The 70,775-nt window shown below is 51.0% G+C and overlaps 1 protein-coding gene across 4 annotated transcripts; it reads left to right on the top strand.

The window, feature by feature from the left end:
* The first annotated feature begins 15,367 nt into the window (after positions 1-15,367).
* Positions 15,368-50,346, top strand: CHST3 (carbohydrate sulfotransferase 3). 4 transcript variants are annotated; one of them, XM_055325391.1, is made up of 3 exons: positions 15,368-15,446; positions 42,697-42,921; positions 44,122-50,346. In XM_055325391.1, exons 2-3 carry the CDS (start codon positions 42,782-42,784, stop codon positions 45,413-45,415), a joined length of 1,434 nt encoding a protein of 477 aa, XP_055181366.1. In that variant the 5' UTR covers positions 15,368-15,446; positions 42,697-42,781; the 3' UTR covers positions 45,416-50,346. The 4 variants fall into 4 exon arrangements, with proteins under 4 accessions (XP_055181366.1, XP_055181365.1, XP_055181368.1 ...); XM_055325390.1 differs by lacking the exon at positions 15,368-15,446 and adding an exon at positions 15,490-15,844; XM_055325393.1 differs by lacking the exon at positions 15,368-15,446 and adding an exon at positions 40,857-40,871.
* Positions 50,347-70,775: the final 20,429 nt, after the last annotated feature.

Below are 70,775 nucleotides of genomic sequence, written 5' to 3'. Positions count from 1 at the left end.
GACTTGATCCCAGGACCCTGGGATCATGACCTGAGCCAAAGGCAGACACTCAATCACTGAGCCACCCAGGTGCCCCTACCTGGGATATTTCTAAGCATGGCAGTAGAGCCTATTCAAAGTCTCTAGCACAGTGAGGGTTACTAATCTGACTACCCTGGTATAAATCCCCCCCCCCACACACACACAGCCACAGAAGCAGACTCCTGGCCAGCTTGGGCCCTGTTGCTAGCCTATAGTAAGAGTCAGATGGGCCTTTGTGCTTTTCAGCAGCCCCTGGAAGGCATTCTTGTTACCATAGAAACTGGGCCCATTGGCTTCTTTCTGAAGAAATCTCTGGACAGTATCCCATCAGCCCACAAACCTCCGCTTCCCAAACTGACCCTAGAGAGAGAGATGCCAAGTGGGCTGAGGCCTTCAGGGCTTCGGGGCTGACCTATTGACCCAGTTTCTGGTCAAGATCCCATGGGGTGCCAGGCTGGCTCAGTGGGTATAACATGAGACTCTTGATGTCGGGGTTGTGAGTTTGAGCCCCATGTTGGGTGTAGAGATTACTTTTTAAAAAAGTGATTCAGAGGCATCTGGGTGGCTCAGTCGGTTAAGTGTCTGACTCTTGATTTCGGCTCAGGTCATGATCAGGATGGTGAGATTGAGCCCTGTGTCTGGCTCCCTGGCTGGGTGGGGAGTCTGCTTGGGATTTTCTCCCTCTGCCTCCCCTGTCCCCCTGCACACACATGTGTTTCTTTCTGTCTCTAAAATAAATAAATAAATCTTAAAAAAAAATAAAAGATCCGAAGACAGGAGACACTGACAGGCATTGGCTCATCTGCTAGGGAGGTGTGGGTGGCTGGGACCCTGTGTTCAAAGTGGGGAAACAGAGCTGCTGATCCAGAGCGTGGGGCCTGAGGATAAAGGGATGTCCCCTCCACTGTATCTTTCACATAATGACAGTAGCCATACAATGAGCACTACGCCCAGCCGCTATGCTAAGTACCCGCGCTGCAGAGCCTGCTGCTGCCCCATCTTACAGATGAGGTATCCTGCCTCTCATGCTGACTGCCTCGCTCTGGAACACTTAATGCATGTCTGTCCTGCCACCAGCATCCAAGCTCTCCAGTTCGGGGACCATGTGTCGAATCTACCTCTGTCTCCCCAGCACCAAGCATAGGGCTAGACATGTAATGGGGCCTGGCAAATGTTTGTTGAGTGAATGATTATAAATTGCAAAGCTCTCTTCCAGTATGATTTTTATTTCTTCACTCCTTTTCCCCTACTTTTGACTCCTTCCCAATAATCATGCCTGTCTTGATGGCTCTACTTCCCTGACATCCTGAAAGGCTTTGGAATCTATGCATACTAAGGGTTGATGTCAGAATGGCTAAGAATGCAATCTTTATTTTTTTTAAAGATTTATTTATTTATGATAGAGAGAGAGAGAGAGGCAGAGACACAGGAGGAGGGAGAAGCAGGCTCCATGCCGGGAGCCCAACGTGGGACTCAATCCCGGGACTCCAGGACCGCGCCCTGGGCCAAAGGCAGGCGCTAAACCGCTGAGCCACCCAGGGATCCCCAAGAATGCAATCTTTAGAGCCAGATCGCTTACGTTTGAATCTTGGCTCTGCTATTGACTAGCTGGGTGATCTCAGCATCAGTTTTCTCACCTGTAAAATGGGGATAATGGTGGTGATGATGATATCAGTGATGATGGTGCACTGGACACCTCTTAGGGGTGACTTCAGATGCCCTTGGCCTCTGCTATCATTCATTCTAACCACTGCAGTGGCAACTAGCTCTGAATGGACTGTGAACGGCCTCACTTGGGCACAGTCTGATAGCCCCTGGTCTTGTGTCCACACTGCATGCTCTCGCTTCCTGTCCTGGGGCTTCTCCAAGGCCATCAAAACATGAGATGCCGCAGGGCTCTGCTTGGTGTCTACTGCTGTGGAACCAAGAAGTGTTTGTGGAGTGGGGGAAGAGTTCTTTGTGGTGGACACTCCAATGGAAGACAGGAGCTAGTAGATAAATTCTTTCTCCTTTTTACCCTGGTCCAACTGTCCTGAGGTACATTTTAGATGCCTTCTTGAAGAATATTCCCAGGGGATAAGACATTCATTCATCTGCTTTGGAGGTAGAGAGTTGGATTGCACACTTTTTTTTTTTTAAGGTTTTATTTATTTATTCATGAGACACAGGAGAGAGGGGGGCAGAGACATTGGTAGAGGGAGAAGCAGGCTCCCTGCAGAACTCCATCCCAGGATCCTGGGATCACGACCTGAGCCAAACACAGACACTCAACCACTGAGCCACTCAGGTGCCCCTGGATCACATACCTTTATATCAACTCTGCCTCCTTCCCTGCTCCACTCTGTGCTCCTCTCTCCCGCTCCGTGTGGCCTCTCCTCCTAACAAAGCAGTAGGCACCAGCATTTGGCTTCCTAGACTTTGCTTTATAAGAATCCAGGTGAGACAACCATTATTTTCTTCTAAGAGTTTGTGAGAAGGTGAAATTAGCTCATTCATGTGGAGGGCTTAGATCAGGGTCTGCCCCCAGTAGGCCTTCTGTCTCACTACTGAGCGGGGCTCTCGCCTTGCCCCCTTTCCCATATTTAGTCAATCACAAGGCCTCACCCATGCCACCTCCTAAAGTCATCTTGACAAGGCCCACCTCTCTCCATCCCCATAGCCATCATCTTGTCCAAGCCACCAGCAGCTCCTCACCTGGACCCAAACTGAGTGCTAGCTAACTCCAGCCTTCCCTGGCCCAGCCCTCCTCTGTTCCATGTGTTCAATGACCTCCCTAAAGTAAAAATCTGGTTGTGTCACTCTTTTGCTTTAAATCTCGCCATTTTCCCCTATTACTCCTCAAAACTGTTTAAGCTCCTTAACGTAAGGAGACCCAAGACCGACTTTCCAGGCTCCTCTCTGGCTACCCCCTCTGCTCCAAGCAGCTTTCTCTTCCTTCTTCCTGCATTGTCTTCCTGGGATAGTCTCTGACTGTCCTGTTTCCTTCTTCTGGATGACATCAAGTATCAGCAGAAATAGAGAGCCTTTCAAAGAAGTTTCTATTGAAGAAAATTTCAAATACATACAAAGTAGAATAGTGTAATGAGCCTGATGTACTCAGCATCCAGCTTGAACAATAATCACTACATGGCCAATCATGTCGCATCTATAGTCTCCCCAGCACTCCTTCCTCCTCTTCAGATTATCTGGAAGGAAATCCCACACATCATGCATACCAGTTCATCTGTAACTATTTCATTGTGTACCTCTATAAGATAAGGACTCTCACAAAAATAGTACCACAACCTCATTATCACATCTATAAAACTTAACTATAGTTCCTTAAATCATCAAATATGTTATCAGGGTTCATATTTTACCAGATATTTTATAAATTGAAAAAATAGGGGGCGCCTGGGTGGCTCAGTGGTTGAGTATCTGCCTTCAACTCAGGTCATGATCCTGGGGTCCTGGGTTCGAGTCCTACATCAGGTTCCCCGCAGGGAACCTGCTTCTCCCTCTGCCTACGTCTCTGCCTCTCCTTCTATGTCTCTCATGAATATATAAATAAAAATAAAAATCTTTGAAAACAAAGTAGTTTATTTGAATCAGGATCCAAATAGTCCATACATGTGTTTGACTTATGTGCCTCTCTGATTTCTTATGGGATTTTTTAAAAGATTTTATGTATTTATTTGAGACAGAGAGAGTGAGAGAGAGAAAAAAATCATGAGCAAGGATGAGGGGCAGAGGGAAAAGCAGATTCCCCACTGAGCGGGAGCCCAATGCGGGGAGTGATGCCAGTACTCTGGGATCATGACCTGAGCTTAAGGCAGACACTTAACTGACAGAACCACCCAGGCACCCTGATTTCTTGTTCTTAATTCAATTTCTTTTAATTTATAAGGTTCCCCTCCATCTCTTTCTTTTCTTGCAATCTTTATTTAGTTTCTGTAAATCTTCCATCTGTAGAAATTTCCACAATCTGGATTCTGTTAACCTTGATGGTAGGTATCATTTTAACAATCCTCTGTTCCTTGTATTTCCTTAAGTGAGCTATTAAATTCAGGGGCCTCTGGGTGCCTCAGTGGTTGAGCGTCTACCTTTGGCTCAGGTCCTGATCCCCGGGTCCTGGGATCAAGTCCCATGTCGGGCTCCCTGCATGGGGCCTGCTTCTCCCTCTGCCTGTGTCTCTGCCTCTCTCTCTCTCTGTGTCTCTCATGAATAAATAAATAAAATCTTTAAACAAGAAAAAAAATAGTTGTTAGATTCAGGTTTATTTTTTTCTCTTCCTCTTCTGCTTCTTTTTGGCAAAACTATTTAATAGGCTATATTTTGTCCTTTTATTAGGAGATGCACAATGTCTGGTGATCTTTCTTTTTGTGGTATTAACAGCCATAGATGATCAATGCCCAGGTTCCTTAATTCATTAGGGATGCAAAATGGTGATACTTCGATTCTATGATTCCTTCTTTGATTATTAGCTAGTGTTAAGGAAAAGAAGAACGACCTCCAAAGGCCAAAGGAGCCTTAAGACCCAAGAAAAAGGCCAACAAGTCCAGCTTGTCGAGAAATAGTTTATTAAGGGAGCAGCTGCAGGAGGAGTAGATCTCCCACAACCCCACCTCCCTTAAGACCACCTAAAAGAAGAATGTTTAAGAAGAGATGTGGGTCATAGTCACATCTCCAGGGCAGATCAAGGACAAAGCCTTCCGCTCCAACCCCCCACCCCCTTAAAGGTGTGGTTAAACAAAAGGAAAGAATGTGGGAGGGGGGGCTGAGCTCAAGAAACTTTCAGGTCGCAGCAAGGTCATCATGAAGGATTTGCCCAAAGATTAGTCTGGTTCACACAGCTGGGACATTTCACAAGACTTAATGCCAATGATTCACCAATCTTTTTGATTTTCCGGCATCTGTTCTCTAATGGATTATCCAGAAGGGGTTCAAGGGAAGAATATTCCTCAGGCTTTTCCATGTCTGTAACAGTTTGGTTCTTATCCTTGATGGTCAGTGTCACTCCGTGTTAAATCTGTGGTTCACATGTCCTGAAATACTATATTATCTTATATTAAACATGACATTGTCTTCTGACATAAAGCATCGCTGTTGACAGCCAGATGGCAATTTGCTTTTCCTTCTTCCATCAGAGAGTGGTATGTTCTGTTTGCTTGGATGTCCTGTATTTTTTCTTTCTTTCTTTTTATTCTTTTTAAAAATATTTTTTATTTGAGAGAAAGACAAAGCATGAGCAGGGAGAGGGGCAGAGGGAGAGGGAGAGAGAGAGGGAGTAGGAGAAGCAGGCTTCTTCTGGAGCAGGGAGCCCCGTGTAGGGCTTGATCCCAGGACCCCAAGATCATGACCTGAGCCCAAGGCAGATGCTAAACTGACTGAGCCACCCAGGCACCCCTATTCTTTTTTAAAGATTTTAGTTTGGGACACCTGGGTGGCTCAGTAGTTGAGCGTCTGCCTTTGGCTTGGGGTGTGATCCCGGGGTCTGAGGATGGAGTCCCACGTTGGGCTCCCTGCAGGGAGCCTGCTTCTCCCTCTGCCTGTGTCTTTGCATCTCTCCCTGTGTGTGCCTCATGAATAAATAAATAAAATCTTTAAAAAAAAAGATTTTAGTTTTAAGTACTCTATACTTCACATAGGGCTCGAACCCACAACCCCGAGATCAAGAGTTGTATACTCCCCAGAGTGAGCCAACTAGGCACTCCTTTATCTTTCTTTTTTTTTTTTTTAATATTTTATTTATTTATTCATGGGAGACACACACACACACACAGAGGCAGAGACACAGGTAGAGGGAGGAGCAGGCTCCATGCAGGGAGCCCCACATGGGACTTGATCCTGGGTCTCCAGGACCAGGCCCTAGGCTGAATGCAGCACTAAACTGCTGAGCCACCTGGGCTGCCCCCTTTTATCTTTCTTTAAAAGCCCAGCAGTCTTTCCAGACTTCAGTCTCTGGGTTGCCAAGCCAGGTATACTGCATGCCTCCTCAATATGAAATTTCAGGCCATGCTCTCTCTGAGGAGCAGTTTTTTGAATTACAGCTTTTCATATTTGTTCTATTCCATTGTTTTGGTTTTCTTTAAGGCTCTTTGTGGATTTCTATTAACATGGATAGTGGATCTTCCTTTGCTCTGTACGCGGATCACTTACCCCTAAATCTCTTTTATCCCTTGGTTTTATTTCTAGATGTTAAAATGGTTTCCTCTTGGGGTGTCTGGCTGGCTCAGTCAGTAGGGTATGTGACTCTTGATCTCGGGGTTGTGAGTTTAAGCTTCATGTGGGATGTAGAGATTACTTAAAAATAAAATCTTCAAAAAATAAAATATAAAATGCCTTCCTTTCTATCTCATTTTTCTCTTAGAATATTATCTTTTGTATTTCTTCTCTCTTCTGTTTTTCCTTTTTTCATCTTCATTTCTGAAAGGGTTTCTTATTTTACTTTTTAAAATATTTATTTATTTGAGAGAGAGAGAGAGAGAGAGTAAGAGAGAGAGAGTGGAAGAGAGCATGAGCAGGGAGGAGAGGGAGAGGGAGACTCCTCGCTGAGCGGGGAGCCCCATGTGGGGCTCAATCCCAGGACCCTGGGATCAGGACCTGAGCTGAAGGCAGACGCTTAACGGACTGAGCCACCCAGGTGCCCTGGTTTCTTATTTTATATTTAGCTATTTTCTGACTTATCATCAATTTTCCCTATTTTTTTCTTTTTTCCTCATCACTTCTGGGTTTCTCTAATTTCAATTTACATCATTTCACAACTTCTATCATTTTTTTAAAAAAGATTTTATTTATTCACTCATGAGAGACACAGAGAGAGAGAGGCAGAGACACAAGCAGAGAGAGAAACAGGCTCCATGCAGGGAGCCTGACATGGGACTTGATCTCAGGTCCTCAGGATCACGCCCTGGGCTAAAGGCGGCGCTAAACCACTGAGCCACCCGGGCTGCCCAACTTCTACCATTTTAAAAACATTTCTCTAACTTGGTTTTGAAATATTCAGTTACCATTTCCATCTCTTTTGTGGACATGTTTTTCTGGCGTGCTTCTATTATTTGTGGGAATATTATTTTGCTACTTATTCTCCTTATTCTTATAACTTTACGCAGAATTCAACCTTGGTGCTTTCTCAATGCTTCTTTTTAAATTAGATTGATTTTTTCCAGCACTTTTAGGAGACATAGGGCAAGGATATTTTTCTACCTTCATGGCTCTTGAGCTCCTTATTCCGTTGAGTCTACAATGTGATTGTCGTAATTCCTACTGCCGCCCACCAAACCACCCCAAATTTCCTGTATTAAACAAGACCATTTTATTGTGTTCCCAGATTCTGTGGGTCAAACCGTCAGAAAAAGTACAGTGAGGATGACGTGTCTCTGCATCTTGATGCCTGGTGGCTCAGCTGGAAGACTGAGTGGAGGTGACCTGATAGCTGGGGGCTGGGGTCATCTGAAGGCTCCTCACTCATATGTCTGGTGGTGGATCCTGGCTGTCTGGTAGACTATCTATATGCGCCTTGTTGGGTTTCCTCATGATGGTAGGGGATTTCCAAGAGTGACCTTCTTAAGTAAAAAAGGTAGACGTACATGCCATTTGAAGGTCTTGGATGTGCCATGGCCTTTATTTCCACTGTACTGTGCTGGTCAATCCAGTCACAGAGTTCAACGAGGTGCCTAGATCCCACTGTTTAATGAGATAAATATCAAGGTCCCATTGTAAGAAGAGCACTTGGGATGAGGAGATCATTTTTGCAGCCATCTTTGGAAATTAAAATCTGCCTCAATGATCACACACACACACACACACACACACACACACACACACACACACTCATGTGAGTTTGTACTTCCTGGGGTTCCTCAACCCTCCCCTGGGCCCCTGGCAATGCCACTCTCCCCTGGAGCTTCTCTTTCTTTGTCCCTTAGTGGGTCTGTCCTCATCAGTTTGGATTCTACTCTCAAAGTCCCAGTAAGGGACTTTGTCATGAAAGAGCTTCAGTCAAAAAAAAAAAAAAAAAAAAAAAAAAAAAAAAGAAAGAAAGAAAGAAAGAAAGAGCTTCAGTCTATTAGCTTCGCGAGTTTATAGGGGGAAGCAAAAGCGAGTTTACGAGGCCGGGTTGGCTCCAACACTGTTAGACCTCAGTGTGCCGCGGTCCCCTGGCACTTCCACGCTAATTGGATTCTGCACAATTGTTTTCCAGTTTCCCCTACTTTGAACAGACCTGCCACACTTTTGAGCACCATTGGTGATTTGGGAGTTTACCTATTCCCAGGACCATGAGAAGCCCAGTTTTCTTCCTCCTGCTTCCTCTGACTCAAACACTGCCTGCCTGTGGCTTATTCCCAGCCCGCCTGTATTTTGGGTTTGTGGCTTTAACTTGTCACCTAGGTTTTTTTGTTTGTTTGTTTTTGTTTTTTTTTCCGTAGATACTGTCTGTGGATCTCCTGATATTTTTTTAACCTAGTTTTTCATTTGTTTTTTTTTTTTTTAAGGGGGGTTGCTATATTAGTGTGTTAGAGCTGTCACAATAAAACACCATAGGTGAGGTGACTCAAATAATAGAAGTTTATTTTCTCACAGTTTTGGAGCCTAGAAACCCAAGATCAAGATGCTGTCAGGGTCTCCTTCTTCCTAACAGACAGCTGCCTACTCACTGTGTCCTCACACGGCTTTTCTTTGGTGGAGACACAGAGAGAGAGACTGAGAGAGCAATCTGGTCTCTTCCTCTTCTATAGACACCAGCCCTGTCGGATTAGAGCCCTACCCTTATGACTTCATGTCACCTTAATTACATCTTAAAGCTTCTGTCTCCAAATATAGTTACTTTGGGGGTTAGGAGTTCAACATATGTATTTGGGGGAGAACAGGTTTCAATCCCTAATAGCAGGAATTTGGGGAGAGATTTCTGCTTTCTGCCATCATCCCAGAAGAAGAGAGGCTTTCTTTGGCTGCAGTCCATACAGGCCAGTCACCCAGGACAGAGAGCAGAGTGGAGAAGGGTGGGCAGCACTCTTGGCAGTGAAGGGAAGGTGCCCAGCACCTGATGAAGGCCCTCTATGGCTGGGCCTCGCCTTTGTCCTCCTCTCATCGACTCCTGACACTCACTGCTTTCCCCAGGTGCTCTGGAGACAAGCTGTTTCTCAGTGTCCCTGAACGCACCATCCCATTTCTGGCCTCTTTGGCTTTGTTCACAGTCATGACTGCCCATTGCACCCTCCCTACCTGCCCACTTCCCTCTATTTCAGTCAACAGCTCCTATTTATTTTCTCCTGTAGCATTTACCTTGGGTATCTTCTCTAGAATATCTTCCTAAATGTCTAGCTGGGGTGGGGGGTGGGGGGAGATGTGAACTGGTACAGCCACTCTGGAAAACTGTGTGGAGGTTCCTCAAAGAGTTAAAAATAGAGATGCCCTACGACCCAGCAATTGCACTGTTAGGGATTTACCCCAAAGATACAGATGCAATGAAACGCCGGGGCACCTGCACCCCAATGTTTATAGCAGTGATGACCACAATAGCCAAACTGTGGAAGGAGCCTCGGTGTCCATCGAATGATGATGGATAAAGAAGCTGTGGTTTATGTATACAGTGGAATATTCCTCAACCAACAGAAACAACAAATACCCACCATTTGCTTCGATGTGGATGGACCTGGAGGGTATTATGCTGAGTGAAGTCAGTCGGAGAAGGACAAACATTATATGGTCTCTTTCATTTGGGGACTATAAAGAATAGTGAAAGGGAATAAAGGCGAAAGGAGAGAAAATGAGTGGGAAATATCAGTGAGGGTGACAAAACATGAGAGACACCTAACTCTGGGAAACGAACAAGGGGTAGTGGAAGGGGAGGTGGGCGGGGGGTTGGGGTGACTGGGTGATGGGCACTGAGGGGGGCGCTCGACAGGATGAGCACTGGGTGTTATGCTATATGTTGGCAAATTGAACTCCAATAAAAAATATACACAAAAATAAAATAAAATAAATATCTAGCTGGTGGCAGCACGTGTGTGTGTGCGCGCACACACCATCATGCCACCCACCTATACCTCCTCCTCGTACCTACCTCACTGCATTATAATTGTGTCTCCATGATTACTCCCCGCTAGACTGTGAGCTCCCTGGGGGCAAGGCCTGTGCCTGGTCACCTGTGGCAGACTAGATTTCTGCTCTCAATCTTATTTTCCTTGTCACAGAACTCACTGTTATCGCCATGGCTTCAGAGTGGATAAAATAGCCCTCTCTGCCTTCATGTCTTCAGATTTAGGCATGGCATTTCCTTTGGCCAGAGATGTCAGCAGAGGCTTTAAATGTACTTGGGCGGTTTACCTTGTGTCTTGTACTCCTGTGATCTATTCCGAGAAGAATGTGTCACATGTAGCCACTGGACCAAATAGAATGAGGGGACATGCACAGTAGACCTGAAACCAACACAGAGGCTGGCCCCAAGCCCAGCCAACCCGTGGCCTGAAACAAAATTCCATGTTCAACTGCTGACCTACTTCTGAACGAAGAGAATCCATACTTGCTGTAGGCCACCGAGATTTGGAGGATGTTTGTTTTGCAGCATCATTGTAGCAATAGCTGACTAAGACATCATTCATCCTTGTGTTTCCAAGCCCAGTGCAGACCCAGGCCCAAAACTGTTGAATAAAGAAGCAAAAAAAGACATTCTTTGATCCAATGCCTTTGCAAGGTGAGGGGGCTCATGTCACCACACTGCCTGAGATGCTTGCTACCTCTTCTTTTCAGAGGGCATAGTCATAGTTTCTTTGCGGTGCTGCCGTGAGGATAAAAGAAATCATGTGGAGAAAGCTCCTGGCACTTTGTGTTCAGCAACTGACACTTTTCTCCTTCCATCTCTGCCCCTAACCATCTTTTAGTGAGCTCTTTGGTGAAAATGACCAGGGAGTAGAGGAAGCTGAGTTAGGGTAGAGCGGTGGGGAGAGGGGAGAGCTTCCTGGAGGCTCTTGAGCTTCTGGGCTCCTTAACTCCAGGTGGGGCACCCTTTAGATTTTTCCTCCTCCCCTCTTCCTTTGCTGTCAGCATTCATCCTTGAGTCACGGCCAACTTGGTCTCCCTGACCCAGAGAGGAGGATGGGCCCCAGATCCCAAGAATGACTCCACAGTTCCCTGGCCCAGAGTGTGACTGGGCTGCCTTAAGAGGACACGCAGCTTATACTTCCTCTCTCAGAAGGGAGCTGCTCTGCAAGACGCCTGTCTACTCTGGAACTACCTCTCTGTGAGGACACCGAGCTCGCCACACGGGGAGAGAGACGCTGTGTGGCGGAGCACTAGGGGGTGCCACACTTGGGAGTGAAGCCTTCTCTGATTTTCCAGCCCAGCCCACCTGCCGGCTGAAGGCAGCAGAGCCAGTAGCCTCAGCTGATGCCATAAGGAGCAGAGGGAGCCTTCCAGAAGTACCCAGTCAATCCCCAAGTTTGTGAGAGATCATACATTTCTGTTGTTTTAAGTCATTACGTTTAGAGATGGTTTGTTTACAACAGATAAATTAATAGATAAATGAAATTCTTTCACTGTAATATGTATTCTATGCATAATGCATATAAGGTTTACTTGTTTAAAAAAGATTTTATGTTTGAGTAATCTCTGCACCCAATGTGGGACTTGAACTTATAACTCTGACATCGAGGGTCACATGCCCCACCAACTGAGCCAGCCAGACACCTCTAATGTTATTTATTTATTTACCTATTTATTTATTTATGTTTAAGATTTTATTTCTTTGAGACAGAGAGAAAGAGAGAGAGAGAGAGAGATGATGATGAGCAGAGGAAAGAGCAGAGGAAGAGGACGAGGGACAAGCAGACTCTGCTGAGCATGGAGCCTGCTGTAGGGTTTGATCTCAGGATCCTGAGACCACAACCTGAGCCAAAATCAAGAGTCAGATGCTCAACAGACTAAGGCACGCAGGTGCCGCCCTAATGTTTATTTTTATTAGTATTTCTGAGCAATTTAAGAGGAAGTGGCAAAAATTATGACCCTAAAGACTTCAGTGTGTAACTGTAATGAACCAAACATCATCTTACAGAATGGTGCAGTTATCAAATACGGGAAATAGAACAGTGACACGATATTAGCAATCATTTGGCCCCTACTCATATTTTCTCGATTATCTAAATAATGTCTTTTATAGCATTTTTTTTTTCACTCCAAAGCGTGGCAGCTTAAAACAGCCACTTTTATTATCCCACAGTTTCTGTGGGTCAAGAATCTGATGTGGCTTAGCTCAGAGTCCTTCAGTCAAGGTGTCTGTCGGCCAGGGTTACTGTGATCTCAGGGTTCCACAGGGACAGGATCCACTCCTGGGCTCATTCAGCAGGTGTTGGCAGGATTCAGCTCATAGCACACTGTTGGCCTGAGGCGTCAGTGCCTTACCACATGGGGCTCTCCATAGGGCAGCTCTCAATTCCAGCAGGCTGGTAAGACCCAGAGAGAATGCAGCAAGACAGAAGACACTGTCTCTTGTAACCTAAATCATGGTCTTTTGTAATCCAGAAATGACATTCCCTCACCTTTGCCATGTTGCATTTGTGAGAAGCAAGTCGCCAGGTCCAGGCGCACTTAAGGAGGGGGGACTGCAGAGGGAGTGAACTCCAGGAGTTGGGGTCATCGGGGACCATCTGAAACGCCTGCCTACCACAGTGCTCACAGCCATCTCGTCTCTTCTAATCTGCAGTGGTTTCTTAGTCATTTCCTTTGTCTTTTGTGTCTTGACATTTTAAAATATTACAGGCCAGCTGTTTTGTGAATGTCCCTCAGTTTGGGTTTGTTCAATGTTTCCTCATGATTAGATTCAGGTGGTGCATTGTTTTTGGCAGGAATGCTTCATACTCAACATTGTAACCTTTCCAGTGTATCACATCAGGAGGGACGTGGTGCTGGCATGCCCCTTTATTAGTGATCTTAACTTGGATGATTTAAAATGGTACTCAGGCCCCCCCACCTTCTTCCTCGTTCTGCCATTTTGCCCCTGGCCTGGAAAGTTCTTTTTTTTTTTTTTTTTGAACAGGGCAACATTTTTCAATTATTTTTCAAACAGGGTAAACAAAACAATACAAAAGAAGACAAAAAAAAAAAGAGAGACCAAATCTCTTGGCAGACCAACTGTGGGAAGAAGTGGAGCCTGGAAACTATTTTAGGATGAAAATCTCCAATGTCCTGTCAAAACTTTACCCTCTCCCTCTTCTTTGCAGCCACAATACCCTCAACTGAAGGCCCATGTATTGGCCACCATGCCAGCCCAAAGGAACCCGTTTCTTTCGACTGTTGGTCACTTCACCTAGAAAGCCTTGCCCCATCTCTGCCTTCTCCTCTGCCTGCAAAACTCCAGCTCTTCTCTGAAGCCCAGGCCTGGGGTCTTCAGCTCCAAGAATAAGGCTGCAGCACTGAACGACTCCAGGGGCCGACAGGCACATCACATTCCATCTGCCTGGGGCCCCTGGAGCTGGGCAAGCCTGTGATCTTGTTCTGGAGACACCCACTCCCTTGCCCCCGGCCCCAGCCTCCCCTCACATAGCACATTGTTATCACTAGTATTTACTGAGACATAGATCTGGCTTTTGTGGACAGAAGGGGGGACTAAGGCTTGTCTACCTCTGTGGGCCCCCACTACCCAATAGGTGCTTGACTAAGTATTGGGGGAACACAGGAATTTCGTGGTGGCCACTTGTGCTCCTCCTCCCCACCCCTACCTCAGTAGCACCGCCCCTGCTCTATAATCTGGTGGTGACACAGTCCTAGGTTTTAGTCTTTGTGTCCCTGAGATGCTTACAAAATTCTGGCAATAAAATCCCAGACTCCATGCGTCTGATCGGAAGATCTCCCTTATAAGGCCAGCAGGTGCGGCTAAATGTAACTTGTGGACAGTTCTGTGGGGCTCCAATGAGGCCACCCCTTCAGAGGAGAGATGATTGGAGTCTGGAGAGACCCACTCGCTCCGGGAACTGTTTGGAGAGCATGGAGACCGATTCTAGAGCAGAGGCCCGTGCCCTGTGGACACAGCCAGGGCAGCCAGGGCTGCAGGAGATGTGCAGAGGGCCTCGGAATGCTTACCTAGGAGGTGACTTACGGTGTCAGTTCTCACCAAATTTCTAGTCCCCTAGAGCAGGTTACAGAACTGTTAATAATAGAACTGAGGCACCCAGTTGGGGTTTTCTGCCAAAAGAAACATCAAAGCCTCTCACCAAAGCCTCGCTTCACAGTCTGGAGCACTTTGGTTGGGTCCCCTCCAGCCCACAGTCCAGGTGGCAGCTTGGGCTGGTTCTGACCCAGGTAATGAACAGGGACTTCCGACTTCCCCCACCTGTGAGGACTCTCACCTACCGATGTCCCCACCCTCCACCCCCAACGCCTGGGCCCTGTTCTGTTCCCTTTGGGTTTCTTTTCTACTAATGTCGAAAAATGACAAGGGAGGCAAAGTGCAGATGTTGAGGTTTTTTTTTTTTTTACTTTTTTGGATTTTCCTATTTCTCCTGAACAGGAAGGGACTTCTTGTTCTAAACCCTATATCATTCCCTAAAATGCCAGGACCACTGTCCCAAAGAGGCCTGGATTAGCTCCCGACGCTGAGCGCTGAGAAGACTCAGAAGAAAAGCAGAAAAGCCTGGGCAGCCCCAATCAAAGCCCGCGGAGGCCAGGGCACAGGCCAGGATGGGGCAGCTGACGGGGAGTCGCACTGTGTCCTCCCGTTCCCAGCGCTTCCCCAGGCTCCTGGCGGGGTTGGCCTCGAACCCAGGGGCCGGCGCTGCCTAACCGGGCACTGCCCCACGCGTGGGAGCCAAGCGGTCCCGAGCTCGGGTGGAGCCCGTGGACCCCGCTCCCTCCTCGCTCCCCGGGGGTCGGCTGGGGGGGGGTCGCGCTACAGGAACTCCTGCGTGGAGGCGCGAGACGGCGGGAGGGCGGCTGGGTGGCCCGTGGCCGCCCAGAGGGTGCGCTGTGGTCTTTGAAGGCGCGAGGGACCGTCCCTGGGACCCCCCGCCCCCCCCCCCCCCCCCCGTCTGGCCGCGGGCAGAGAGACAGCGCAGCCGAGAGATCTCCGGGCAGAGGGAGGCTCCGGCGGCGAGGAGCCGCCTCTCCGCTCACCTACTACCCACCCCGGGCCGGGAGCTGCTCCCCGCCTCCCCGGGAGGGGTGCGGGGATGCGAGCGGCCCCCCGGCGAGCCCCCGGGGAGGGCGGGCCGCCGCGCAGCGCCCGGAACAAAGGCCCACGGAGGGGGTCCCGGAGCGCGCGGCTCCCCGGGGGCGGGGTGGCCCCCTCCCGCCCCGCTCGGCTCCTCCCTCCCCTCCCCTCCCCTCCCCTCCCCTCCCCTCCCCTCCCCTCCCCTCCTTCCACCCGGAGGCCCGGCCGGCGCGCAGTCCGAGCTGCGCCAACTTCGCCAACGGCTCCCAAGTTGCCGGGCGCGCTGGGCTGGCAGCTGGGTGGGGTGAGGACGGAGAGGAGGAGGAGGGGGAGGGGGAGGAGGGGGGGACCCGGGGCTCCTTGGACGCGGTGCAGGAAGCCGCCGCCGCGGGCCGTCCGCCGGCTCGGGCCCGAGCGAGGAGGGCGCCGGGCAGCACCGCTCGCTCCTCGCCGCGCAGGACGGCGCCCTCCTGGCGCCGCTTCCCGCTCGGCGTGCGCCCGGCCGCGCCTCCTCCCCGCTCCCCTCCCCTCCCCTCCCCCCGCCGCCTCCCGGGGGGCGCAGACCCGGGCCGCGGGCCCCGGAGCCGCCGAGCCGCCCCGCGCGGTCTGCGCCGAGGGGGCCAAGTCGCGAGCGGATGCTGCGGCGCCGGAGCCCAGCGCACAGGCGGACCCGCCCCCGCCGGAGGAGGCTCGGCGGCCGCGGTAAGTAGGGCGCCCGCGTCCCGGAGCCGCCTCCCGGCCCGGCCGAGGCCGCGCGCCCCCCCCCTCCGCGGCCCGGGCGGCCGCCGAACTCCGGAGGAACAGGGGCGGGGCGGGCGGGGCGGCGCGGGAGGGCGCCCCCGGCCCCGGCCCTCTCCGCGCGGGCACCCGCGACCCCGAGCCGGCCCGCCCCGCCCCGCGGCTGCCAGGTCCCGCAGCTCGTGGTCGCCCGGGGCTGCCGCCGCGCCAACCGGGCGCACGCGGGGCGGGGAGCGGCGATTCCGGGGGCGCCGGGGCCGGGACCTTTAGAGCAAGCTCGCCCGCCGCCCCCAGGGACACCCACGGTCTTTGTCTGCGGCCCCCGCAGCCCTCCTGCGAGGAGCCCCGAAGAGCGACGGGCCCGGGAAGGGCTGTCTTGTCTTTGAAGGTCGGGGCCGGCACCTCGAGGCTCCAAGTAGGGGAGGGGGAAGCGGACACTGCCGCGGACTCGGGGGCCATCAGGAGCGAGTCAGGCGTGGCCCCGCGGCGTGTTGGTGATGTGTCTGGGTGTGCGCAGCCCTTCCGGGGGCGGGGCGGGGCGGGGCGGGGCGGGGCAGGCGGGAGGGAGGAGGGAGTGATTCACAAACTCGGACTGGTGTGCCGGGCTCTGCTGGGTGCTGACAGTGACTGGGCCTGCGAGGAAAGCACACAGATTTACACACACACACACACACACACACACCCAGCGGATGTGCTTCCTCCGAGGGACTTCCAGGAGGACCAGCAGCGGAGGAGATTCCAGCCCTGGGTGTGTGTGTGTGCGCGCGCGTGTGTGTGTGTGTGTGTGCGCGTGTGTGTGTGTAAACCCCGGGTGCAGGATGTTTAAGACTCCCAAGGTCCCGGAGAAACCAGGGCAGTGGGGAAGCCCTATTTATTCTCACTGCACCTGAAGCTGTGTTTGTTTTCAGATGCCCTGGTGTGCTGGGGCCCCAGGATGTCTCAAGGATTGTCCTGATCCGAGCCCAGTGCTGGGCACATAGTGGGTACTCTAAGTAGTTGTTGGATGATGAATGACGCCAATAATTCATATTTGCTAAGGACTCACTATGAGCCGACCCTGGTGGCCTCGGCTGGGTTGGAATTGGTCTTCCTGCAGAGGAGGGGGCCCTGAGTGGTTCCGGGGAGCCCTGCCTGATTTGTCTGGAGAAGTGGCCCAAGCAGCATGTCCCACTGTGCCATGTGGGCTGGCACTGGAGACTTGGATCTCATCATTGACCTGTGTTCCCCTAAGAGGGACAGCGGGGAAGTTTCCGTTTCTACATCTGGCTAAGCAGGGGATGGTGTTGGGCGTTTCTTCCTGGCTCTTGCGGGCCTGGCTGGAAATGGGTCTCATGAAGGGCCTAGGGGCTGTGTCGTCCAGCAAGGGCTTGACCCTGTAGAGGCAGCAGGTGGAAGGGTAGTCAGAGTCCCTGTACTGAGCAGCGGGCAGTTTCCTCTGTGCCAGATGGCAAGAGTTTCCCAGAGAAGCTGAAACATCTCATGTCCCTGGAACTAGGATTACAAACAGTCTTGGGAGTGATTCCCTGTCGGCCTGGGATTGAGAGCGTGCAAGGATAGGAGACAACCTGGCCATGGAATCACAAGGATATGTGTCATTCCCTGCCCCTTTGTGACTTGGTAGAGTCTGCATTTCAAGCTTCTAAATGGTCTCAGTGCTGAAATCACCAAAGTATGTGGGAGGCACCAGAACTGTGGCCCCAGGTGAGAGAGGGAGGGAGTGACCAGGACTTGGCCACCTCCAATTTCAGGTGGAATGCTGCAGCCAGTCCCTTCCCCATATCACCTTCCCACCTTGTGTCTTCTGTGCATCTTCTTTTATCTCATTAAGCCCTACATCCCTATGAAGTTAGCATTTTATGGCTGTTCTGCAGATTAGGAAGAACAGTTAAATAACTTTTCAAAGCCACACGGCTGATAAGAAACAAAGCTGGGATTTGAACCTGGACAGTCTAACTCTGGAAGCATGCTGTCTCCACCATGCCAGGCTATCTCTAAGGTCCCTACGGGTTCTCCATGGCAACAAAGAAGCAACACTGGCTTCTTACGAACACTTGTGAACATGGTCCTGGGGCCTCTGACTGCAGTCCTTTTCCCACACACTCTGCCCAGATTGGGTTACACCACTGGCCATGGGAAATCAAAATCTGGGTGGCTCCAAGCTGCTAGAACCTTCCATGTAGAACGGGAGTCAGGAAATGATAGAGATTTGGAAGTGATTGAGAGAGATTTTGCAGTAATTCTATTGAGAGATGATTTGCTGCTTACCCCAGAAGTGGGGAGAAAGCTGCTACTTTAGACCATACAAGTTGTAAGTTTGGGTTTGGGAGAAATTGCCAGGTAAACATCCTCAAGTGGATTACTATATTCCTTTCTTTTTTCGGCTGTCATCAGAGTGGCAATCTGTTATACATGGAAATCAACCCTCACCTGCCGCCTCCTTCCTGGTGAATGTAAAGGAACATGTTGTGGCTGCCCTTCCCACACCTGCCATGTGCTCTGGGGTGGCTTCTGGTCCCCAGGAGAGATGGGTGAGGCATGATAATGTATGGCTCAGCTGGTCCCGAGCCTGAGCTTTCCCACACATGCCGCACAGAGGGACAGTGGTTATTGTCCCCACTTTACAGATGAGGACATGAGGCTCAGAGAGGTGCTGTGAATGCCCAAGGTCACGAAGCTGGGGCACGGCTATGCTGCAAGCAGTGGAGGGTGAGCACTACCCAGCTGGCCCCTGCCCACCTTCCCCAGGAAGCCCACGTGGGTGAGCTCCATGTGAGCTGAGCCACAGGTGTTGGAAGCCTCTTCCGCCTCCCTTGTGGAGTGGGCATGCTGTCCAGGATGGAAGTTGGGAGATGGTGTGGGGAGAAGCTGCCCACCCGAGGGACAGGGTCTAGACGTTCATCTTTGTACCCTGGCTCCATCCCACTGTCTGAGACATGGAAGTACTTGGGAACGTTGTCAGGTGATGGGTGAAGCCTAGGGAGGGGCTGCGAGCCAGCGAGAGGCTCTGCTGGGAAGTCCTACAGCGGGGCAGCCAAGGGAGTCTTAGCCATGAGGAAACACTCACAGAGGTCTCTGCCTGTCATGAAGTCATGCAGGAGGAAAACAGCTCTCCATTTCATTCCTTAAACAGAAATAAGACATAAATGTCATCTCTTCTTCTCTGATGACTAAATAGATGATAGAATGCTGCTTGTCCTGCCCTGAGCATGTGGCTTCCACGGCTGGGTGTGGGGTGGTCCCTGGCCAGCTGGATGGTTCGTTCTGTGCTTGGAGGTAGACAGGCTCAGTCTTTGGCTCCATTGCCCCAAATCTGGCTGGTTGCTCCCCCCACCCTTATCCACCACCATGGAGAGAGGGGGCAGGCAGACCATGGGAGCCCCCAGCCACCAGTAACTCCACCCCCCATTCTTCCCCCTCTTGCTTCTCCCCTCTGCATGTCCCCCACCCCCCTCTCTCCCTGCTCCACAAAGATGGCTGTGTGCTGAAGGACTGTGGGTTTCTCTGGGCCCTGAGAAATTTATCGCTGGGGTTCTAGAGGACTCTCTGAAAAGGATTTGGAGGAAAGTGTGGAAAATAAATAAGCCAGTTCCCAGTTGAGCGTCTCCTAAATACCACAAGTAAACAGCCATCCCGGAGGCCAGCCTGGGAAGGTCTGTGCTGGCCTCCCTTGGTTATACCTGGCTCACTGGCTGCTTTCACCAGCTCCCCACTCCCTCCCCTCTCCCTGTCCAGCCCCTCCTCCTTGGCTTTGGGAGCCTCAAAAGTCTGGGAACACAGGGGACCAGACTGCTGGCCTGTCCTTGTGCTGCGGGAGGTTAGCATCCTGGCTGCTGGGACCAGAAGGAACATGTGGGGGCCAGCTCAGCCCTGCTCCATCTGAGCAAGTCTCTCGGCCTTGGCCCCACTCAGCAAGGCAGAGGGTGGTCTCCCGGTTGGTGAGTTCAACTTTGGTGATGGAGAATGGGGGGGGGGGGGGAGGTTGTCCAGGCTCGTGGCACCTGATGAAGTTTTGCGTCTTAAACATCAGTTGAGAGTGGATGGACCAAAGCTAAATTTCCCCTCTCATGCCCCGACCCCTGGCCCAAGATGGGGCTCACATGTGAAGAAACCCTCAAGGCCTGTGCATTTACCTTGAAGGGCTTTCAGGACTAACCAGAATGTCAGGGTTCTTTGCGTTTGGCCAGAGTCGTAACAGATTAGGTCATATCAGTGCAAGGCGCTGGTGGTGTGAGTTCATGCCAGAGGTTTCAAGGAGCTCTTGTGCTGTCGCGAGTTACTGGGTCTACGGGGGAGGAAGCAAATTCGTGATAGCTTAGGGACTTTGTGCTTTTAGTTGAAGAACTCTAAAACCCAGCGCCTAGTGAGAAGGGAGACGGAAGGCTCTGGATGGGGGCAGTTCCTGGCTGGGACCCAGGGAGTGGCTAGGGCCGTTCCATTGTATGTGACTGCACCGAGCTGGATCAACAAACCGAAACCTCTGGGATCTGGAGACCAGGCACTGCTGGGAGGCTCTGGGTCCTGCCTCTGGCCAAGGAGTTCTTTTGTCACACTGCGGCCAGACTGGTGAAAGAAAACTTGGGGTGAGCCCCCTAATTTGCAGCCTTGGTGGGTGAGAGACTGCATCCCTACATACTTACCATCACATCATCATGGCCTAAAATACACACACACATATGTCCCCCACACACAAATATTTCAGTACACAGCTGGACATACCGTATACCAAAACATTTGTAGGCACAAGTGCATGCGTGCATACACACATAGATACCCAAACACAGGGACACACTCATTCCAGAAGGCAAATTACGTAATGGTTAAGAGCCCATGTCCTGAAGCTAGAGTACTCGTGGTACTGCTTAGTAGCAATGTGACCTTGGGCAAGTTACTTAACCTCTCTGGGCCTTAGGTAAGAGGGGATGATATAATAGGTCATAGGTAATAGGGTTGTCAGTGAAATAGTGTCTGTGGGGAGTTTAGAAATGTGCCTGTACATAGAACTAGGCATGTGTTTACAAGTATTATTCACCACACACCCTCTGCCCCAGTTATTCAGACCCAAGTTCACAAGACTTCTCAGAGAGGTACCCACAAACTTGTCAGTGAGGGGAATCAAACACCTTGTACTTTCTGGGCCCTGATTCTCAGAATGTGTGGCATTTGTAGGACTAGACTCAAAAGATAATTTATTAGGAAAATAATTTCATCTTCCCTCAGCTCCTTATTTTAAGACAATGTTGGTACTAACTCTCCCCAAGGAAGGCCGGGAATTCCTTTAGCAGCAGGGGTTTTCAGACTAAGTTCCCTGGAGCCCCAGAGGTCAGTGGGGATCCCTCAGAGGCCTGCTGAGGGTGGGGTTCCAGAACTCTCCCCACCTTGTCTGTTGTTCACATTGGGCTTCTTCTTCTTCTTCTTTTTTAAATCTTATTTATTCATGGGAGACACAGGCAGAGGGAGAAGCAGGCTCCCTGATGTGGGACTCGATCTCAGGACCCAGGAATCATGACCTGAGCCAAAGGCAGATGCTCAACCACGGAGCCACCCAGGTGCCCCACACATGGAGCTTCTGAGGGACGTTCTGGTTCAGAAGAAGGCTCCACGGCTTGACAGCCCCTCTGCAGGCGGACGTGCTTCCGTCCCCGTGCGTGTGCATACCCGTTCACGCGCGCCCGAGCCCACACAGCCACCTGAGGGGTGGCCCGGCCTCCCCCACTCTCCTCCCCGCCTCCCTCTCCTCCCTTTCCCTCCAGCTGCCTCCCCATCTGCAGGATTCTGCAGAGTGCTAAGGGGCCCAAGCCAAAGCAGTGCTATCAGAAGAAATATTTTGAAAACACCCCCCCCCCCCCCCGCGCCAGCCGAGATGGCACCAATATTCAGCAAGAAATTTCACAACTGAGTCCCGCCTAGGGCACGCGGCCCCGGCTCGGCTGTGACCGCAGCCCGGGCCGGGCGGAAGCCTAGTACCTGCGAGGAAGGGGAAGTCAGCCTGGGTGGGGGGCGAAGAACCGAAACACCCGTGACCGTGAAGATCAGGCCCCCTCTCTTGTTTTTCTCTGGAGAGGAGCTGTTTTCTCACTCGCAAGGTTCCTCTTCCGCGTGTCGGGGTGCAGGTGCCCGGCCGCGGGGCACGCAGGAAGCCCCGGCCCAGCCCGCTGCTCCCCGAGGCTCGGACGGAGGCGCCTCACTGCCGCCCTGTTCCAGACCCCGCAGGCCCAGGCCTTGCCCGCCGCCCAGGCCGCTGCGAGGTGCAAAGCGGAGGCGTGCCCCTGCGTGGCCGCGGCGAGAGGAGCAGTCCCCAGCTTCCCCGGGGCTGACCTGGACGGGGCCCTTCCCGTGGCCCCAGAGCTCCTTTGGCAAGGCCGGCCGTCTGCCGGTTGCTGCTTCCGCTTGGCTGTGGCCCGGCCTCAGGAAGCGGCATCGATGGCTGGAGAAGGGAGTTGAGCCAGCGAAGAGGAACTGGCCGATCGGGGTGCTCCAGCAAGACAGAAGCCCCCCCACCAGGGTAGGTGTCGAGGTGCTCAGGATGCCAGTGGCTTCTCCTAGATGGTCATTCTTCCCCAGCCTGCCCTCCCCAGCGCCCCCTGTCCCCGCTGTTCCCCGGCCCAGACTGTCCCCATTCCCCAGACTCACGCATCCTGCTCTCTGGGCCTATCCTTCTGCTGTTCTTGTGGCCAGCTGCCTTTCGGCCTCAGCGTGGGGGTCACCCCGGAAGCCTAGGTCAGCGGCGGGTGTGATGGGATGCTCCTCCTGGGGAGTGGTCTGAGTCTGGGCGGAGGTGGTGGGAGTCGTTGCGGACCAGAGCCTTGTGTGGGACCGGGTGGAAGCAGGAGACTGGGACCGTGGGCTCGTGCGCTGCCACAGTTGTTACCCTATGGACTGGGCAGGGCCAAGATCCTGACAATGGGCCTGAGGCCCTCTGAGAGGCCCCTTTGCATTAGGTGGGCTGGTGGGAGGTTGCACTCTGGGCCCCCCATCAGCAATGGTTCTCAGTCCTGTGCCCTTGTGGAAGATGCCCCTCCAGCTCCTCCAGTCCCTCCGGGGTTCACCCCCCCAAGGCAATGCAGGCCTCCTGTGGCTGAGTCTGTTCCCCTGAGCAGAGAGAAGGAGGCCCAGCTGGCAGGCTGCCTCCTGGGGCTGGTTCTAGCTGCAGGCCTCGGGCTGTTCTTGCAGAAGTGGTGGGGGCCCCGAGTGCCAGGTTCTCCTCCACACCACCCAGGGTGCACACATTAGGTACTTCAGCCCGGGCATGGCCTGCCTGTCCAGGTACTGCATGCCCGCTCATGCCTGACACTGCACAGGGTGGCCTGGGGGTAGCAGAAGGTACCTCCAGTCTAGAAGGGGAGAGGAGACTTGGGCACAGATAGCCACCCTCAAGTCCAACACAGGTGGCCATGAGGGAGGACTTGGAGAGGGCTTCATGGATGAGGTGGGCATTTGTGCGCAGGGAGGGAGCCTGCGCTAAGGCACAGGGTGGGAAGGTTCAGATAGAATGCAGAGTATGGCGAGGAGTCCAGTTGGACTGAACTGTAATTTGCAGGATGTGTGAAGATGAGAGATGAGGCAGGATGGAGCTGTAGCTGCAGGTGCAGGCTGGAGAGCCGGGCTGCTTGCGAGGGAAGGGAGCCTGCTCCTCACTGCTGTGTGACCACGGCCGAGTTGCTTCACCTCTCTGTGCCTCAGTTTTGTTATCTGTAAAATGGAGATGCTAACGATACCCCCCCCACGTGTGTATTCTCATATCTCATATGAGAATAAAATGTGTCCCTATACAAGTGTTTAGAGCAGTGCCTCGCATACGGGAAGCATCAAGAAGAAAGAGCTATTATTCGCGTTTTTAAAATAAATGCAGCTTGGGGATGCCTGGGTGGCTCAGTGGTTACGCATCTACCTTTGACTCAGGGCATAACCCCAGAGTTATGGGATCAAGTCCCACGTCAGGCTCTCTGCATGGAGCCTGCTTCTCCCTCTGCCTGTGTCTCTGCCTCTCTCTCTGTGTCCCTCATGAATAAATAAATAAAAATTTAAAATAAATAAATAAGTAAATGCAGCTTCAAAAGTCAGTGGGGGTCAGATCATAGAGGCCCTTGAATGCCATACTTTGCATTTGCTAAGAACCTGCTGTGTGCCAAGTACTTCATAGACCGGCTCATTAAGCCCCATATAGCCCAGCAAGGTTGTTAGCAATGTGTCTGTTTTGCAGATGAGGAGACTGAGACTCAGAGAGGCAGGTTAACCCACCCCAGATGGCTCAGCGAGGAGGAGTCGGGGGCAGGAATGAGATCCAAGTCTCTCTGGCGGTTAGGTCTGTCAATGTGGAGGTTGCAGAGACGTGACAGAGGCAGCACCAGGGGCACAGCCAGGAGAGGTGCACGGATGCTGTAGTCATGGGCCCTCCCTGGGGCGGGGAGGGCAGGAGGAGACCGGGGAAGGAGAGAAACCGTGCTCGGAGGGCAAGGAGACAGGGAGGCCTTGAGGCCGCAGCACACAGCTCACCATTCACAGCCCAGGGGCACCACTGAGTCATTCTGGGGAAGCATGACATCACTGAGTCTCACTGTCTGCTGCCTACCTGCCAGTCTGCCCTCTGTGGTTCTCTGGTGACCTCATGCCCGAAGTCCTGTAAGGGACCCTCACACCCTGGGTAGCAGAGCCAGGTCAGCTTTCCGGCTTCCTGTCCTGGCTTCTCCCCAGCTGCTGTTTCCTACCTTCCCAGTGTTTCCTTCCCTGCCTGGGGTCCGCACCGCACCCCTGACTCATAAGCTCAGCTGTGACAGAAGCTTCTGGAAGTGGTGATGGGCATGACGAACTTCCAGAAGTATATCCTTGCCAGGTCTCTGATTGGAACCCTGGGAATTGCAGTGTTGGAATCACTTTTAAAAAGTAAAGCCTGAGGGGGGTGCCTGGGAGGCTCAATCGTTTAGCATCTGCCTTCAGCTCAGGTCACGATCCCAGGGTCCTGGAATCAAGCCCCACATTGGGCTCCCTGCTCAGCTGGGAGCCTGCTTCTCCTCCCTCTGCCTGCTGTGTGCTCACTCTCTCTCTTGCTCTCTCTCTCTGTCAAATAAATAAATAAAATCTTAAAAAAAAAAAAAAGTAGAGCCTGGTTGAGCTGTGTGCCCAGCACTATGTCAGATCCTAAAGGCCTCTGCCTTCCTGCTAGGTGCAGTTGAGTATCTGAGCGCTCTTTATGTACTAAGCATCCTCAGGCTGAGTGCTTTATTCGCATCACTCTGGTTGCACGAGGTAGCCCCATTTTACAGATGCCAGCGCTGAGGCCCAGAGAGGTTAGGTGACTTGCCCAAGGTCACACAGCCAGAATTCAAACCCTCAACTGCCCAACTATAGCTGTGCCTATGCTCCTAGCCACTCCACGATCCAGCTGCAAAATGAAGCCACCAGAGAGTCATAGGAGGTAGGGTGTGTGAACCATGCCTGCCAAATGGTGTGCAGACAGGAAGTGCCAGGAGAGTTTTCGTCTTTCAATGTGAATCACTCCCCGGAATTTCTTGGAGACTGTGGATCTCCAGGGAGGTAGCAGAGAGCACCCAGCTTCTTGGTCATGCAAACCCTGCTGACGTGGCCTTTTGGGGTGAAACTCACGTCTCTGGAGGGAGCACAGGGGTCAGGGGGCACCCGTTCTGGTTTTAGTGGGCCAGACCTGGAAAAGGAGTGTGAGTCAAGAGAGGGGCGGAGTGCCAGCTTCCTCAGCGCAGTCTGCGGGCACAGGATGCCAGGCTGCTGCAGCTGCTGCTGCGACTCCCAGCTCCTCCCACCCCAGCTGCCCCAGGCAGGAGGAGTGGTCGGGGCCTGCCCTGTGCTCCCCCGTGTCCTCACCCCCCCCATCCTCACGAGGGAGGCATGGTTAGCCCCATCCTCCAGGTGAGGACACTGAGGCTTAGGGGGGTTTTCTGGCTCATCTGAACTCCTTTGGCCGGAAAGGGAGGAAACTGAGACTCTAAGTCTTCTTTCTGCGAGGAGGTCGGGGGAGGAGGGAGGAGCTAGCCTCTCCTCTGACACCACCGAGGGTACAGGCCAGCTCTGTTCTCAGGCTCGAATTTCAGATTCACTGTGCAGTTATTGGGTCCCCTTGTCGCAGTGAGAACGATCCCCTGGGGGGAGAGAAAAGCTCTGATTTCCCTTGGGCTGTGAGTTACTATTTTCCGGAGGTCTTTGGAAGCCATGGGGCCCTCCCCCGGCTTCCACCAGAAGAGCCGGCCCACTTGAGTCCTGGCCTGGAAACCAAGGGCCTCCACCAGATACCTGGCTGAGGTGATCACTCACTCAGCCTGTGACTCAACCGACAGGTGCCAGATTCCCAGGGGTCCCTCATCGCCTTTTGCATGCCCAAGTCCCAGGTTAGCACAACTCCAGGTGCCCCCTCCACAGATATGTGGGGATCCCCCGGGGTTCCACAGTCTGTAGGGTGGCTCCTCCTGACACTGCCCCCACCTTAGCCCCCAGGACCCCTCAGGTTTCAGGGGTGGCCACCCCCCCACACCCAGAAGGGAGGGGACCCAAACCAGTTACTCCCCCTAACAGCCAGAGCAATAACTTCTGGACCCTTGTCCCTTTTCTTGCAGGGAAAGTAGGCTGTTAAGTTTGATGGGAGGGACAATCTTGTTTCTCCTTGCTTCCTGATTTTCCTTGCTGGCTTTGCCGCTGCTTAAATTCAAAGGCATGTTAAAATGGGAGTCTCCGCCTCAAAAGAACTTTGCCTCTACTTCTATGAGGAGAAACTGGGATCTGCTTTAAATTTTTTTTTGTTTTTTTTTTAGTTTGATTAAATTTTATAAACTAAGTAAGATATGCCCATGGTCCACAATTGGAAAGGTACAAACAGCTGTATGGTGAAATCTCTTCCAAACTGAGGCTCAAGCTCGAGAGTAACTGCCCTGGACAGTTGGTGTGACCCCTGCCCGGGGTCATTGCTCAGCCAGTGAGTGCTCCCTCGAAGGCTGTGCTGGCTGCCACTTCGCAGCCCCCCTCACAGTCAGCTTGGACTCCACCTAGGTGACACAAGGGCCCCCACATCCCTCAGTCCTCACAGCCCCATCCTGGCCCCTTAGCTGCCAAGGGTGGCAATCTCCTGTGCTCCCAGCTGCCTCTCCTCCACTTCCCTCTCTTGTTTGGCTGGGCTGGGGCCTGCAGCTGGGGCCTGTGGGGACAGATTGCTGCCTCTTAGCCAGACTGCATGTTCAGGGTCCCCTAGGTGTGGGGGTTCATGCAGCCAGGTCCATCCTTCTCCATTGCCATTCCTGGTGTGACCTAGTGTGACCTTGGCCTTCCCTGCTCCTCCCCTATCCCCTCCTCTCTGCATCCTTCCCTTCTTCCCACCTTCTTTCCTGACATATTTATGTGGTTCTGTATAGCAAATGTTAGCTCTAACATATAAGAATGGAGCAAGCAGAGGAATAAATAGTGCCAGGAGAGCAGTGTGCTGGAGATCTGATGTCACAGACCCTGCCCTTCATATCTTGGCCTTGCATCTCCTGCTGGGTGACCTTGACCAGGTAGCTGAGCTTCTCTGAACCTTCCTCTCTCATCCGGATAATGAAGGCAAAGGTGGTAGTAAGGATCCAGGCTGTGCACAGGGCTGGCCTGAGGACCAGTAGTAGCAAAAGGGCTTCCTGGGAAAGAGAGGGTGACAGATGTGTGGGGGTATGTGGGGGCAGTGCTGTTCCTCTGGGGGACTGATTATTGCTGAGGGGGCTGGGTCAGGGAGGGCTCTGGGGACATGTGGTTCTCAGCCTTAGAGTAGACTTTGGCCAGGCACGATGCCCTCTTAGGCAGCTTGGCCCCTGGGATAATGTGTGTGCCCTCGCGTGGGAATGCCTTTCTTTTCCCTATTTCCACCCAGAAATGAACCTTCAGCTGTATTTTTTTAAGTGATGACTTTATAGTTTTTATAATAGTGGTAGATCCTTACTGTGCAAAATTCAAGTAAAATGGACAAATGCAGATAAGAAAGCTGCAGCTCCCCCCTCAGCCCCACCACCCAGATGTAACCAGTTGGCTATTTGGTGCACATACCTCTCTAGGCATGTATACATAGAAGAGGGGGCAGTAGAGAGGCAGAAAGTTTTATAAACATGGGGAAATGCATAGTTTAACTTTTAGGCCAGTGTTGTAAGGAGGCTGTGTGCCCCAAAGCAGCCCCTCTCATCTGTTTCCCTGTCCCTGAGGGCATGTGGGGAGGGGAGTGTGGGGGTCTCTGCTCTTTAAAACCTCCTGATTCAGACCAATTACAAAAGGGGAGCTGGTTGAAATGGGTACATGCCAGCTCCAGAACAGTGGTTTTCTTTTTTTCTTTTCCTTTTAAGGTTTTATCTATTTATTTGAGAGAGAGAGAGAGAGAGAGAGAGAGAGAGAGCATGAGTGGGGTGAGGGGCAGAGGGAGAAGCGGACTCCCTGCTGAGCTGGGAGCCTGATGCAGGATTCAATCCCAGGACCTGGAGATCACACCTGAGCCAAAGGCAGGCACTCAACCACTGAGCCACCCAGGTGCCCCCTGGAACAGAAGTTTTCAATCTTTGGACCAAAACCTTAGCCAAAGATACAGAGAAGTGAAACAAAAGTCTTATGAACCCCGTCTGAATCCTTATTACACATGATACACTCTGATATTTTCAGTTTTACACAATTATATTTAATTCTTTCTTAAAAAGCCTGTCCACCTACCAAATTGATTGCAAGCTGGAGTTTGAAAAATATTGCTCTAGAAGAATGATTTTCAAACTTTACATCAGACTTACCTAGAGAGCTTATTGGAACAGCTTGCAGATTCTGGTTGAGGAGGCCTGGGGACGGCCGAGGATATGCGCTCCTCCCACCAAGCTCCCAGGTGCTGCTGCTGCTGCTGCTGCTGCCCTAGACCCTAATCTGAGATCCAACCTTCCTCAATTGCTTTTTAAAGCAGTGTACTTGGGGCACTTGGGTGGCTCAGTCTGCTCCGGTCATCATCCCAGGGGCCTGGGATGGAGCCCCACATTGGGGGGGGGTCCCCGCTCAGTGGGGAGTCTGCTCCTCCTTCTGCCCATCCCCCTGCTTGTGCTTTCTCTTTCTCTCTCTCCAAGAAATAAGATCTTAAAAAAAAAAAAAAAAAAAAAAAAAGCAGTGTACTTCCCAGCAGAGACTGCCAGAGGATTTGCTTTATTCAACAGATGAGGATTGCGGAATTCGGGTCTCTGACATTTTTGAGAGTGCCAGTCAGGCAATATTCTCAGGATCCTAGATGCAACTCTCCCAAAATCCAGCTCACACTATTCATATCAAGTGCCGAACGCAGAAAAGGTCTGCTAAGCAAAGGGACGTTTATGCCCGACCCTGGTTGAATTACCTGCCTCTTAAATCCCCAATCCACAGGACATAAAACCCTCCCAGGCCTTTGGAAAACACTGTTCCTCTATAGCCAATGAAAGGTGCCATTTACCACGTAGGTTTTACCCATTCTGGTTTTTTAAAGGAAAGAAGGGAAGTCGAGCGTGACCATCCCATGGGGAAAGCTGTCCCCCTCGCTCTGGTTGGGGTCTGCTGGGTTTCATTGGCTCTCCCTGGATCCCGGCTTCCCCTGGAAACTTCCTGGCATTGCAGCTGAGCCCGTGCATCAGCACCCGGCTTGCCCAAGTGTTAAGCTGCCTCTGCTCCTCCACCCGGGGAACCCTCAGCCCCCATTCCTAATCCTCCCCCTTCAGAGCCTGGGGGGGGCCCTCCCCAGCCCTGCAGTCCTCTAGAAGCCAACCCTCAGCTGGGAGCAGCCTCGCGAGGGAGGGAAGTGTTAAATGGGCACAGAGCCCCTCTGTTCCATTAACAATGGCCCGTTGATGACTGGATTCTGCTCAGGGCGCCCCCCTTGACTGGACTTCGGGGAGGAGGAAGGACTCCAGCACCCCTCCTCCCCTCCCCACCCCAGCAGCCATTTCTGGGTGTGAAGTTGATTCAAGTCCTCGGCCTCTGCCCACAGAACCTCATTCTTCAGGCCCTGATGCAACAGTGAGAAGCCCGCTGGCCCTTCCTATCCCATTCCAGGGCTGGTTCGAGGCCCCAGGGGTGCTTCAGTTCAGTGTACTTCAACAAACATCTATTGAACGGTTGCTGGGCACGGAGGCCCAGTGCTAAGTAGCTGCGGGGAATAAGAAAAACTGCTGACATGAATTCAGTGCTTATTAGAGTCAACCCCATCCCTGGCTGCCCAACAGAGTCATTAAGGCGCTTATACCGATTCCAGTGCGCAGGCCCCTCCCAGATCTTCGGGAGTGAACCTTAGGCCCTAATATTTTGTAAAAGCAGCTGGAAAAGTGACTCTCGTTCCCAGCTGGGGTTAAGCATCAGGGGCCTCCTATCGGTTAGACGCCACACTAAGCGTGGGACTTGTAGTACCCATTTCATGAGGGACGTGCTCGCGGGAGGCTGCACGATGGCTCCCCGACGATGTCTACACATGAACCCCCCATGCCTGTGGATGTGTTACTTCCCAAGATAAAGGGTCTTTGCAGTGTGACTAAGTGAAGGATTTTGAGGTAGGGAGATTACCCCGGATTATCCAGCGGGCCCGATGTCAGCATGCGGGTCCTGATAAGAGGCAGATTTGACGACAGAAGAGGAAGTCAGAGTGATGCCTGAAGAGACTCCACTAGCCATTGCTAGCTTGGGAGATGGGTGAGAGGGCCACGAGCCATGGAAAGCAGGCAGCCTCTAGAAGCTAAGCTGGAAATGTCAGGGCTCTAGAAGGAACACAAGCCTGTTGACATCTTGATTTTTGTCCAAACTGATCTCGGACCTCCGACATTCAGAACTGTTAAGGTAATAACTATGTGTTGTTTTGAGCCACTGAGTTGATGGGGGCGTGTTACAGCAGCTATAGGGAACGAATCCAGGGCTGTCCCCAACTGTGTCCTACAGATGAGGACGAGAGAGGCAGGCAGTCAGCTGGGAACCCCTCGCCGCCCCGCCCTGTCTTTGCAGCCAGACAGACATGGGTCCGAACAAGCCCAGTCCGCCATGTTGTTTCCTGTGTCCTATTTTTTTTTTTTTGAAGATTTTATTTATTCATTCATGAGAGAGAGAGAGAGGCAGAGACACAGGCAGAGGGAGAAGCAGGCCCCATGCAGGGAGCCTGTTGTGGGACTCGATCCCGGGGCTCCAGGATCAGGCCCTGGGCTGAAGGCGGCGCTAAACCGCTGAGCCACCCGGGCTGCCCTCCTGTGTCCTTTGTTAATGGTGGGACCCATCTGGGGAAGGTAGGGGTGGGGTGGGGTGGGCATGTGGAGGAAAGCTGGGGTGGGCCCTGTTGTTCCCAGGTAGGATGCCATGTTTGAAGTTGTTTCTGGAAGAGCAGAGCCCACGGGCACCGTCTCCTGTCTTCTCTGTGGCATGTCCTCACGCTGTCTTTCGGGGCCACCGGCCTCTGGGATCTGGCCTCCTGCCACGAGCCAGCCCCCTGTTCAGAACCACAGGGTTGGCGGGGAGCAGCATTCTACTCGATGTCCTCCACAGCCAGCAACAGCTGCTTATCTGGGACAGCCAGCAGGCTCCCGTTTCCTGGGAGGCCAGCAGTGGCCTTGTGCCTTCAAAGGATGTTTCTAACAAGACTCCAGGCACCCCGTATCTGAGGTCATGTGTGTCTCTTTGAGGAGTGTGAGATAAGCAGAGGTCTAGACAGTTGTCCACACAGCAAGTGGGCGACAGACAGGTCCTGGCAGACGAGATCCCGGCCAGAGCTCTGAGCTGCCTGCTGCTGTGCGGCTCCCACCTTTTGACTAAACCTGGTTGCTCAGTGATACAGCGTAGTAGTTGCGTTCCTGAAATGTGGAGCCGGACTGCCTGGGTTCAAAACCGAGCTTTACCTTGTGCCTGGAGGTGGGTTGTGTGGCGCTTCCTTGCCTTAGTTGGGGGTGGTGATTAGTAGCTGGAAGGGTCCTGTCCCACCTTCCTCATAGGGTTGTTTCGAGGACTAAATACATTGATGTGTGTGAAGTGCTTCGAAGTACCTTGCTCACGGTCAGTGGGGACTCGTCACTCAGCTCCCCTAGGGCCGAAACGGTGTCTCTCCCTCCCTCCATGGCCAGCGCCTGGGCCACAGGAGCAACTACTCTGCAAGCGAATCGACTTGTCCTGCGTGAGCTTCTATCATCCAGAGGTTCGCAAGGGACTTTCCCTAGACTTTTAACTTTATACAAATCCCACGTTTGTGCAAACCCTCCTCCTGCTCCTTCTTGCCCGGGAGCTGCAGAATGGCCCCCAAGCACCTGAAGCTTGCTCTGAAGCTTGCTCTGCCTCTTGATAAGTCCCAGGAGTAGTTCAGAGATCACCCAGGTTCTCAGGACCCATGCGTCCCAGGGTTACACCATTGCCAAGGCCATACCTGGCTAACCTACAAAGTTCTCGCCGGGGTCTCCGGGCCCTGTGGCAGCACCAGTGGCACACTGAGCCTTGTGTGGCCTCACATGGACCCTGGGCCCACTCCCAGCATCTCTTCTACTTGGAACCCACACCAGGCCTTCCCGCTGATAGGGGTGGCAGCGGCGGCAGTGGGGTGCAGCTGGTCACAGACCATGGGGGTCCCTCAAATCCCATCCCTCCTCTCTTTGTCTTTCTCCTGCTGTGAGGATGGGGCGGTTCTACTTCCTCCCTCAGTTTCCCCTACAAAAAGTCCTCAGGCTTATCCTTGCACGTGGATAGACCCCAGGGGCCTGGCCAGTTCATGATTCCACAAAAAAGCCAAGCTCAAGATTCCAGTTTGGATTCAACTAGTTCAGTTGCCCCACGAAGACCATCTCTGCCTCTAGCTGTATTTCCAAGGTCTTCTTCCAATCTCCCTTCTGTGGTGAGAGCCAGTTTCCTTTCGTTCTCTTTTCGGCTAAACGTTTTAACTTTTTAAACGTTTTTCTTTTAATTCCAGTTAATTAACATACAGTGTTATAGTCGTGCAATGTAGTGATTCTGTAATTCCATACATCACCCGGTGCTCATCACAGGTGCAATCTGTAATCCCCAATTTCCGAATTTTTTTAGTTTTGAGATAATTATAGATAGACACACATGTAATTTTTGGAAATAATACAGAAAGATCCCATAAACCCATTACCCAGTTCCCCTTACGGTAACATCCTACACAGGCTCCTTCAAGATCACAACCAGGACACTGACCCAGTCAAGACAGAGCACCACAGACATCCCTCACGTGGCCCTTTTATAGCTGAACCATGCCTTCCTTAGATCCTGACAATGCTGATCTGTTCTCTATAATTTTGTCATTTCTAGAATCTTATATAAACAGAATCGTGCAGTGTGTAACCTTTAGAGATTGGCTTCTTTTTTTTTTTTTACTCAGTATCCCTGAAATTCATCCATGTTGTGTGTAGTAGTAGTTCATGCCTTTTTATTGCAGAGTTGTAGCCCATGGTATAGGGGAGCTGGTTTTTAGTGGACTGCTCCAGCACAGGCCTAGAAGCTCCCCAAGTGCTTGTGTCTTGAGTAAAACAGGAACACCAGGGGATCCCTGGGTGGCGCAACGGTTTGGCGCCTGCCTTTGGCCCAGGGCGCGATCCTGGAGACCCGGGATCGAATCCCACATCGGGCTCCCGGTGCATGGAGCCTGCTTCTCCCTCTGCCTGTGTCTCTGCCTCTCTCTCTCTCTCTCTCTCTCTGTGTGACTATCATAAATAAATAATAAAAAAAAAATTAAAAAAAAAAAAAAAAAACAGGAACACCGACCTGTACACCTGGCATCCATCCCTGGTGAACAAAAGATCAGCAACCCTCCCCTGGCCACTCCCTCCCCATCCCCCTCTCCCAGTCTGGTCTTGCTGTGGAGCTGGTGCCATAGGCAGCTGCTCTTTAAGGAAGCTGGATGGTCTAAAGCCTGGCTTTCAACCCTTGCCCATTCTAGGGTAGAACCACCCATGGAACTTTAAACAATCAACGCCCAAGCCATACCCAGACCAATTCAGTTGTAATCGCTGGGGTGGGACTCAGATGTCAGTAATTTCTGAACCCCCACCCATCCCCCCCGACCAGTGATTCACCTGCCGTCAGAGTTGAAAAGAGGGAGTCTGCTTGCCCCTCTGCCCCTCCTCCTGCTTGTGTTCTCTGTCTCTCTCTCTCTCTCTCTCTCTCTCATAAATAAATAAATAAATAAACAAATAAATAAATAAATAAAATCTTAAAAAAAAAAAAAGAATGAAGCAGGAAGCGGATTCTGGACTTATACACTGAGAGTTTTTTCCTACCCAGTGATCCCAGAAATGCCGTAGTGGAGTTATCTTCACAAAGGTGCAGAGCAGGCTGGGAAAGCTGTGTAATATTAAAGGGCGCCTCCAATCCTCCCATAGCTGCCATGGGCTTCTCCTGAACACGTTCACCTATGATGTGCCCATCTGCATGTATACAGGTTTATGAGTGAAGGGTTGCTGACCAATCAAACCAGCAAAAGCTCCCAAACCCACAAATAAGCACAGAATTTTGTAGTAATGAACATGACCAAAATGGAAATAATAGGGCACATGAGGAATGAGAGAAGAAAAGAATTCCATGACCCAGAAGATTCCTAGCCTTCTTAGGCTGCTCCTCCTAAAGTTAGAGTGGCAAGTATGTGACACATGTGTCAACACTTTCCCAGCCTACACACACGGCAGACATCACTAATCAACTACCACACTTCCTCCTGGAACACAAGCTTGGCCTCAGTCTTGTCCCAGAACTCTAATACCCATCTATTGGCTTTGGCTCACGGGTTGAGGATTATTTGCTGTCCTCAGCCTAAGCGCATTCTTTGGTTCAAGACACTGGAAACCTGGTACAGTCACCATCTTTGTCAAGCTCCCTCTTGCTTGTGCTGGGTTAAGTGTATCACAGAGCGTAGGCAGACTTGATCATTCAAGTAAAAACATTAAGCACGAACTGTATATAGGGCAATGGGTTACAACACAATGTCATATATTCTTTTAATTCTTATTTTATATCCACTGCCTTTTTTTAAATTTTCTTTTTAATTATGATAGTCACACAGAATGAGAGAGAGAGGCAGAGACACAGGCAGAGGGAGAAGCAGGCTCCATGCACTGGGAGCCCGACGTGGGACTCGATCCCCGGTCTCCAGGATCGCGCCCTGGGCCATAGACAGGCGCCAAACCGCTGCGCCACCCAGGGATCCCTCCACTGCCTTTTTTTAAAGATTTCTTTATATATAGAGAGAGAACATGAACTGGGTGGAGAAGCAGAGCGAGAATCCCAAGCAGCATCCACATTCAGAATGGAGCTCAGTGTGGGGCTCGATCCCACACCCCTAAGCTCTTGATCTGAACTGAAACCAAGAGTCATATGCTTAACACACTGAGCCACCCAGGTGCCCCTATAACCACTTCCTTTTATATAGACAGAGTAATAAATAAGCATGGTAAATTCAAACGATACAAGAAGGTATATGTGAAAAATGGGTCCCCGTTCCCACCCCTATTTCCCAGTTCCCCGCAACCACTCTTGCCAATTTCTTGTTTTCCTCTCTAGAGAGATTCTGTGAATGAGCGTTTGTGTGTGTGCACCCCCGATTTTATACAGATGTTTGTAGACCTTGCATTTGCCCCTACTTTGTATCACTCATGTGTGGAATGGCATTTCACATCAGCCCACACAGAGCTGCCTCTTTCTTTTTAATCACCACAGAGGATTGCACTGGTAAGTGTACCATCATTTATCTACCTGGTTTGGGGGCTTTTTTTTTTTTCCAAAGGCAGACACTCAACCACTGAGCCACCCAGGTGCCCCTCAAACTAGCTCTTTTGTCCTGAGTTTTTATTTTTGTGCCTGTTGACAGACATTAGGGTTATGTTCAGCCTTTTGCAATTATGAACAGTTTACTATTGTGTGTGTCCTCGTATCTGTGGGAGTGTATCTCCAGGATTAATTTCTGGAGGTGGAATCGCTGGGTCAAAGAGTGTGCAGATGGTGATGGTTTTGCCGAATTGTCCTTCAGAAAGGATGCTCTCATCAGCATTACCAGAAGATTCCGTGTGTTAGTTAGGACAGAACAGGCTATATGCTGCAGTAACACACCCCCAGATCTTAGTGGCTTTGCCCCACAAAGGCTTATTGCACCGCATCTGACACAGGTTTGGGGGCTCTCCCATCAATAGCTCAGGATCTGGACTAAGCCAGCTGCGACATGTGGCCTTCAGTGTTGCCACAGCAAAAGAAGAGTGGGTCTGAGGAATGTGTAGGATCATTGGAAGGACCAGGCCTAGAAGTGGCTCACATCGCTCCAACCTACATCCCACTGAGCGAAACCTGGTCATACACCTCAACAGGCTGGGGAAGGTGGAGGCATGCGGGGGCTTGATGAGCGCCAAGTGTTTGCCAGTTTGCCAATTGTTTCTCCATAACTTTACCTGTACAGTAGATTATAGAAGATGTTGTCTTTCAATCTGATATGTGAAAAAATGGGCCCCATGTGTCGTTTCCATTTGCCCTCATGTGCTTTCTTTAGGCCACTGGCCTCAACCTTTCTCTGCCGTAGTACCCACAGCAGCTTATGTTCACACTTAAGACACACTCCAGTGGGCTTGCCCAAATTTTGCCAGAACCCAGAAAACATTTTGTGGGGAAGCCCTGAGACTTTTTAAGTTTTGGCTCTTATTCATAAAAACATATAAAGGCATGTGAGTAATAATATAAAATTAGCCGTGTAAAGATCTTTGCCAGCTGTGGTATGGAATGGATTGGCAGCGGTTCTGTGCAATTTCCTAGGTTCTCGGTAACTCCGCCTCCACTCTAGTTCAGGAAAGCACAAGCCACGTGAGGGAGAAAGGTGGAGCTCTAAGAACTTTGCATCCATTGCAATTCTTTTCAAAAAGCAGGGTTTTTTTTTTTTTCTTTTTTGCCAATTTTTGTCTTAACTATTCTTAGTAACCTTCACCATTCATGATAATCGGCAACATTTTGTTCAGTAAAGGGCTTTATGGGCTAAGCTAAGGGCTTGGAGGGTGGATGTATGAGGCACATGTGCTTGAATGGAGGGTCTATGTAAGAGGAGACTTGGAGTTTGAGCTGGCATTTCGGGGTGACATCAGATCGTAGGATGCCAAACTAAGAGGTGGTGAGGAATTTTGTTTGGTAGCCAGTAAGGATCCTGTAAAGTTGGGAGGGCAAATTGGTTTTATTTCACCTGACAATTCTAATGGATTGGTGCTGCAATAAGGTTTATGAGGCCACATGCAGTCGCAGCTATGGAGAGGATATTGATGAGTGACGTCTGCTCCAGGCACAAGACACGTGAGTGGTGGTGTGTGGTGCCGTGTATTTGCCATCCCGGTAATGAAGCTTCTTAAGTGGCCCACGCTGTGAGAGTGAGAGTGCTACACTGGGGCAGGGCCATCACTAACCTGGGAGACAGAAGACCCGCGTAGTAGTTTGAGTTTTGTCACCATCCACTTGTATCCTTTAGTCTCTCTGAGCCTGAATTTCTATAGATAAAAAATGAGGAAGGGCAGGTAAGAAAATTTCCAAGTCCCGACATTCTGCAGGATTAGGATAAGAGCTATGTTTTGTTTTTTTTCATGATCTAGGGGGAGTAGTATACAGGATGCATTTCTTTGGACAACCTGGACCCCAGCTTCCACTGCAGGCCCTGACTGGACAAAGCCCAGAGTGGGGGTCAGCTCCGACCCAGCCCAGGGTTGCAGGCTGAGTGTGAGAGGTGTTAGAAGTGCCTTTGCTGACAGGCAGGCCCTGGGGCTGTTCTCTGGAGCCCTGTATTTCATGTGCCTGTTGGCTTTAGGGTTTACACGGGATGTTTTGCTCACGGGGCTGAGCAGGCCCGATGAAGCAGCTCTCAAATGGGAGCAGAGAGTGTGTTGTCCCACATCCCCACACTGCAAAACAGGGCTGAGGGGCAACCGGGGTCCGTCCCAGGCGGAGCTGATGCCCCGAGAGTCTGTGGCAGCCCCATCCCCACCAGGCTGGCCCTCAGCCCGGTCCATGGCCCACCTCGTGGCTGTGGCCCACAGCTTCTCACAAGTTCTTGGATGTCCATTGTTGCCGAGGTAAGACGCACCTTCAACTCTGGCTGCTTCTCGTCTGTCTCTGTCTTGGCTGGGGCTGGGCGCAGGCCCGTAAGGAGGTCCTAGAGGGGTTTGTTCTTGGGAGAGGAAGCTAGAGTCCTGGCCTGTGAGCAGGCTCGAGGAGGAATGACAGCCCCAAGCCGCGCAGGGGAGCATCAGCCAGACATCCATTTACGTCCTCACTCTCTTCTTCCTTCACTCCCTGGTGCATCCAACAGCCCTTAGGCATTTACTCTCCTGTCAGACACTTGGCTTGAGGTACTGGAGCCTTGGTCCTTCCCAGGCCCTCCTTACCTATGTGAAATGGAACCCAGCTTGGACAGGCCACTGGATGGGCTTCTGCATTCCCCACGCAAAGATGGCCTACGTCAGGGGCAGGCCCAGCGTTGGAGCCCTTCCTCTCTGCCCTGCCCTCTGTACTACTCTCTTGGGGATTCAGAGACAACTCCAGGAAGCCCTTCTGAGGTTTCCCCTCACGGGCTTTGGTGGCACTGTGTGTGGGGCACCTGCCCTCTACCCCCGGGCTGTGGCCCACGGGATGTTTGTTGGTTTAGAGTTTCCCACAGGGGCCTTCACTGCACCCCAGAGCCCCCCTTCTGGCCTCTTCCCCTCTCAGCTCCTCTTCTCGGGGTGGCTCTTCCTCCGATGGAACAGAGTGGGGAGCAGAGCCTCTGACTGCTGAGGCCCAGCCCCCTCGGTGCTCTTGGCCTCTGCACGCGAGGGGCGTGCAGTTTTGCTGCCTTATGCAATGTCTGGCAGGGCCCGTCCCTTATCAGAGCTCCATTCCCAGCAGACTCGGAACCCCACCTTCCTCTAGGGGAGGCAGGAGCAGACTGGGAGGCATCCAAGTAGAAAACTGTTGTCTAGTGAGGGCCCCCTCGCTGGGCAGGAGGGAGGCCTGAGCAGAAAGGCCCCCGAGGGGAGAGGAGCAGAGGAAGGTTGGTGCCTAGAGTTGGGGCCTTAGCTCAGCCCACTTTCTCTTCAGTTCTCCCACACTAAGATTTATGTGGGATACCCTTGGTGGTTTTCTGGCCTCCTGTCACTAGCACATAGCTGTGCGGGCTTGAGCTGAAAGCCCCAAGGCTTATTTTCTTCATCCTCAAAATGACATCCCGGATTGACAGTGATAATTCCAGAGACTGACAGATGTGAAGCCCCAAGTGTGAAGCTGCACCCATAGTACACACGCACAGTATTTGCCTGTGGTACACACCTGGCACATCCCTATAGTACACACTCAGGGCATATGCTCAGAGCGCACACCCACAGTGCATGCTCACAGCACACACATCATCCACCTATCCAGGGGACAACTGCTTTTTCTTCTTCGTGTGTCCCACTGACTTAGAATGAGCGAGCAACTCCCGCTGGGCCAAATGCTTTGGAAATGGCATTCGTCCACTCGTTCAACAGGTATTCTGGGCACCTGTTCTGTGCCTGGTACACCCAGAGTAGGACACAGGGATTCTGGGCACAGAATACAAGGATGCAACAGATGGACGAAGCTCTCCTTTCTCATGGACCTACACGCCAGGGCCTGCATTAGGCAAGAAACCAGTACATCTCGGGCCAGGAAGGAAATAAAGCAGGATGCTAAGAAGGGAAGGGAAGTGCTGGGGGAGGGGAGGTGGTCGGCATGAGGTTGGTGGTCAGGGAAGGGCTCCCGGGGAGGACTCCCGAGCCGAGCACTGGGTCTAACTGGGCCAAGGGCTGTCCCACCCCCTGCTGCATCCAGGCACAGCTGGGCTGGCCCGTGCTTCTGGCCTTCTTCACCATTGGCCCTGCCGCCCTGGAAATGGGATCTCAGCTGGCGTCTCCCCTTTTCCTTTGGCTGTCAAATCACTTGCTGGGTGTCAGGGGAGAAAAGATATCGAGTATTCCCTTGGGAGGCGGCGTCTGCCAAGAGAAGGAAAAGATGTTTCATGCTTCCCATGAGCTAAGCAAGGGTGCACTATGGGTTTTGGGAAGGAGGTAAGCACAAAGGTTTGACTAGTGTTCACAGATGTTCACAGACCCATTTCTTACAGAGGGCCTCTGTCAGGAGCTTTGCCAGGTGACCCCACATCCTGGCCCCATCTTCCTCCCTCATGACCCTGTAACTTCCTGGCCCCTGGGGCCCCCTCGCACCTCCTGGGTCTAAGGACCTCCCACATTTCCCCTAGGACCTCTAAACCTCCCTTATCTCCCCGCCCACCACTGTCTGGGCTTCCAGAGCTAAAGCTAGGTGTGGCCTGCTGGGACCGGGCGAAGGAGCCAACAGCCTGCCCTGTGTTTTGTGTCAGAGAGTTTTCACCATTGCTTCTTCCTTTTAGGGCTGGGAAGGTTCTTAGGAATCCTATATTATTCAGGGGGGTTAGGGGACTGGGGTGGCAGCTCAAAAATAGAAACAGTGCTTGCAAGGGAAGGGAGGAGAAGGCACGGAGCTTCATCATCAAGACAGCCGAACTTCTAATCTTACCAAAGACCCAGAAGGGCCAGATCAGCGAGGGCAAGGCAACTCCCTCCACCCACCCCTGCCCCTTCTCCCCTCTCATATTTCATGAACACTTACAGTGCCCCAAATACTATTCCTCACGGCAACCTTATATACAGGTTTTTTTATATGCTACAGGTTGAGAAACTGAGGCCCAGAAAAATTAAGTCACTCATACAAGGTTAGACAGCCTGATAGAGAGGAAGAGAGGACTAGAACCCAGGACTTCTGGACCCGGCTCCTTCTGCTTCCCTCATATCATCAGACACAGGCAACTCTCAGCCGAGAGATGAGAGGGAAGAAAGTCAGGATTTCAGTCCCTGGCGCTCTGCAGACTCAGTGTCGAGTCTCACCCTTCCAGAGGTACGGGTGGCCTCGCACCCCACCATGGACTAAACGGGGAACCTAGATCTGCCCGTCATTCTGCAAATTCATGTGACAGCCTGCCAGGCACCAGCTTTGACAGGTTTGCTCACTCATGTTTTGTCGGGCAGCTGGTATATGGTGGGTGCCGTTCCAGACACAAGTCCCTACTTCAGGGGACTCGGAGTCTGAGAAGGGAAGACAGACAGACCATCAGCTGGAAAGCCCAACCATATGCGCTATGGAAGGGGTAACTGGGGAGCAGAGAGAGGCTCAAGTGACCTGGATCTTGGGGAGGTGATGAAGGCTGCTGCTGGAGGAAACTGGGACAGGTGATTTAACCCCTTGGCCTCAGTTTCCTCATCTATAAAATGGGATAGTTGCTACCTAATAGGACTGTAAGGATCTGATGAGGAAATGCACATCAAGTGCTTAGCTTGGCACCGGCCACAGAGCTGTAAGCACTCAATAAATTTTGGCTACCCAAATAATTCCAGTTGGCCTTTCCAACCCAAATGGAAGCTTCCTGAGGGCATGGACCAGGTCTGCCTGTTTACTGCTGTATCCCCAGAGCCTAGACCAGAGGCTGGCACAGAGTGGGTGCTCAGAAAGGAGTTGTTTAGTGAGTGTGTGGGGAAAGACCCAGGAGAATTAGGAAGGGGCAGGAATATTCCAGTTGCCCTGGAGCTGGCCCTGCAGGCCTCTTCCCTCCTGAGCCCCTCTCCAGTCACCCACACTCAGGACATCTCACCACCCCTCTGCCCCGCAAAGCTGGGTGCCGCCACTCAGCTGCCAGGCTACACGTCTGCCTCCTTGCGTTGCAGAGCCCCCGCCCCACCTGCCTTCCCCAAAGGACATGCTCTGACTGTCCCTCTGGCCACTTCCATTGTGTGATGCAGGTACAGTCCTGGGACCTGCCTTCCTGCCCTCCTGCTCCCCCATGTTGACATCAGCTGCTTTCTGTGGGAATATCCATCTTTTCCAGAAGGAGAGATGATCCTGGGTGCTCTGCACCGGGTCACGAGACTTCTCCACACTTGGAGCAAATAGTAACCCTTGGATGAAGGTCCTTATGGAGAAGGGATAGATTTTTCAATGGGGGGCGGGGGGGTGGGTGTTGTGCTGGAGTCCGGGGCTCATGATGCAGGACAGGGGTGTGTGTGATGGTGAGGAGGAATGCAGGAAATGGGCACCATCAGGCCGTGCTGTATTTGCCCCAGCTTTTCAAATTGTATGCATCTTCCATTGAGGGTCATTTATTCCTTTATCCGTTCTGCTATGTGGCGACCGTGCTCGGGTGTCTCCTGTGTGCCCGCCCCGGTGCTAAAGGATAATGAGGGTCCTGGACAAACTCCCTGCACTCCACAGAGGGATGATCAGCATTGAACAAAACGCTCCAAGTGGGCTCACATTATGACAGTCTCAGGTGCTAATAGGAGTCTTTGCGTGGTGGTGGGCACAGGGGAGCCCTAACCTAGCCACCGGGAGGCTGCTCCAGGAGGCTGAGACGTGAGGGCCATGTAAGGGATTTTGGAAGGGACCGAGTGAAGGATCTAGTATATGTATTAGGTTATTCGCATCAGCACTCATAGGGCCATCTCCATCATTTTTTATTTAGATATTTGTAGTCTTTTGCGAATGCAGACATTTATAGTGCAAGGAGCATTCTTACTGCGTACTTGCCCTTGAGTGTACTTGCCCTTGAGTTACATGTGAGGTCAAAGGATAAATTGATGGAAGTGGGATGAATGAATCATAGGGCTGATTGGCATTTGAAATGATCTGATCTCACCTCTCATCCACTGGGAGAGTGGGTCTGGGTTTCTGGCTGCCTAATCAGGGCCACAACCCTTGTAAGTTGGGTGGAAAAACTCATCTTCATTCCTCATCTCCAGACAGGGGTGTCCTGACCACCGGTCTCTTCACAGGACAAGGGTGTCCCCCACCTGAAGACGACCAGCCAGGCCCTGAGAGATGCTCCTGAGCTGAGTGCCCACTGCCCCACCCTTCCCCATGGAGAAAGGACTCGCTTTTCCCCAGGACTGCCGGGACTTTCTGCACAGCCTGAGGATGAGGAGCAAATATGCCCTTTTCCTGGCTTTTGTGGTGGTGGTTTTTGTCTTCATTGAAAAGGAAAATAAAATCATATCAAGGTGAGGGATACAAGCACAAGTCTTCCTTATCAGGGAGGGGCGGATGGGGAGAGAGGTAGCTATAGGGCTCTTCGTGGACCTACAAAGGCAGTCTTTCAACCAGTAATAATCAGGCCCCTCCTGTGCCCAGGCAGTGGTCCTGCACACGTCCTCAGGACTACATAGGGGTAACACTTGGGCTCTGGACTCAGGCAGCCTGGGTTGGAATCCTTATTCTGGCTCTTTCTAGCTGTGACAGCTTGAACAAATTCACTCTTCTGTGTCCTAAGTTCTGTAAAATACGGCTAACGATGGGGCCTTCCTTATAAAGATTAAATCAGGACATGTAAAACATTTACCTCAGTGCCTGGCATGCAGTTGGCATCTAATACTTGCTGACCATGGCTATTATTATTCATTTACTTCCTGGCTAGGATGACACCTCACATTAACAGCCCATAACCAGCCCGAGGCCATGGTTGAGGGCGAACCCATGGAAAGGCGGGGTCCTGATACACATACCCTGATGGGCAGGGCTGCCGTGTGCAGCCGTCCAGGTTGTATACTGCTAAATTCTGGGGCTGTGCACTCACCTCGGCTACACTAGGAATGCCACCCCTGGAGGTGGCATTCCACCGTGTGCAGTGGTTCTGCTGGAGAGCCTGCTAGACACAAGAAGATTTCTTAGACCTGCTCTCCCAGCACAACACCTTCCAAGAAAGCAGCCGCCAGGGATGGCCTGTGTAGCAGGCACTGTGCCACTGCCCCACCTGGGTTCCTCAGCATGGACTGTTCCAGGTGGGGCCCACAGGGTCCTACTGCCAGCCCCTGCAGCTCTCTGCCAGAGAGCTTTCTGTCTCCCCGCACACGGGTAAGCTAGGGATACCTCTGGGAGCAGCCCTCAGCTAAGACCAGCTGGAGCTTCACAACCCTTGAGCGAGACAATCCTCGGGTGTGCCCCTGTGGGGTTGGTTTGCCCACAGGGACACCTGCTCACTTTTTACAGACCTCTTTTTCTCCCCACCTCACCTCCTACCTCTCTACCAGTTCTCCCTGTGACCATGTCCCGGCTAAACTCAAATCCTTGCTCCAAAGTCGGCTTCCGGGGAAACCCAGCTAAGGGAGGCCTGGGGTGATGGCCCCGGGAGGATGCTTCGGGTTGCACAAGGGATGGCGCCTCCGGTCACTCGCTGACCCCGATTTCCCTTCTTTCGCCCCTAGGGTGTCAGACAAGCTGAAGCAGATCCCACAACCCCTGGTGGACGCCAACAGCACCGACCCGGCCCTGATCTTGGTGGACAACGCGTCCCTCCTGTCCCTGAGCGAGCTGGATTCAGCCTTCACCCAGCTGAAGGGCCGCCTGCGGAACCTGAGTCTGCAGCTGGGTGTAGAGCCCGCCGGGGAGGCCGAGGCCAGGCTGGAGGCCGCGGCCCGGGAAGGGGGGCCATCCGGGCCCACCCAGGCCCGGCCGCGGCGCCACGTGCTCCTCATGGCCACCACGCGCACCGGCTCCTCGTTCGTGGGCGAATTCTTCAACCAGCAGGGCAACATCTTCTACCTCTTCGAGCCGCTGTGGCACATCGAGCGCACCGTGACCTTCGAGCCCGGAGGCGCCAACGCGGCGGGCGCGGCCCTGGTCTACCGCGACGTGCTCAAGCAGCTGTTCCTGTGCGACCTGTACGTGCTGGAGCACTTCATCAGCCCGCTGCCCGAGGACCACCTGACCCAGTTCATGTTCCGCCGCGGCTCCAGCCGCTCGCTGTGCGAGGAGCCCGTGTGCACGCCCTTCGTCAAGAAGGTCTTCGAGAAGTACCACTGCAAGAACCGCCGCTGCGGGCCGCTCAACGTGACGCTGGCCGCCGAGGCCTGCCGCCGCAAGGACCACATGGCGCTCAAGGCCGTGCGCATCCGGCAGCTGGAGTTCCTGCAGCCGCTGGCCGAGGACCCGCGGCTGGACCTGCGCGTCATCCAGCTGGTGCGGGACCCGCGCGCCGTGCTGGCCTCCCGCATGGTGGCCTTCGCCGGCAAGTACGAGGGCTGGAAGAAGTGGCTGGCCGAGGGCCAGGCGCGCCTGGGCGAGGAGGAGGTGCAGCGGCTGCGGGGCAACTGCGAGAGCATCCGGCTGTCGGCCGAGCTGGGCCTGCGGCAGCCCGCCTGGCTGCGCGGCCGCTACATGCTGGTGCGCTACGAGGACGTGGCGCGCTGGCCGCTGCAGAAGGCGCGCGAGATGTACCGCTTCGCCGGCATCCCGCTCACGGCGCAGGTGGAGGACTGGATCCGCAGGAACACGCAGGCGGCCCAGGACGCCAGCGGCATCTACTCCACGCAGAAGAACTCCTCGGAGCAGTTCGAGAAGTGGCGCTTCGGCATGCCCTTCAAGCTGGCGCAGGTGGTGCAGGCCGCCTGCGGGCCCGCCATGCGCCTCTTCGGCTACCGGCTGGCGCGGGACGCCGCCTCCCTGGCCAACCGCTCCGTCAGCCTGCTGGAGGAGCGGGGAACCTTCTGGGTCACGTAGGCCGCCCTCCTCGTCAAAGGCCCACCTGCCTTGCTCGCGCCCCGGCCGCCCCTGAGACGGTGGCTCCCGCAGAGAGGGTAGGGGGCGCCCGGCCAGCGGCCTCCCCCGCGGGCCAGGCCGTCCCCCCGCCGCAGCAGTAGGCGCCCCCCTCCGCCAGCTAGCTCTCCCACCGCAGCCTTGGGGCTGGGGTCTCCCCGAGAGCGAGCCGCTGCCTGTCCGGCAAGGACCGCCAGACCCAGGCCTAAGGGGCCGCAGCCTCCCGGGCAGGCCCTCGCAGGCCCACACGGGCCCAGAACTGTTGACAAGCCTTTTTCTGTCTCTGTCTCTGTCTCTGTCTCTCTCTCTCTCTCTCTCACACACACACACACACACACACACAAACAAAAAAAACAGGCATAAATGCCTGCAGACCCTGTGGGCCAGAGTCCGAGGGCTTAACCAGAAGGGACTGTGGGCACCGACTGGTCACAGGCTTCCTGCTGTACTCATGTTCATCTTTCAGTTTCTGGATTTCTACACAACCCAGTGTGCCATCTGCACGGATCCCTGGGGAGGGACCGGAATGGCCCAGAACGTCTGAGGATGGCAATTGAGGCTTTTCAACCAAGAGTGATTCAGTATTTTCATAAATGAAATAGCCATGCTGGTTACTGATGAAATCAGCCCTGCACAGAGCTACGAAACACACCTACATGGGTAAAGACAGTGCCTCTACGTACACCACACACACACACACACACACAAACTGTAGAAATCAAATCCACGTATACACATCCACAGTCTTCCTTGTTGCTTTAGGCCCACAGGGTTTAACAATCACACACCCAAAGAGGAGGCTTTAATTACATTTTTAGAATCATTTGGGGATGGGGAAGGAAACATGGTCCCAGGCCATGACCCCATTCCGACCAGATTTGGGACTGAACGGTAGATACAGAACGGCCGAGTCTGTGGCCCCCGCCTGCCTTGGTTTCTCCTGGCTACCTCCTCCGGCCCATTCACGTCCTCCCTGCTGGCAGGCAGGATGTTTTGAAATGGTGGGCCAAGTCTCACGTGACTGCAGCCCAAATGCCCCGTCCCAGCTGGGCTGGCTCCCTGAGAGCCTGTCCATGTTTGAAGGCTGCCTCGGGCCTGACTGGAGCCAAAAAGCAGCTCCTGAGTCCTGCCATTTCCAGTCAGGCCTTGTGTGGGGCCGGGCCTAGAAGAGAATGCAGAGTGCTCTTGGGGGAGAAGTCACATCAGGGTACCCCCTCCCCTGAGAAGACGGGGGACAGAGGTCAGCCCCTGGTTGGTCACCATGGTTACATGGTTAGTGTCTGGAATTCCAGCTTTCAGGGCTCTGGGAAGAGTGTTGCTCAACTTGGGATAGGCTGGGTGTTTTATTTGGACTTTTTTAAAAAAAGTTATTTATAGTTTGGTATCTTGTTTTGTGGCTATGTTTCTGATCTTGTTTCTGCAGGAGTGATGCTTGGAAGTGATCTGGGCTTGAGGGGGCTGGGAGGACCAGCAGGGAGCACTCTGGCTCCTGCTGAAGGGAGAGGAGGAGGAGGAGGAAGAGCTTTCCCCAGAAGGAACAGAGCCTAGGCGCCACCTGGCATCCTGCAGTGCCCCACGGGCTTTTCTGTTTGAACCCCATGTGGAATGAATCTCAGAAACCACCAGGGTTCTTTGCTGTCTATCCAGAAGCAACATAAATCAGCTCTCACCCTCTCCCCGAGATGAGGCCTGATTTGAACGTCTCTTCCAGGTCCAAATGCATCTCCTGGGGGGTCAGGGGCCTATGGCCAAACAGCAAATGTCCCCAAACTGGGGAGCAGAAGTGAGTCCACTTCAGAACTCGAAGAGCTGCCCAAGTTCACGAGGGCTGTTTCTCATTTCCTGGACAACTTCTATGTCAGATCTGTCCTGTTGTCAAACCCAGAGGGCTGAGTTTCGGTTTGAGTAACATGGGCACAAGGGAAATAGAGGATCTGAGTCCAGCTGGTGCTGCCATGGGGAGTGTGTCCTGGCCAGAAGCTGCTGTTTGAGAGGGTGGGACCTTAGCCATTTGTGGGGTCTGTTATAATCACCGCATTTGGAGCTGCTGGGTCTCCATCCCCATGGTCTACAGCCATTCAAGGGGGTCTCCAGCCTTGGGTTTCCAGCCCCAGAATAAGTTGTGCAGGGAGCTGGCTCTGATTTGGGGTCCAAAGGGACTCCAGCTCTGCAAACTTGACCCCGGGGCAGAGCGAGACCCAGATGTTTCTGCTGGCTGCTCCTCCCCAGCCTCACCCTGCTCCCTACACTGTTCCCCACCTGTGGTTGGTGGGGGCCGGGGCAGGACGGAGGCAAGCACCTCCATCTGGGGCTCTTCTTGGGGCCCTCCTGGTGTGGACAGTAAACTGCTTCCTTCCTTCCTTTGCCTCTGGGGCCGAGGCATCCACCCCCGAGCTCAGAGAACAGTGCCGAGAATGGACCTTTGGGACTTCTCAGGACATTGACAATTTGTACACTGCACATTGACTTAATTTATTTATTTTGTGACAAAGGAGAGACATAAAATGCCTTATTATTTGCAGGGACTCAAAGCTGTACCCAAATCAAGACAAAACAGTGATAGAAAGCGTTGACTCACGCCATGCACACGAGGACTCTCGAAGATGATTCAGAATGCAAGAGAAGAGTAAACCCAAGGGCAAGGGGTTGCCCTGGCCCCAGGGTATTGCTAAGGAGGTACCTTGGTTTTCTCTTGTTGCTTTGAAGATGCGACTTCTAAGGCCCTTTCTGCTGTATTCCCTTTGCCCTGGTGTCTGAGACAGGACACCACGCGCGCGCGTGAGTGTTGCCTTGGGGCTCAGCAGCGCTCTGGGAACCTTTGTGGTTTGGGGAAGGACAGGGTGGGGGCAACTACTGACTTTCCACTCTGGGGACCTGGTGGGGGTGCATTTGTGGTTTTCAGCAGGCAGCTGGGCTGAGGAAGGGGGTCCAGCTAAGGCAAGTGCCTCCTTTTCCAGCAAGGCCAGCACAGGTTTCTCTGCTCTTGCCGGCTCTACCGGAGCTTTCCCCCCGCATAGCGTCCACCTGCCTGCAGACAGGGAGCAGTTGAGGCCTTACCTCTGGGGCTGCCAGCTTCCCGGAACAAGAGGTCCATTCAGCAGTGAGTGTTTACTCATTTTCTTTTTCTTGACGAAGACCTCTTTAGCCTGGCCTATATAAATAGTACAGAACATTCCAGACCTTAGTGAGACAGGGGAGTGTCTTAACACCCACAGGCTGTCACCACTGCCTCCTATTCCTGGTTTCTCCTCCAGCCTTGTTTGTACACCTTGGAGGGAATAAGGCGCCAGGTTGGGGATGGGGATTTCAGGGACCAGTCGGTGGGGAGCAGGGTCCTTGAGTCCCCAGAGGGAGGAAGAAAGAAGCAGATTCACAGCTCCGTGGCACCCTCCCACCTACTGCCCACCCCTCACTGCAGGTTATCACCAAGCTCTTCCTGAGGTTGAGACATGAACACATTCTTGCCTTTGGTCCCTTTATGTGATGCATACACTTGAAAATAAATAAGTAAATGAATAGGAAAAAAAAGTTCAATGAAGAGTTTACTCGCTGTCAGTACCCTCAGCCTGGATGGAAGCTTCTGCCCAGGGCTGGTGTAAAGGGGCAGCAGCTGACTGGAGCCCTGAGAGCAGAGGGCCTACCCCACCCATCACAAGGGCATCTTTCCCCCACCACCTCTGCCCTGTCTGATGATGGAGTAAGTTCCAGCAGGAAGTCAGGGGATCCCTGTCCCAGAAGATGCATGCTTGGCCCGGAGATGGAAGCATCAGATGGTCTGGTCCTGACCCCAAGGGTCTCTTCCAGCCCTGGTGGTCCTTTCCCACATTAGGGGGGAATGGACCTGTTTTAATTGACTCTAGGGCCTGCCCCTTGATTATGAAGGATTATGAAGGACGGGAGCCGAAGACCAGATGGCTGCATCCCTGAGGCGGTCCCCTGGTCCCCTGGTCCCATCCCCGAGGCTGAAAGCAAAGATGGGTCTTGAGGGGATGCATTCCCAAGGCAGGAAGAAGAGGGGGTGGGCATGGGGAAACGCATCCTCAGAAGCCGAGTAGGCCTTGCTGATCTGTGCAAAGCGGAAGGAGCATCGGCTGAAGTCCGGGGGGCCCAAGGTGGCGGGTTTGCTAGTGGAGATGCCAGGACGTGGTCCAGCCGGATGAGAGGCGGAAGGCTCCTTGGGCACCTCCTGAATGCAGCCGCATCAGCTCTCCGCTGCCCACAACTTCAGGAATAGTGGCAGCTGCCCTTTACCTCAACAGGATGAAACAGAAGTGACAAGTTCAGATGTCTTAAGAGCTTTGAGATCTTTTGGTCTCGTGTGCTTCATCATTCCGTGACTGTGCCTGGAGGCCGGAGCAGTTGTGTGTGTCCACGGGTATGGACGCGGTGCCACCCCCATGGGCCAGCTCATAATGTAGACCAGGCATTTTATTGGGGGAAATACCCTGCTTCCTCTACCATTGGGAGTGAATCGGGCACCCCAGAAGTCTCCATCTGGTCCGTGTGTTCTAGGCCCCCTGTGCCTGGCTCCCCTGCTCCCTCCTGGGTCCCACAAACTCCATTTTTTTGCCAAGCCCTCGGCCCTGTGTCACGGTTCATGGTCATGTGATATGGGACCCTCCCTTCATGGCCGTGTGTGGCCGTGTACATACGTGTCCACACGTGTGGATGTGTAGCATGCAGCTCGTTGTGCTCGGCCACGTGGCTCCAGCCCCTTGCCATCACGTGCCCCGGCTGTCCTTGTCACGGCTACGGTCGGCCGTCTCCTGGAGACGCAGGGGGCTGCCCTTCAGAGAGCCCGTCAGGGTCTGCTTTGTGGAACAGAATGTGAACCGTCACTCGATGGCATACTTGACTTATTTAATTAAAAATGAAAACATGCAGTGAGCAAAGTCTCCAATGTGTCTCTGCCTTTCTTTCGCATTTGTTCTCAGCAGCCATCAAAAATTAACAAGAAACAAAATTAGCAGCAGTAGGAAAGGGGTGCTTCTAGCCTGAGGCAGGGCAGAGGAAAGGCCCTGAGAAGTGAAAGACTCGGGGAAGCATGGCTGAGTGCAGGGGGTGTGATGATCCTTTTACGTCACCAAGATGGCAGAGCTGGTGGCAACTGTGCTTGGAGCCGGCAGCAAGGATGAGGTCTGAGACATGAATACCCCAGTGTTACAGGGCAGGGACAGGAGCATTGGCTAGAGGTCAGGGGACCGGGGGACAAGTCCCGGCTTTGCCACTGTCTGGCCCTGTGACCTTGGACAAGTCACTTCCCTCCTCTGAGCCCTAGTTTCCTTGAGAACGAGGCATGTAATCAGCGACTTACAACTGCTGTTCCAGAAGTCAGCTGAAAAAGCAGGCAATGCCCTCTCGCCCGGAGCAGCTACATATCGATCTGCTTCACATGTTGAAATGGCACCTAAGAGTCCTTTGCCTTCAACAAAATCTCAAAAACCACATGAGGCGATCGTCAAAGACCCTTTCGGCTAAGAAATGGAATGGGGTCCTTTCAAGTCGTTACGACCTGACTCATCACTGTAGTGCCAATTAGATTTTGGCCCTTTTGTCTCCTAACAGCCACCTGGAGACAATAGGCATCTCCCAAGGAAGAGGGTTCCTCTTTTTTTTTTTTTTTTTTTATTGGAACCTGAGAAGACGGAGCTGGTAAAGCTTTGTGGGTTTTGGGGCACAGGGGAGACAGGACAGCAGCAGCCATGAAGAGGGAGAGAACGACTGAGCACTCGTGAGCAATTGGGTACCTGGAGTTGGAGGGAGGTGACAACAGAGGGAGGCATGATGTGAAGGAATGGGACCCCTTCCCCAAAACTCAAACCCGTACCTCTGCCATTTCACCCAGGCCAGGCCTTGGGAACTCAAACCATCTTCCTCCCCACCCTTGAAATACAGCCGTTTGCAATGACACCCCAACCTGAATATCTCTGCCACCCCACCCCCAGCCAGGTGCCATTGCTGCGTCCACTCTTCTGGGGACTGCATATATTTAATTTAATTTCTGGGCTATGTTTCCTACCACAAATGACCTCCTGGAGAAACAAATTGCCATAATCATAGAGCAGAGAAGCCTGGAGACCTTCCCACCCACTCACGCCCTCAGTCACCAGCGCAGCCTGGAGACAAACTTCCTCCCTGCTCTCAGGCCTGTTGAGACTCCTGAATCTTCTTCCACTATTCTCCGAGTTACCCAACCCTGGGAAGGAGCCAAATACTCCACGGGGTCTCCGAGGGAGGGACAGTCAGCTGGATCCATCTGGGAAGCAGTTGGGCCACGAGCAGGGGCCTGGGACCTGTGTCATTTGCTCACGGCAGGCCCAGCACTGGAGTCTGCATCAGTGTGTCTCCTCAAGCGTCTGGAGGAGCTGCGGTCGCCTAACCGTGCTTAGGAAGTTACAGTGCATGTTAGCATCTTAAAGGCTCTGAGAAGTCCTGCTTTCCTTTGCCCCAGCTGACCAGAATTCTCTCACAACTGTTTTTCTTTCATCTTTCTTTCATCGTGAGAAGTGTTTTTGGCCAAACAACCTTTTCAAGACGCTAGCATTCTACTGAACACCTTGTAGCTCTCAGAAACCTGCAGATATAAGCATATGGGACGAAAAGCCATGACAAGCAGACAAGAAGGTTGTGGGTAAGGAGGGTGGGGAAAAAAGTTCAGGCTTGAGAGTCAGGGCCCCATCCCACCTTCGGACCATTCTCAAGCTGCTGGCCAGGAACGAGTTGGCCGGTTGAGAATGTAGCAGCCTCAGGGGCACTGGGGGGAGGGGTCAAAGTTCACACCCTGAGGCATCCACCCTGCTGTCTTAAAACCTCCGGGTCGCCTGAAACCCTGGGTCCTTGGCTTCCTCAACTCAGCCCACACCTGCAGGGCCTCTGCGGCATTACCCAGAAGGTGCGGTGACCCCCACAGAGGGTGGGCACCCTGGGGAACCAGACCAGGCGTAAACACCACAGGACACCGTTGATCTGAGCTTGGAGGTAACTCTTAAAAGGAGCCATTTCTTAAACAGCAGGACAAAGGTTACCGACCGTAAACAGGTTCCCTGGAGATGTAATCCACCTCCCGCAGCTAGTAAACCCCTTGCTAAACCTGCTGGGCGGTTTATTGGAAGAACAAGTGGGTAGTAAAGGCTCAGCGGGAGGGGCGGGCCCAGGAAAATCAGACCGTGAGAAAGAGAGGAAGGAAGGCGGGTGGGGGGTGATGACAAGGAGGGGTCATCCGCGTGAGATGCCGGGGAGGAAGACAGCCAAGTTGCTAAAAAAAGAACACCCTCGAGGAGAGCCACGGCCACCAACTCTGAGAACTCAGGACCCAGGCACACCACCCGCCCCGGACCGAACCGACCCTGGATGTGCGGCCCAGACAGTGTCTGGTGTTGTTTTTAAACAATTGGCATCAGAGGCCGACACTTAAAAAGTAAGGGGTTTTATGTGAAAACCAGCTTCCTGCTGCCTCTTGAACATCAGGTGTCTTGGTTTGAGTAACACCTGAAGTTGATGCTGAGATAAGGGTTAGAGAGCAAGGGGTTTATCTGGGCCCTGCAGCCCGCCAGCAGGGGAGGGGGTGGGGGGAGCCAGCAAGGGAGGGGGTGGGGGAGAGCCAGCAGGGGAGGAGGGGTGGGGGGAGCCAGCAGGGGTGGAGGGGAGCCAGCAGGGGTGGAGGGGGTGGGAGGAGCCAGCGGGGAGGGGGAGTGGGGAAGCCAGCAGGGGAGGGGGTGTGGGGGAGAGCGGGGGGGGGGGGGGGGGGGGGAGGTCCCCTGCTAGGCCAGCTGCCCCCTCCAGGAAACAGTAAAGCCGGAGCCTTAGACTCCTTCTCCCCCCCCCCCAATGAGTGAGCCTGGAGGGTTCCTACACCAGTCCTTGTCAGACTTTGGCTGAATACTAATTCCCCAGCACAAACTTGCCGGCAAAACAGCATTCCAGAATTCTGGAATGAGCCGTCGGGCCCAGAGATGCCGGCGGTTGGAAGTTTCCAGAATGCACTGTAAGTACGCAGAGTGGGCTGTAAGGGCGGGAGGAGTCTGGCAACACCTGCTCCGGGTGACGTGGGGCTCCCGTTCCCACAGGGACAGGGGGGCGGCCCGGGGAGAGGAGCCGGGTGCCCCCGTCTCCTGGCCTCTCCAGCACTCAGGCACCATCGACCAGGGCACTTGCGCCTCCAGCTGAGCCACCTCTGAATCCGCCTCTGTCCAGGGTGAGACAGCAACGGGCCAGCGGGGCCACTGCTGGACTCCATTCACTATGATTGCTCCCCAGGCCCCATAGGCCTTTGAGTTTCCAGCCTCCAGCTTGAAGCCCTGGTGGCATGTGGGAGTCCGGGTTGACTTTCGCAGCAAGGCCTACCCCGTGCTCCTTGGCCCTTAAACCTGAGGAATAAGCTGGTTAGTCTGGACCTCGTGGGCTCTGCGTCTGTCTACCTGGTCAGAACACTGAACCCAACCACCCTGTCTGCACCCATCTGGGTTTCTCCTGCCCACCCCCACCCCAGAGCAGCCGAGGCCCATCTGAGCAGGGGGGCAGAATGAGCATTGAGGAATGCTCATTTTGGCCAACTAGAGGCTGGGGGCGGGGGGGCAGCTGGTGTCCAGTCCCTACCAGAGCCGCCCTCCCTGGAAAGGTTTCAACTCCTTTCTCTTGAATGTGCATAGTAGGTGATGCTCCCCTGTGCAGTACACAGGTCCCCCAGCGTGCTCTTGCAGTGATCACGGTGGCAATCCCCAGGGCCTGGGTTCAAATGCCACCCCATTGTGTCTCACCCAGGAAAGCTCAGCAGAGGGCACCCCCTCCCCAGAGGCAGCACGCCCAAGGGCCTGGAAGACAAAGAGGATTGGCTCTGCTTGTGGCCTGAGAAACAGCTTGCTTTAGATGAGACAGGAAGCTGGAGAGCAGAGCTGGGCCGGAATGCTCAGGCATCTCTAAGCCACACTAGGAAGGGGAGGGACTTGATCCTGCAGCTAGGGAGCCACTAAAGGGAGAGGGAAGCAGAGTGGCCTGCTGTGTTCACTGTGTCCCATTTCACAGATGAAAAGAGTGAGGCCCAGACAGCTGACATGACCAGCAAGTGTCAGGATGTGAATCCATGTCTCGCATCCTCACAGACCCTTCTGTTCCATCCTTTGCCTCAACTCTCCCACTGCAATCCGTTGAGCACCCACAGGACATGGAAATGCCAAGGAGGCATAAGCACAGAACCAAAGATGTCAGACGGCACAAGCCCAGCCCCTCTTCTTTTTTTTAATCTTCTTTAGATTTTATTTATTTATTCATGAGAGACAGAGAGAGGCAGAGACACAGGCAGAGGGAGAAGCAGACTCCATGCAAGGAGCCTGATGCAGGACTTGATCCCGGGACCCTGGGATCATGACCTGAGTCAAAGGCGGATGCTCAACCACTGAGCCACCCAGGCGTACCCGACCCCTCCTTTAAGTGCCCACTTTTAAAGTCTGCTCTCGTCCAGGCTCGAATAGCAGCATGCGTCCTAGCTGTGTGACCTTGGACCAGTGAATTGTCCTCGCTGGGCCTTAGGTTGCTCATGTGTAAAATGAGGACAATATCAACATGAAAGACAGGGATGTGGGCCTGTGTGCCTGGTTCATGAGGAACCCTGAATAAACAGCTACTGCTTTTACTTGGAGCCCGTCACCCCATGCTCACCCTCTTTTGAATGCCTCTCAATCAGTGAACTGACAAATATTTTGAAGGCTGGAAGGGACACCCAAGTAGAACTTCTAATGGAACCCAGGGCCGAAGAGAATGGGCCTCTCAGCACCTGCCACAGGCAGTCAGGCTACCCTTTGTCCCAAATCCTGAAAAGCAGAGCAGAGCTTCAGGGACAGGCCCGAGATGCCCCATGGAGAACCTCCCGAGTTTGGGTAAAGTGAACAGGGGCTAATCCCATTTCCTCCTGTAAGTTTCCATTAATTCCCCTTCTGTGCTTTAACGTCTTCTCCCTCCTGGCTCGATGGGGATTTCTGTAAGCGGCGTCCTCCCGGGACAACCTGCCCTCTGCCTTCTGTGTGCATGAGCAGAGAGACCGACGCTGGGGGGCCGAGAACACTTGGGCGGAGGTCAATTCATTCAAAACATTGCCCGGTGGGCGCTGCTCCCACTGCCCTGGCCCCGACTAGAGGCTCTTTCGCAGCTGGCTTGGAGCCCACTGCTTCCCGACACACGTCCCGCTTGGCCGGGGAGCAGAAGAACCATTGAGAAGACCTGTCAAGACTTGCCCACGGAAGCAGGAATCCAAGGACCCCCGTTATGGGGCAATGCTCCTGACATCTTGCCTGCAGGTGCCAATGTCCCCTCTTCTTCTTCACAACTGAATAAGCCTGGGGGACAGGCTTGAGCCTTTACATGGGCTCCCGCTGTGCCTGACACAGCACAAGTGGTGGTTGCATGGATGATGAATGAATGAATGAATGAATGCTCTACCATTAGTGACATTTAATACATGAATACTGTGCAGCCATCACTACTCTCTGGCTCTAGAACATTTTCATCACCCCAGAAGGAAGCCCCATATTCCCTGCCAACCACTGATATGAATTTGCCTATTCTGGACATTTCATGCAAATGAAACCATGCGACATGTGACCTTCTTTCTGTGTCTGGTTTCTTTCACTGAGCATCATGTTTCTGAGGTTTACCCACGTAGGATGTATCAGAACTTCATTCCCTTTTAAAGCTAAATATTATTCCACTGTCTGGATGGACCCCATTTTGCGTACCCATTCATCCGCTGATGGCCCCTTGGGTCATTTCTACCTGTTGGCAACAGTTTGGTTTCAGAAACATTTCCTGCACACCTACTGTGACCTGCATACCTGTGCTGGGCACTTGCCCGTGATCTCTTATTGAACCCTCAGAACTGCTCTCAGCTGGGTGGAAATTATGTCCCCATTTCACAGATAAAGGAACTGAAGCCCAGAAAGTAACAAACAGTTGAGACCAGCCAACCCTGGCTGTGTGCCCACCGTGTGCCGGGCCCCACGCAGAGCTGCAAGGTAGAGAATCGAAAGCACAGTCCCTATCTGCACAAGAACAGACATTCTATGTTAGACTTTTCAGGGCAGACTCAGTATTACATATTTTTATACTTTCCAACACAAGAAATTCATTAATGATTCTAATGAGGCTTGTAACCACCTGTGTACCTAAAAAAAAAAAAAAAAATCCCAATTGGGGAAAAACAAAGCCCACCATCAATACCCTGTGTCTGTGTCCATCCCATCCTGTCTATGATGGATGGGAATGTCCAGGTCGAAGTGGCTGGGGCCTCCCTGGCTCAAGTGTAACTCGCCAGTTCCTTTCGGGCCTTGACAGCGCTGCAGTCTGTGTCTGCGTCTCCGAGGGAGCTTTCTAGATCTCAGGAGGTCCAGGACTGCCACTGCAGCGCACTTTATCTCAGACCTGGAAGCAGAGTGACCAGCCCCCAGTCCTGTGGCAGGCTCAATGACTTCTCAGCAGTGTGCCCAGAAAGCCCTATGGTCATGTGGTGGTGGGAGCAGTGTGGAGTCCTGAGGACATGAGCAGGAGACGGTTCATGCCAAAACTTCTAGTCATTGAACTCCCTGGGGCAGGATCCAGCAGACAAGCCTAAAAGTGGCAGGATCCGGAGGGTCAGAGCCCATCCCTTTGTGTCTTTTCTCAGACGTTGCAGGAGGTTCAGTGCCTGTCCTGGAAGCTACCTGCAGAGCCCTGGTGGTGCCACACGTGACCTCTTGGAGCATACACTGAAGTGGAATTTAAGTGAGATTGGGCATTTTCCCCCAAAATAGACAGAAGCGCTACCATCTTTGCAAATATCAGCATCTGTGTATCTTGGAGGACGAGAGTGTGTAATCTGTAGCCAGCCTGCTTGTTCTCAAATCCCGGCTCCGCCCCCATCCATGCTGTGTGACTGTGGGCAAGCCATCCTACTGTCTGTGCTGTGGCTTCCTCATCTTTAAAATGGGAATACAGATGGTGTCTACCTTGGGGGGTAACTGTAAGGATGAAGTCAAGTAGTATGTGTAAGGGGCCAGGCCTGTAGTAAGTGCTCATAAATGTTAGGTATTATGTTAAGAGTCTGGCCAGAGGTGGGAGTAAAGAGAATAAAATGGACTTCTGATGAATTTTCTTCCCAGAAATGACAAGATTGGTTGGGTGTCCATGAACATTTCAAGCAAGTGAACATTCATATTATTGTTTCTCACTCCAAATGGCTCCCTTGAAGCCCTCCGGATACTCACGACTGAAGGAGAATCATGATGACGAAGATTTACTGAGCGCGTACTGCCTGCTAGTACTGTGCCCAGTGCCTATCATGCATGATCTCATTGGATGGTCCTCCCAATCTGTGACACGGGCACTTGGTTATCACCCGTTTTACTGCTGAATGAACTAAGGCTTACAGAAGCGAAGCGAGAACAGATCAAGGTTGCAGACCCAGGTCTTCCTGCCTTGATCTCAGAATAGCTATACCACACTGTTGTGGGGACATCTGTGAACTCTGGGACTTCAGCACCCTCATCCCTCTCCTTGGTAGCACTTATTCATTGGTCTGGTTGTCTGGGATCTTGGGCGATCCCTACAGATGTTGTCTGCCGCTGTGAACAGTGCTTATGGGATCCTGACCTGGACAAGAAAGAAGCAGTGAGATCAGAGACTCTCTTTAGAGCTTGGTTTTCGATGACAGTGGCATGGAGCTAAAGCAGGGAAACATCATGTGTGGGGATCCCGGAGGAAAGGTCTTGCTCCCAAGACATGCGCCCATAACAAACATAGGAATAAAGCTCAAACACAGCAGAGAGCCAAGAAATGTGAACCAAAACAATAATGACCTCTTAAATTGGCAACGATGTTTTTAAAATAGTAAAACCCAGTGCTGGCAAAGGTGTGGAGAAACATCCATTTATCTTATGGGATGCTGAAGGAGGAAAGTTTGGTGATATGTATCAAACACCTTAACATTTTTTTCATATACTTTCATCCAGCAAATCCAGTGCAGGCATTTATCCTAAGGAAATAACTGCGGCTAACTGCTAAAATGTAATGTTGTCAAACTTAAATGTTGCTTATAATAGTGAAAAAGTAGAAAACCACTTAAGAGTTGAATAAAAGAAAATCGGTCACATAAACTGTGGTTACACATATGATGTAGCCATTAAAACCATGCAGAAGACTTTTTAAATGACAAAGATGTTTAGGAAAATTACATGACAGAAATGATCTATAAAACAGCAAGTACCATATGACTTGATTTATAGAAAATGTTCTCTGTACTGTGAATACATTTGCACAGAGAAATTATTGGAAACACACAAGCCAAACTGTTGACAGTAAATTACTTATCTGAGTTTTCAATTATTTCTTTAACAAACATGTATTCCTTGCATCTGTCACTTGGTGTTTAAGAGTATAGCCTCTGGAGTCAGGCTGCCCGAGTTCAAATCCCAATTATTTTCTTTTTTTCTTTTTTTTTTTTTTAGGATTTATTTATTTATTTTGAAGAGACAGAGAGAGAACAGAGGTAGGGCAGAGGGAGAGGGGGAGAGAGAGAATCTCAAGCAGACTCCACACTGAGCATGGAGCCAACACAAGGCTTGATCCCACGACCCCTAGACCATGACCTAAACCAAACCAAGAGTCAGATGCTTAACCGACTGAGCCACCCAGGCACCCCATCAAATCCCAATTCTATCCCTGGTTCACAGAAACATCTCTGAGTTTCTATATTTAAGTACAAATGGGAATAATGATAGTTGTGCCAAAGCACCTGCTCAGAGGGTGTTGGGAAAGGGAGACAGTATGTGTGAAGCCCCTAACACAAAGCCTCGCAGTGATTTATCATTACCACTACTATGATTACCATGACTAATTACCGTTAGGATTATCACTGTACCTCTTGCAATTAGGAAGGACAAACGCCTGAGTGTTTGCCTGCTTCCCCTGACTTCCTGCAAGGCCTTCAGCTCACACTTGCCAGGACTCCTGTGTTCCATCCTCCTCGCCCCTGGCCACAGATGGGGCTTGGAAGAAACAACCCAATAAACATTGGTCTGCTGGCCCCTGAGTGAGACACGGGAGCTTACAAAAATGCATAAGCAAATGTTTGATTTGGGAGGAGAGAAGGAGCAAGAAAGGAGACTTCTCAGTGAAGCCCAGGAAGAGACTAGCATCTGTTGCTGGAGCCTCCTTGTTTGTTCTGCTTGTTTCTTCACTTCATCCTGACCGCATCATTTGCTGTGAAGCATCTGGCTCCAATATGGGGCTGATTTTAATAAATCCAAGACATCTCCCTTAGCCCAGCAGACTTGGAAGAAGCCAAGGAGAAACCCTACAGTGTTGCCAGCAGGAGCCCTGAAAGGCAGAGATGGGTAGGAATGAGGAGGGTGCTTAATAACCTAGTGATGGCCAGGGTGCATCTGGGGGGAGGCATGTCCATGTGGCCTGATGTATTTAGAAATCAAGAGGGATGGGTCAGAGAGAGATGTGCCCATTGGAGCTGACAGTGGCCTCTGGCAAGCGTCCACCTGCCCTGGGTTTCTATTCTCTTCTGTGGCCCCTCAGGAGGCAGCAGCTGGCTCATACGGTCACAGATCTCTCCAGACACGAGAGAATAGGATCATGGGACATGTCGTAGCTGTTCCCCTACACACACACACACACACACACACACACACCTCCTTCCAGATGGGATAAGCAAAAGCATTATGGGGTTTCCAGCCAGATTCCATCCTCCACTTGGTTTAACCCAGAAGGATGCGGATGTTAATTCCATGGAGCCAACACAAGGCAGAGCACTGGTTGTCGCTGGATACAGCATCAAGAAGGGTGAACAAAAGTATTAGGTTGAAAATGAGAGAAAGTGCATTTAAAAAGCTGTGATTCCTAGAAATTCCCACTCCACCCACTTCCCACAACTATTCTATTACTCCAAAATGAGAAATTAATTCCTCCAGGATTAGGATTGTGAAGGATGGGCCAAAACCCAAGAAAAAGGCCTTATGTTTGCAGGCCGTGAAGTTGGTCCAATGGAGCTCATGCAGAAGCAGCTAAGGGAGCCTGTGCTTGACTCTTCTGCATATCAGTAAAGTCTCAAAATACCATTGGTCAAGGATGTCCTGAGCAGGTTTGGGGCCGATCTCCTCTGTTATTGCTGTTAGTAATAGGATGATTGGGCAGGAATATTAATTGTGTTGATAAGTTTTGCCTTGTTCTCCCTCATGGATGTAGAAGACGTTCAAAGAATGAGCAGGTCACGTTCCCTTCCTCCTCCAGGGAGTGGAGACCAAATGCCTTCATCCTGAACTCTGGGGCTCAGCAGGGAAAAGATTAGCCACTTTTCAAGAAGCCACTCAAATCAACACTTGCCCTTTTACTACTTACTTAACTACAACAAAAAAATGGAGCTCCCTAAACTGTCCCAGTGGTCTTCAACTCTGGACACACATTAAAATCACCCACTGAAGATTCTCGGGGCACCTGGCTGGCTCAGTCGGTTAAGTGTCCAACTCTTGATTTCAGCTCAGGTCATGATCTCAGGGTCATGAGTAGGAGCCCTGTGTCAGGCTCTGTGCTGGGCATGGAGCCTGCTTGAGATTCTCTCTCTCCTCTGCCACTCCCCGCTTCTCTCTCTCTCTTAAAAAAAAAAATCACCCATTCATTCTCAAACTTTCCTATGCATCAGAATCTCCTGAAGGACTTGCTAAAACACAGACTTCTGAGCCCAACCCTAGAGTTTCTGACTCAGTGGGTCAGGGTGTGTCGACTGAAAAAGAAAAAAAAAAAAGCCAACCTCAAAATAGGTTAGTAAGTGCTTTATTTGCTGTCTTACTGAGGTCATATGTCCTTGCAAGCAACTCTGCAAGATGTAATTGTGCATCACAAGGTATAATTTGTTCAGGTGTAAAAATGGAGGTTTACTGATTTCCATGTTAGTCACATAGATTTTCCATAATATATCTTAATACATTATGTTTCTCTCATACCTGTTTGTTAAAAAGCGTTGCCTGCCTGCCTCTGCTGAACTAGTTTTCTGGCTCTTCTTGGTTTGGAATCTCCTTGAGGTCACTGGAGATGGTCACAGAAGGCCAACAGAGTCGCCTGTCTTAATACACTGCAGTTTTAGTGCACGAGTAGGACCTGCAGAGGGCTGCTAGTCTCTGGGCCACACTTTGAGAACCGCTGCCCTCCCCCTGTCCTCAGAGACTGACTCAATTGGTCTGCAGTTGGGGTCTGGGCATCTGTTATTTAAAAGTGGCTACGGTGGGACCCCTGGCTGGCTCAGTCACAGAGAAGCCTACAACTCTTGATCTTGGGGTTGTGATTTCCAGCCCTACATTGGGCATGAAGCTTACTTAAAAAATAATTAATTAACTTAAAATTAATGTCCAGAGGATCCCGAGAGAAACGCCTTCACCTCCAGAGCCAATTAAGGGGAGCTGTGCTACAAGAGCACATTACAAAAATAAGTACAAACATCCAGTTATCCGTTAAGGACCAACAAAAATCCAGCTGTTCTCAGTCATGGCTTTATCTCACTCTCATTCCTTTTGTACATCAAAGAGGGATCTTGACTTCCTTCTCTGACTTGGCTGGTCTGCAGCTTCCCAGAGGCCATCCTGCCTGTCTCTGCTTTGCTCCGGATCCTGGCTGAGTGCTGGCATCACCCCTTGGTCACAAGCTCAGCTCTCGGGTTACAGGTTCCTTGGTGTCTTTCTGCTCTGCGCTTTTGCTTCATCCCAAGAGAAACATCCCTTCTCCCGGCCCATGTGCAGAGATCCCTTACAAGAAAGCTGACTGGCCTGGATCAGTGAAAGCGCCAAGGTTCCTGAGCCCACATCCTCAGCCTGGGCGGGCAGCTCCGGGAAAGCAGCAGCTGAGCATGCAGCTGACAGTCTGATCCTTGGTCTTCGAGGGCAGGAATCCTCATTGGAGCCTCAAAGAAGGGGAGCCACAGGCCTCCAGCCCCGCTGTGGAAAGATTTGCAAACCAAAGAGCAGATGCTTTGAATGATGACTTCACTGAAGAATGGAGCCCAGTAATACTCCCATCAGGGAGGGAAGGGTCAGTGGATGCTGGCCCATTCCTGCTCCAGGAGCCTCAAAGAGACACAGCCAGGCACGCAGATGGACCCTGGTACCCCCAAGAGCAGAGGGAGGAGAATGAGCACACTCCACTTCCCCTGGGGTCAGCTCTTACAAGGAGTATCTTATTTAATCCTTACACCAATCCCCATAGGGGATGGCTGGCATCAGGTCCTGTTTCGAAGATAAGGAAACAGGCTCAGAGATGTCAAGCACCTGCCTAAAGTCACACAGCTATTGCACTGGCTAACCTTTATTGAGTCATTACTAGATGCCCGGCACTGCTTTAGTTGTTTTACACATATGGACCTATTCAGTCCCCACAACAATCCTAGAGGTAGGCAGCATAGGCTAGGTTGTGCTGTGGCCATCCCCAAAGTCTCAGGGACTACATAACAAAGTTTATTTCCCACTTACTCAGAGCCTACTCTGAGCCCATGTGACTCTGCAGGACAACTGTCCTTCATTTAGTGACCAAGCAAGCCAGGCGGTCATGATCTTGTGGGTTGGCCAACTGAACAGGAGGCCACCGTGGTGCTGAGACAGAGGAAAAGGAGGGTCATGGGCTGCCTTTTCTATGCTTTGTCCCAGAAGTGACTTGTTGTGACTCGTTGTGACAGCCCACAAGCCATTGGCAAATGCTAGTCCCATGGCACCTACCAAGTTGCAGAGGGCTTAGAAATGCAGGGGGAAGAGATACAATGCCTGGTAACCATGTCTACCTCTGCCATAGGGAGGTGTTCCCTATTTTAGACAAGAAAACTAAGATGAAGACATGAGGGCACTTTCTGTATTAGTTTGCTAGGCAGCCACGACAAAGCCTCGCCAACCCGATGGCTCAAACAATAGAAGTTTATTGCCCCAGAGCTCTGGAGGCCTGAGTTTGAGATCAAGGTGTCAATAGGGCTGATTCCTTCTGTGGACTATGAAGGAGAATCTGTTCCATGCCTCTCTCCTCATTTCTGCCATCCTTGGTGTTCTTTATCTTCTAGAAGCATAACCCTAATCTCTGCCTCCATCCCACAAGGCATCCTTCCTGTATATATCTGCCCTAAATGTCTCCTATTTCTAAGAACACCAGTCATATTGGATGATAGGCCAGCCCTATTCTAGCACGACCTCATCTTAATTCATTTCATCTGCAACAACCCCATTTCCAAATAAGACCTCATTCTGTGAAGTACTAGAAATTAGTTCAACATAGGAATTTTCGGGGACACAATTCAACCCATACCACCTGCTCGAGATCGCATGTGGCCAATAAGTAAAATAGCTTGAATCCTGGTCTGTCTCATTTAACTCTCCATCCAAGGCAATAATGACTTCCTGTGAGGTGGAAGGCTATAAAACATCTGGAGCCACGTTGATGATGAAAATGAATCATGTTTTTCTTGTCAGTCCCCAGAGGCAGGGATCAGACCTCATAAAACCACTCTTATACTTGTCCTGACTCTATAAACATGAAATCCATTTAAACTCTTCAACAGGGATGTTGCAAACCTCCAAGAAATTAAAATTCCTCTCCCTTCGTACTCCCTCCACACAAATGGGGTGCAGTGTTCTCCTTCAAACAAACAGCTGTGGGGCTCTCTTACGGTCCTACCCACAGGCCTGGTCTAGAAGGAAGACACCACTGCCTTCCCCATCTTTACCAACCGGGGTGGTGATGTGACCCCGACAGCATGTGTGGGCATCGCAGCCCACCTCAATCTGGAAGGTGTGACAGCTGACCTACTCTACCTCCTTGTGTCTATTATTAAGCCAGTGGGAAATGGGAAAGGGTGCGTGTGCGTGAATATTAACTCACATTCCTTCCTGAACTCTTCCCTGGGTTCCTACCCATTACTCCTCCCAGCCCATCGGCACACAGACCCCATCTTTATTTAAGTCTCCACGTTTGCCCATAGCCTCTCCCAGGGGGTCTCCTGTTGAATTGATGCAGGATTTGCCTTAGCCCAGATGGGAAGGAAACAATCCAAAGATTTTAGAGTTTGGGTGTCTATAGTCACATGTGTGTTTGATAACTCGGCCCTTAGAGCCTCCTCCCCCCTTGCCTCTCTGAATCTCAGTTTTACCATATATAAAAGGCAGGCAGTGGGGGCAGCATGAGGGCTTCTGGTCAAGTTAGTTTTACATTCAGGCTTTGAAGGCCTCATGGTTCCAGAACCATAGTAATAACAAGCAAAATAGATTTGTAAAAATTAGAAAGCTCCTTCTCCCGCCAAAAAGATAAAACGACAATCAAAAACATGATAAACATTTTTGTGGTGCAGAAATGGAATGAAAACCCCAAACTGTGAGGGGCAGAAGCCCTGGGGTTGGAGGCAGAGCCAGTGAAGCTTGTGAAAAGCCACACTTTGGGGACAGGATGCAGCAGGACACAGGTATGAGTTCCTCACCAGGACTCACAGCCGGACCCTCTCTGCTCAGGAACCCGCATCTGGTCCCCCCAGTAGGAGTGTGGGGTGGTCCCCGCAAGATGCCCATGAGCCCATCTATTCCAGACTGTGGGCTCAGAGAGCAAAGCCAGGCTTTGAGAGCAGGAGAGAGAAAGAAAACAAAAACATAAACCAACCTCCCATTCACAATTGGCCTTGAAATTAACCTTCCAAATCACATGAAGAAATGTAATGCTGGGCAGCCCGGGTGGCTCAGTGGTTTAGCGCCGCCTTCGGCCTAGGGCCTGATCCTGGAGACCCCGGATCGAGTCCCACGTCAGGCTCCCTGCATGGAGCCTGCTTCTCCCTCTGCCTGTGTCTCTGCCTCTCTCTCTCTGTGTGTCTCTCATGAATAAATAAATAAAAATCTTTAAAAAAATAAAAGAAATGTAATGCTAAGAAAATGTACAAACTCAACAATAAGAAGTAAACTCAGTGCAGATGAATCTGAAAAAAAATACTTTAGAAGTATCTTTAAGCTCCTTAGAGATCAATGTAGGAACCAATTCTTAAAGAAGAATGAGCCATTATGAAGCCTAAGTAGGAAGAAATGAAACGAGAACAATGAATGTAAAAATACTTATTTATAAAAATCAACAAGTTAGGACTACATCAAACTAAAAATCTGCACAGCAAAAAAAAAAAAAATTAACAAAATGAAAAGGCAACCTGTGAAATGGGAGACAATATTTGCACACCATACATCAGGTAAGGGGTTAATATTCAAAATATGTAAAGAACTCCTACAACTCAATAGCAAAAACCCAAACAATCTGATTTAAAAATGGACAGAGGAACTAAAAAGACATTTCTCCAAAGAAGACATCCAGATAGCCAACAGGTACCTGAAAAGGTGCTCAACATCACAGATCAGCAGGGAAATGCAAAGCAAAACCACAATGAGATATTATCTCACACCTGTCAGAATGACTATTATCAACAGATTGTTTTGTTTCTTAAATTCCACATATGAGTGGAATCATAGGATATTTGTCTTTCCCTGATTGGTTTCCTTTAGTATTATACTCTACCTCCATCCATGTTGTTACAGATGGCAAGAGTTTATTCTTTTTTCACAGCTGAGTAGTATTCCATGATATGATCATAAGGGAAAAAAAGAGAGAGGCAAACCAAGAAGTAGACTCCTAACTATAGAGAACAAACTGGTGGTTACCAGAGGAGAAGTGGGTGTCTGATTGGTGAACCAGGTGATGGGGATCAAGGAGGGCCCTTGGGATGAACACCAGGTATTGTTTTTTTTTTTTTTAAGATTTTATTCATTTATTCATGAGACTCACACACAGAGAGAGGCAGGGACACAGGCAGAGGGAGAAGCAGGCTCCATGCAAGGAGCCTGATGTGGGACTCGATCCTAGGACTCCGGGATCATGCCCTGGGCCAAAGGCAGGCACCAAACCACTGAGCCACCCAGGGATCCCCGAACACCAGGTATTGTATATAAATGTTGAACCACTAAATTGTACACCTGAAACTAGCATTACATACATATAATGATATGTATGTATATATGTATGTTACATATATACAATATATGTATATATACATATATAATATGTATTTATGTACACCTGAAACTAATATTACATACATATAATAATATGTATGTTTATAAACTAATATACATACATATAATAATGTATGTTAACTGGAATTTAAATAAATTTTTTTTTAAAAAAGAAGACAACAGATAACAAGTGTAGGTGAGAATGTGCAGAAAAAGGAACCCTTGTGCACTGCCGGTAAGAATGTAAGTTGGTGCAGCCATTGTAGAAAACACGATAGAAGTTCCTCAAAAAATTAAAAATAGAATTACCATGTGACCCAGTAATTCTGCTTCTGGATGTGTATCAAAAGGAAATGAAAGCAGAATCTTTTTTAAAAAAAGATTTATTTATTTATTTTAGAGAGAGGGAGAGAGAGCAAGAGCTCTCTGGAGGGGCAGAGGGAGATGGATAAGCAGACTCCTCACTGAACCCCATGTGAGACTCCATCCTACGACCCTGAGATCATGACCCCATCCAAAAACAAGGGTCAGAAGCTTAACTGATTGAGTCACCTAGGTGCACTGAAAAATAGGATCTTGAAGAAATATCTGCACTAGAATGTTCATTATTCATAATAGCCAAGATATGGAAACAATCCCAGTGTCTGCCACAGGATGAATAGATAAGGAAGATATATGATGGAATATTATATATTATAATACAATATTGTATTATATACAATGGAATATTATTCAGCTATGAGAAAGAAGGAAATCCTGCTATTGCGACAACATGGATGGAACTTGAGGCATTATGCTAAGTGAGATAAGTCTGACACAGAGAGATAAATCTGTGTGACATCACTTATATGTGGAATCTAAAAAAGCCCAACTTTTTTTTTAAAGCCAAACTTTTAAAAACAGAGAGTAGAATGGTAGCTACCAGGGGCTGGAGGATGAGAACTGGGGAGTTGTTAGTTAGTTGTTGCAAGTACAAACTTGCAACCAGTAGATAGATAGGCCCTAGAGGTCTAATGAACACCATAGTGATGATAGTCAATAACACTGTATTGCAAACTTCAAAGTTGTGAAGAGACTAGATCATAATTGTTCTCACCACAGGAAAGAAATGATAATTAGGTGGCATAATAGAAGTGTTAGCTAACACTACAATGGTAGGGGTGCTTAGGTGGCTTAGTTCATTAAGTGTCTGGCTCCTGATCTCAGCTCAGGCCTTGATCTCAGGGTTGTGAGTTCAAGCCCTGCATTAGGTTCCACACTGGGCAAGGAGCCTACTTAAAAAACTAAAAATTAAAAAAAAATAAAAATGAAAAGACACAACGGTAATTATATACAATATATAAATGTATCAAATCCACGCATTGCATGCCTTAAACTCATACAATTGTTATATGTCAATTGTGTCTCAGCAAATTCTTAAAATATCAGTAGAGTAAAAAAATATGTCATTGAACTCAATGGATACACTCTATAGCTATTCAGCTCAGAGAAATTCACCCTGAATGGAGCAGAGAGATAGGTAATATAAACATCAACTTAACTGCTGCATAATATTCCATCATGTGTGAATTCAGCGAGTTTGTGGGATATAAGATTAACCTAAAAAAAATCAATAACATTTCTATTTGCTAATAGTAAACACATAGAAACTGAACATTTAAAAACCCAATACAATTTACAGTAGCTTTGAGAGAATAAAACATTTAGGTATTCACTTAACAAAACAAATATAGGATCTTTACTGAAAATTACAAAATCCTGATGAGGGGATCCTTGGGTGACTCAGCGATTTAGCACCTGCCTTTGGCCCAGGGCATGATCCTGGAGTCCTGGGATCAAGTCTCACATAGAGCTCCCCACAGGGAGCCTGCTTCTCCCTCTGCCTGTGTCTCTGCCTCTCTCTGTGTCTCTCATGAATAAATAAATAAAATCTTTTTTAAAATCCTGATGAAAGAAATAAAAGATCTCATTAAATGAGGAAGCAGGGCAGCCCCGGTGGCTCAGTGGTTTAGCGCCACCTTCGGCCCAGGTTGTGATCCTGGAGACTTGGGATCAAGTCCCACATCAGGCTCCCTGCATGGAGCCTGCTTCTCCCTCTGCCTGTGTCTCTGCCTCTCTCTCTCTCTTTCTCTCTCTCTCTCTATGTCTCTCATGAATAAATAAATAAAATTTTTTAAAAAATAAAATAAATGAAGAAGCATACCATGTTCATGAATTGGAAGACTCACATAGAAAAATGTCAATTCTTCCCAAACTGATCTATAGGTCTACATTCCCTATCAAAATCCCTACTATGATCTTTATAGACATAGACAAACTTATTCTAAAGTTTATATGCAAAGACACAGGTCCTAGAATAACTAAAACATTCTTGAAAAAGAAAAATTAGTGGGAAGAATTACTCTATCCAATATTTGTTTTTCCTTTGGAGCATCAGCAATAAAGACTATATGGTAGGGGGCACCTGGGTGGCTCAGTGATTGAGTGTCTGCCTTTGGCTTAAGGCATGATCCCGGAGTCCTGGGATCAAGTCCTACATCAGGCTCTCTGCAGATAGTCTGCTTCTCCCTCTGTCTATCAGACCTATACAGATATGTCCAACTGATTTTTTTCACAAAGGCACAGAAGCAATTCAGTAGAGGAAAGAAACTTTTCAATAAGCTGTGCTGGAGCTATTGAACATCCATATAGGCAAAAATACAAATCTTGACATAAACCTGGCACCTTATACAAAAATTAAATCAAAAGGATCATAGATTTCAATGTAAAGCATAAAACTCTAAAGACTCTTAGAAAAAATTCAGGATCTACAAGTAGGTAAACGATCCATAAAATCATGAGCCATAAAAAGGAACAAATGATAAATTGGACCTTATCCAAAAACACTGTATGGACCTCATTTGGATCTTGATTTGATCAAACAGTCAACAATTATGAGAGAATGGAGAAATTTGACCACTGGTTTGATGCTCAATGATATTAAGGACATAGTTGAAAGGATATTCAGGATTTAATTAAAATTCTAGATGGAATATTGGCACTATGATTTTTTAAAAAAGAGTTCTGGGGGATCCCTGGGTGGCGCAGCGGTTTGGCGCCTGCCTTTGGCCCAGGGCGCGATCCTGGAGACCCGGGATCGAATCCCACATCAGGCTCCCGGTGCATGGAGCCTGCTTCTCCCTCTGCCTATGTCTCTGCGCCTCTCTCTCTCTCTCCCTCTGTGACTATCATAAATAAATAAATAAATAAATAAATAAATAAATAAATAAATAAATAAATAAATAAATAAAAGAGTTCTGATCTGAGATACCTGATCAAATACTTGCCGATGAAGTCATGTAAAGTCTGGGATTTTCTTCTAAATATTTGGGGGAGGGCAGCCCCGGTGGCACAGCAGTTTGGCATCGCCTGCAGCTTGGGGTGTGATCCTGGAGACCTGGGATCGAGTCCCACGTCACGCTCCCTGAATGGAGCCTGCTTCTCTCTCTGCCTGTCTCTGCCTCTCTCTCTGTGTGTGTGTGTCTATGAATAAACAAATAAAATCTCTAAATATATGGGGGAATAGAAGAGGGACAAATCAAATGAGATTGGCCATGAGTTGATAGTTCTTGAGACTGGGTAATAGGTAGAAAGTAGTTCTTTATGTCATTCACTCTACTTCTATATACATTAGAATTTTCCATAATAAAAAGCTGAAATATATTTTAAAAAACAATATATAAATGTTGTAGTAATAACCTTTCTCCCTGTTTTACATGGTATAATTCCTAAGTTTTTTGAGGAACACATGGCCTCCCAGAAGTAAAGATTTCTCTTGTCATTCCTGAAATCTCTTACAACTAGGAAAAGCTATATGGTTAAGCTCTAGCCAATGGAAAGTAAGTGGAAATGTCAGGTGTAAGTGAATTCGCAGAGCAACTTTTTTGCTTCTTCTTCCTTGTGATCGCTAAAATGCAGACATGATGGCCGCACTCAAGCAGCCATATTGGAGCACGAGATGAAAGCTCCTCACTGAGGATAGCTGAATTAGAAACAGCCTGAATCCCTGATAGTCATACAGGTGTCACACTAGCCTAGACGATTTGTCTCTGGGCTTTTTTTTTTTTTTCTTACAGAGGGGGAGAAGGGGAGAGGCAGAGAGAGAGGGAAAGAAAGAGGATCTTAAGAAGCTCCACATCCAGTACGGACCCCTATGTGGGGCTCAACGTGGGGCTAGACCTCACAAGCCTGAGATCATGACCTGAGCAGAAATCAAGAGTCCAGCACTTAACCAACTGAGCCACCAGAGGTGT

Source organism: Nyctereutes procyonoides, unplaced genomic scaffold, assembly GCF_905146905.1.
Source record: "Nyctereutes procyonoides isolate TBG_1078 unplaced genomic scaffold, NYPRO_anot_genome, whole genome shotgun sequence".
NCBI lineage: Eukaryota > Metazoa > Chordata > Mammalia > Carnivora > Canidae > Nyctereutes > Nyctereutes procyonoides.
This window is presented reverse-complemented; position numbering and strand designations above follow the sequence as displayed.

Excerpts from the sequence above, each read along its gene's own strand:
- CHST3 (XM_055325391.1), top strand. The coding sequence starts at position 42,782 with ATGGAGAAAGGACTCGCTTTTCCCCAGGACTGCCGGGACTTTCTGCAC. Across the intron at positions 42,922-44,121 it reads GAAAATAAAATCATATCAAG|GGTGTCAGACAAGCTGAAGC; the intron begins GTGAGGGATACA and ends TTTCGCCCCTAG.